This window comes from Prionailurus viverrinus, chromosome E2 (assembly GCF_022837055.1).
Source record: "Prionailurus viverrinus isolate Anna chromosome E2, UM_Priviv_1.0, whole genome shotgun sequence".
In the NCBI taxonomy this organism is placed as follows: domain Eukaryota; kingdom Metazoa; phylum Chordata; class Mammalia; order Carnivora; family Felidae; genus Prionailurus; species Prionailurus viverrinus.
The window spans coordinates 37,829,253-37,901,341 of NC_062575.1; the positions used below are offsets into that span (position 1 = coordinate 37,829,253).

The window sequence follows — 72,089 nt, forward strand, 5'->3', positions numbered from 1 at the left end:
TTTTTTTCTATTTTATTTTTTATTTTTAAAAATTTACATCCAAATTAGTTAGCATATAGTGCAACAATGATTTCAGGAGTAGATTCCTTAATGCCCCTTACCCATTTAGCCCATCCCCCCTCCCACAACCCCTTCTCCTGGATTTTTAATATTTCTTTTGATATTTTACATCTGGCATTTCTAGGAAATATTCCACAGGAAAATGTTTTGTGTTTCTATGATAAATGTGTGACATAAGTGAAAGATGTTTTGTAATAGATGAAACAGATAGTGATTCCAAGTTGCTTCCCATGAATGTGGGCTATTTTCAGAGAGTGCTCCTGCTATTTCTACATGGCAAACTTCCAGAAAAGGATAGTTGAATGGACTAATGGACATCATTTGGGGGTGAGTCTCTTCAACAGTGATAGACTTTAACTTTCACTTTTCTTTGGTTTGGAAAATTTTCTCTCTCAATGAAATATAAAACATAAAACAAACAAAAACACCTTCACTCTCTGGTATATGGTTTCTAATTAGACCTGCAAATGAAAATTTCATTTTGTAAATTTCACATGTCATCATTAAGTGAATCTGCTTTAGCTCCACTGGCAGCAGCTTGGACCCAATTTTTTTCTGTGTGCCTCTTTTGGGTTGAGAGATACATATATTTGGTGCTAGAGATAAAATGGATAACTGTAACTTCAGCCCTTCATCAAGTTCAGAGTTAAAAGTTTAAAGTGTGATTTTGAAGTTATAAAAATATAAAATACATAAAAATGTCACTCATGTTTGTAACAAAAGAATCAGTGGAACACATCTGAGAACAATTATTTGTTTTTATGGTAATGCCAACATGTGAATGTGATTAAAAAGAACAATAGCAAAAACAACAGAAAAGAGCTACCATTTATGGAGTACTCACTATGTCCCAGGCACTATGGCACATACTTTTCCATGTATGCTTGTGTTTAATAATTATAAATCAGGAAAATGAAGCTCAAAGAGTTAGTTAAGAAAGTTGCTCAGGGTCATATACTTGGTAAATGGCAGAGTCTGAACACAAAGCTAGGCTAGTATGACCCCAGTCCCATAACAGAAGTACCACAGCTTGTAGGGTGGAGGACAAACAAGGAAATGCATTTCAAATAATATTATTGCAACTGGCCAGGAAAGTGACATGGACATCATCTGGAAAATAAGGGATTTAAGTAGATAGAAAGAACTTTTTTAAAAAACTGTTTTGGGAATATTACATAAAAGTGCAGAAAGTGGGGCGCCTGGGTGGCGCAGTCGGTTAAGCGTCCGACTTCAGCCAGGTCACGATCTCGCGGTCCGTGAGTTCGAGCCCCGCGTCGGGCTCTGGGCTGATGGCTCGGAGCCTGGAGCCTGTTTCCGATTCTGTGTCTCCCTCTCTCTCTGCCCCTCCCCCGTTCATGCTCTGTCTCTCTCTGTCCCAAAATAAATAAACGTTGAAAAAAAAAAAAAGTGCAGAAAGCCAAGTGCTCATTTAACCTTCCTGACTGACACAGGTGTCCTCTCCAAGTGTGTTGCAGGGTTTCTTTTCAGTTGCAAATTTTGGATGAAAATATTTTGTTCATATTTTGACTGGCTTTCATCTTGATTACTATGGTCTACTCATTGGCCTTACCATCTTTTCCTGAAAAAAATGCCTCCTCAAATTCTCCTTCCCTAAGAGTTCTTACCATGCCCTCATCTCTCAATTCTATGCCTTGATTGTTTCCTAAAACCTGTTTTTAATAAATGCTGCTTGTTCAGTTGAGGTCTGAAAGTCTCCAGTGAATCTACCTTTGCCTACATCATAGTTCTTGGTTCTTGACAAATATACTTTTGTGCCTTTTGTCTTATACTTCATTTGTATCTTTTTCAATTTATAGGATTTTATGGCCCTTTTCTGCAGGTTGAAGCCTAAAGATTGTCTCTAGAATCCCTCTCTTACCGGACCAATTTTCAACTTTCTAGGATGGAAAATCCAGTTATTTTGAACTGATCAGAAATCTACTCTTGGATTAGTCAGTCATGACTAGTGGGTGGTCACCAGAAACACATGGTACAGACATGACTCCTGGGAATCTACTAATGTAGACTGTGTTAGGGGCATTCCTGGAAGAGGCAGAATGTTTACTAACCAGGCACTCACCTGAATGAGTGTAGCGCCTGCTACACTCTGTAGACTAAGGCATTGGAGAAAATGATGACATCCTTGTAAACAAGATGGAGAAACATGAGCTGAATCTTGGGGAGTTGAGTGAAATTATAGGCAATTGAACAACCAGATCTAAAGAGGATGAAGTGGTATTTGCCTGGAGGAATGTCATTAATGATGATCTCAGGGCTCTGCTCAACCTGTCCTGATTTTAGCATTTCTCTCAATGAGTCAGATGAGCTATCCTTACAGTCCAAGTGCTTACATGAACAAAGGTCATGGTCCTGGCTTCCTTGGTGCTATTAGGCTGCATTAAGAAAGTTATAATCATATGTCATTTTTGGCCACACTCAACTCCTCTTCCTGAATATAGCATTCCCCAGTCTTGATGGGATGGCATTCCGGGGGGCCCCTGTCAGAGCTCCCTTGGAAACGAGTGATGCAAAGACGGGTAAATAGCTGGAGTTCAGTCAGCTTTTCTCCTCCCAGCCTTTTCTCTCTTCCCTTCTGGGATTCCATTTGGTGAACATTGGACTTCTGGATTTTATCTGTTCTTTCACACTTTCTCTCTTTTTTATCTTATGCTCTGGAAGATCTCCTTTATTTTATCTTGTTTCTAATTTGGAACATTTTATTTTAGCTATTGTATTTTAAATCTCTAATCACTTTTCCGATTTTTTTTCCCCCAAATCAGCCTCTTCTGGCTTTATAAAATCTTTCTCAAATCTCTTTGAGTTGTTTTTTTCTATTCCCTGATTATGCTTCTTTCCACCAGAATTTGTTTTTCACATTTAAATATCTTGGTCTTTCACTCTCAAGCTGCTAGATCTGCTAATATCTCAGTGATCTTTGCATGTCTTGTCATATTTGAGAAAGAAGGTCCACACACCTGGGCTGCATCTTCCCAATGAGAAATCTGACTGGTTGCTCTGGGTGTGAGGTGGGGGAGGTGAGTGGGAACTCATTTTGAGACTGAAGGCACCCAACTGCCAGAATGAGGGCTTTAATGTTGAATGCTAAAAACCTTAGATTCTCTGATATGGATTGTTTAATTTCTTTTTTTTAATGTTTATTTATTTTTGAGAGAGAGAGAGACAGACTGAGTATGAGCTGGGGAGGGGCAGAGAGAGAGGGGACACAGAATCTGAAACAGTCTCCAGGCTGTGAGCGGTCAGCACAGAGCTGGTTGCAGGGCTTGAACTCATGAACTGTGAGATCATGACCTGAGCCAAAGTCAGATGCTTAACTGATTGAGCCACCCAGGTGCCTCTGATTATTTAATTTCTTTGAAGAAGAGCTGTCAGGGACTTGTTTGTTTTTGCCTGAGGGTAAATGCCAGCTGCCTGCACTTGCTGGGTATGTGTGCAAGGGACTGGGTTACGGTGGGGTTGGGAGGTGGTGGAAGCAGGTGGGTACAGTTGATCCACCGTCAGAGCTTGCCCAGGTCCCCTCAGGCTGACTGGCTGTCCTCCTTTGCAGCCCTTACAGCGCCACTCTCTACTATGTTCCTTACCTATGAACCCTCTTCCATCACTTCCTGGCCTCCAGATGTGTGTCCACTCTCTCATCCTAACGTGACACTCCCTTACCCTATTCTCCCTCAGGTATGGGTTTATTCCTTTGTGTACTTCTGTTCCTTAATACTGAGTCAAGGCAGAGAGAGCATGTCTGATTTACTAACAAAGGTTAAAAAAAAACCCAAACATTTACTGTTTGTTATCTCACAAGTAATATTTCTAACAAAAACCGCTATAAATTACTGAGATATTTCCGTTAATATAAATAACTTATCTTTTATTGCTTAAAAAAGTAAACAAGTAATATACAAAAACAGGTTCCTTATAAAAATGCAAATATCAAAGGATGTAGACTATACAGGGAAATTGGCTATTCCCTTCTTTATTTCCCTAACCCAATTCTGCTCTCTGCCCAGGAATTAATTGTTATTAATAATTGGGTGTATATCCTCCACTATTGCTAATGGATTTACATATCTGTGTTCATCAGTATGGTTGTCAGGGTATTTATCTTTTTAATTTAGGTAGGATCCAGTTTTATGTGAATTTTAACTTGCCTATATGTCTTTTCTGGCAGTGGAAAAGTGGAGCTATAATTCTTTCCTCTACTGGTTGACATTTAAGTAGTTTAGTTTTTCTTTTTCTTTTTTTTTTAATTTATTTATTTTTGGGACAGAGAGAGACAGAGCATGAACGGGCAAGGGGCAGAGAGAGAGGGAGACACAGAATCGGAAACAGGCTCCAGGCTCTGAGCCATCAGCCCAGAGCCCAACGCGGGGCTGGAACTCACGGACCGCGAGATCGTGACCTGGCTGAAGTCGGACGCTTAACCGACTGCGCCACCCAGGCGCCCCTAGTTTTTCTTTTTCTAAAAAGACAAAATCTATTACTTTCCTGTTTCAACTTTCTACCCAAATTGAGAAACCCTTGTGATATCTGTAAAGAATCCCAGTCGATTAAACTAAAAAACCTAATTGAATGAAATATAGCAAGTTGAACAGATCATACTATATGACAATATTTAGAAGTACAGCACTAAAACTTCTTTGTTAAAAGAAAGTTAAAAAAAACTTCTTTGTTAAAAGATGTTATCCTATCCCAGCTAATAAATGGATCAGAATCAAATCACATTTATTTTGCTCAGCATTGAGGCAAGCCAGCTTGCATTATCTTTCAAACATACTAATAACAAACACCCAGATTCTAAATGTTCTTGTTCCCCCTCTACTGTTCTTTTCCTACTATTTGCTGCCTATTTTTCTTAGTTTATTCTCCATGCTCTAAACTCTTGATTTTACTGGTCATGTTTTTGTTATAGGTCTTGAAACTGGAATCAATTTAACATCAAGAGGACCACCAGATTGTTAATTTCCAGATGAATCCCATTTATAACAATGTATAAGAATATCTATTGACAAAAATACACATTTTGGGGACCCTGATCCCTACTCGCTCTGGAGAAAGGTCACATTCTCCACTTTTGAAGAGCAGAAATCCTTTGCATGGCTAGTTCTGGCAGGTCTTTATATTGTTCCATGACAAATATTTTGAAAGTTCGACTATGTTTGGTTAGCATTGACTTTCTTGGGCTCTCTGGCAGAATTTTCTTTTTTCTTCATTTTCATATTTCTTTATCTATAGAAGCCTGGTGTTCACTGGTGTCCATCTGCAAGGTTGGGTCAGAACTCCAGCTTACACTCTGCTTTTAACAAAAGGACAAGAGTTACAATTGCTTATGCTTGAAACTACAGGCAGGCATTTGTATGTATGCACCTGAGCTCTTGATCTCTAGGCTCCAACCCTCACTTCACAGATGAATCCTCATGAGCCTATGGGAAGGGACACCTGAAGGCACTAGCTACTAGATGAGTGACTTGTAGGCTGGCTAATGGCCCCCCAAAGTTATTCACACTCTAATTCCTGTAACCTATGAATGTTATGTTAGATGGCAAAAAAAAAAAAAAAAAAAAGAAGAAGAAGAAGAAAAGGACTTCACAGATATGATTAAGTGAAGGACCTTGAGATGCAAAGATTATCCTGAATTATCCAGGTGGGCCCTAACTGTAATCACATATATCATCATAAAAGGGAGGCAGAAGGAGATCTGACTCACACAGGGAGGAGCAGATAAGGCAGTGAGATCATAGAGGCAGAGAATAAGTATTGTGGCCATAAATCAAGAAGTGCCAGCAGCTACTAGAAACTGGATGAGGCAAAGGACAGATTTTCCCCTGGACCCTCCAGAGGAATCACAGCCCTGCTGACACCTTGGTTTGGTCCACTGATACTGGTTTTGGACTTTTGACCTCCAGACCTGTGAGAGAATAAATTTCTATTGGTTGAAGTCACTAAATTTGTGGTAATTTGTTATGGCCACAAGAAACTAACATAGTGATTTTGTGACCTTTCTAGGCCAGTTTCCTGATCTGCAAAATAAGGACATTAATGGCAATACCTAGAACTTGAAAAAACTAATGAATGCAAAATGTCTGACAGGGTGCCTGGTACAAGGTAAACACTCAACAGAGATTAAGTGTTATTATTACCAATTGGCTCTGATAGGAACAAGTATGGGGTGCTTTGGAAACATATGGGAAGGAAGGGCAACTAACCCAGGCTCTAGTTCGTATGGTGCACATGACCATCCAGTAAGATTAACAAGACATTTTAGATGCAAAGAAGTTGAAATTATTTAAAAGTTATATGGCATTTATTGACCATAAAAAATCCTCCATCCCCAATTTTTAAGAGTGACTGCAACCATCAGGGAAACACTTTTTAGGTGGTCACTTGTCCCCTGGTGGATTCCCCAGCAACTTTCCTATTTGTCTGGCTTGGATTCTGAATGGTCATTCAAGGACACATTAATTAATTAATGAAACATAAGAATAAAGACTGCTAACTGGGACTTGGAAATGTAAACTCAGTTGCCTATTAGGAATGTAATCAACAGCCATCACACTTTGCTGTGCTTTCTGTGGAAATGAGCAGAGGGCAGGCCGAACCCGTCTTAAGTGCCTGGGGTCCCCAACAATGATGGATTATTTCTCCCTGAGGGCTGTCCTGGAGCGGGGCCAGAACATTTGCCTTTGAGCTGTTTCCATTTGTTCACCCAGCTCCCAGAGACGTCATCACCTGCACTGTGGGTTGTTCTGGGCTAGTGATGGAGGAGTTAGCAGCATGGCCTGGAGTGGCTCTCAGTGGGCTGCAGCCAGCTGACACACGCCACTTAGGTTTCCAAGGAGCCAAGCTGTCTCCACTCACGCACGGCTGATGCACTTGTGGCTAAATGCGTTGAAGCCGGGGCCCTGTGCCAGATTCAGGGCATGAAATAGAATGCCACCTCCATCACCAGGGAAACAATGGTCTGCATGCATGATTTAAGCCAGGGCCAACGAGAAAGCTCAAAGGGACGGTCAGCAGAGGAAGGGAGGAAGGGAGACCAGAGGGCGGCTTGCAAGGATTTTGTTTTGGGTTATAACCGTTGACAAGCCACTTAACTGCCCACATATTTAAGTTTATCTGGGTATAAGATGGAGGCAACAATATTTATACATCTCACTGGGGACTCACGAAAACAATATTTCTGACAGACCACTGGGGCTCCATGGATGGAAGGTGGTATGTAAGTGCAGATGATAAATTTACTGTGTGTTTGTGCTTTTAGCAGGTGCATTAGGGGAATGTAGACCCTCCAGAAAACACTTGTAGAATCTGATCAAAAACAAACAAGCAACAATAAAAGCTAACAGTTTTAGGTGCATGGATTTGTCTTTGGCTTTGTGCATATTTGGGGGAACTGCATGTATAATTCAGACTTCAGAACCTTTTTCAAACTTACTGCTGTGATTAGTGCTGATAGGTCCTTCTATCATCTGAGAATGCTGTAGTTGGGGATTGTTCCCAAACATTTGCCAACATCTCTCTAAAAAATTTTCAAGTTAATTTTACTGTGTAGTTTGAGTTGCACGTGGTGTCTGGGACATTTGGTTCCAAGTTGGAAGGGTCCAAAAATCTGTATAAAAAACAAAGCGCAAAGAGGATTTGTTGATCTTCCCCCCTAGGGTTTGCTACATCTGAGGAGTCCTTCTGAGTCTGTTTTACCTCCCTACGTTCTGTTCATTTAAGGCCAAGCAATTGATCTCAGACCTCCCCATAAGGTTATTAAATGTTGTTTTCTGTCAGCTAGGGACTCAAGGGAGTCTATTACTCTGTTCTTGGTTAATTAAACCTCTCTCTGCTGCATATTGTCTCTCTAGTAATTCCTGTGGGTCCAGGTAAATGTTGATTATTATAGAAAAACAAACTTGTTTAATAACACAAATAATACACATTAAAAGATTTAGAATAATTATATCAAAGCAATATGGAAAATAAAGATCATCTACAATTAACCATATTGGTATATATGCATATTTCAGACAAATATGTGACCTAATGTATGATCTGCTGTTGTCCAACCTGCTTTTGGGGTGAGGTTTTCACCTATTGAGTCTGAGGAGAACATCATAGATCCTCAGAGTCTCTGCCAAGGGGAGGGGTCCTGCTTCTATTGTATGCTGGAGGCTGTGGGGGGCGGGGATGTGTAGTGGTGCTGGGGGTTGGGGGGGTGGATGAGGACCTTAGAACTTCAGTCAGCACTGGTTTTCAAAGACTTGTTCTCTCAGATGTCACTCCACTTCCTTAGCACTCCTGTGTTTTGGCAACAGCTACACCCCAGAACTGGTAAACACTTGCTGATTTTAGCTTCTGTGTAGATGATGATCCTGCCTCCTGATCCATTTGCACCCTGTTATCAGGTGCTTTAGTCCCCTCCGCCCCCCCTTCATGCTAGCGGTACTTGATTAAGGCATACCTTACCTGCAGTACAATGTGCAAATCTTAGAGCCTATTGAACACAGCAGACCTGTATGCACACATGCATACACCGATGTGACCACCACTCAGGATATAAAACATCTCCAGCATCTCCGAAGTGGCTCTGTGTCTCCTCTGAGTCAGTGCCCCCCACCCCTAGGTAATTATTCCATACATTCTTAAACACTAATTTTATCATGTTATTTCCTACCTAAAAACATTCCATAGGATTGTTGTCCCTATATCTTGCTGCTTTGGGTCTAAATGTTGCTGCCCGATTTTCTGGGTCCACTCTCTTTCAGATCCTGCCTGCTGAATCATCTGACTTTCCATCCACACCTCTTGGCCTGAGACCAGCCTGTGCACTGTCTCTCCCACCTGCCAGGCTCCAGCTGGAGATCTGTTCACACTGTGTCCTTACAAAAACTGCCCTTTCTTTGGCCTCCCCAGATCTTACCCATCTTCCAAGGCTCAACTCAAGTCCCATTTCCTCCAAGAAATCTTCCCTCTTTGCCAATTTTTTTTCTAAGTTCTTTGCATCCCTCTTACACCTGAATTAGTTAACACCATATGACTGAGTTTCTGCAGAGACTTGGGCCATGGGAGCCCAGCTAATATGCCGTTCCTACTTGTGATCCCTGCTGAGCATTTCTGTCCTGCAGCACAAGATTCCCCAGATGCTCCTTTCTTTTCTCTCCCATTCTCTCACATTGTGGGACTGCCCCAGGTCTGCTGCTCTGCAACTCCAGTCCCTACTCACTGTCTCTCCTCTTCTTTCCTTCCGTACTCTTGGCACTTTGCTCCCTAGCTCAGCCAAATCCTCTCTTCCAGTCCTCAGGCCCCATCTTACCATCCTTTCTTTGGATTTGACACAAAAAATCCTGAAACCAGGCTCTCTTCAGAGGGTAGGGATAGACTGAGAAGAGAGAATCTAAGCAGATGAAGAAGGAATTCTTTTTATCAGATATGGTAGGGCTGGAAACTCTGATATATCTTACAATTTTGCTCCCTTGCACCCACAGCCTTTGAGTCTAGGAGTTAGTGACTACCTCATTTTCTCTGTTGTTCCAAGGAGTTAACTTTGCTCCTGCCCAGACTTTCTGAGTTTCCCACGGCACGTAGAGAGTTCTGAGCTCACAAGGGTTAACACAATCAAGGGGTTTAAATAAGATATTGCCACTGATTGCTTACCACAGGTCTACCTTTGATAAGGCTCAGAAAAGTGAGCTCATATCAAAAGCCTACACCCCCTTCTCTGACTCTTTTCAGTCAGGCCAGTTGAGTCAGGGTCCCAAAGTGATGAGGTGGGGGAGGAAGAGAGGTTTAGAAACTCTGCCCACTGCTGCAAACACAGAGCCCTAGAGCTATAGCCCTAGAGCTATAGAGCCAGGTCCAAGTCCCAGCATTGCATAAACTCTCACTGTGAGCCCCAGTCCCTGACTGGGGAAAATGGGGAACGTAATCCATCCACCTCAAAAAAATGTAAATGTGAGCACATGTCAAAGTATTTTGCAAGGGGAGATATCTTCCCTGTGTGAGCTGGTAGAAGGGCCAGCAATGCAATGTGTTGGTATGAAACAGGTTGGCCTGATTCTATCTTGCACATATAATTGTGTTTTTGAACTGGCAGTTGGCAAATGCAGCTCCCCAGAGACAAAGTCGGGTTCTAGATAGAAGATGTTTTAGTTAGATTCCTTTCAGTTGTAAGCTGACTCGGAGTCTGGCTGCCGGCATTTATATTATAGGGTCTTACTCTGACTTTGGAAAGTGGCTTTATTACTCCAAGCCTCAGTTTACTTGTCTGTGAAGTGGGGATAATAGTCCCTTCCTCTTATAATTATTGAGGTGCAAAAGGTAATTTATGCAAAGTTGTAGCACAGTGCTGGACACATAGATGTGCTCAGAAAATATTAGTGCTTTCATTACTCCCTAACAGGTGTTGCTTGGTAAGTGTTGAATGAATGAAGGAATGAAGGAATGAATGGCTGTTGGTCTGGATTTGGCTTCTGTGAGTGCTTTTTTGTTCTTATCTAGTATTTTCAGACTGGTTCCATCTGATTAGTCCGGGAACAATTTTCACTAGGCATGGGGAAAGGAATTGACTAAATACAAAAGCTTCCCGCAGGGGTTGGAATGCTGACCATGGAAGAGAGTGACATCCTGGGGGCAAATCCACTAGCCACCTGAGAGCTGGCAGGGGACTTCCCAAGCTCAGGCCAGGTTTCCATGTAGCTGTCATTTCCCTCTCTGCTTCTTCAGAGTCCAGCTTGACTTTGGTTTTATTCCCAAGCCTAGTTCCTAGATTCATTTTGGCAGGACTGTGGCTGTTGTTTTACTATCTTTCTGGGTAGCTTTACTATCTTTCTGAGACCATTGTAGACATTTTTCTATGAAAAAATAAGCAACCAATATTGTATCTGGGGGTCCCAGACCCTTTGCCCCCTCCTCATCTACCCAGACCACTGTCAGAGCCAAGCCTGTGGGGCAGAGCCTAATCTTGTCTACACACACACACACACACACACGCACACACACACGTGCACGCACACCCTCTTACACCCACATCGTGGGGCCAGAGTTCCATGGCTACTCTGAGGGCAACAGTTTTGCTATCTGGTCCTGTTTTTGCCATTAACTTACTATATGACCTTCAGAAAGTCCCTTCCCCTCTCATGGCTTCAGATTCTCCATCTACAAAATGAGAACACTGACCTCATGCAGCAGGAGTCATGCTTCTCCCTCACTGCAGCTCCAGTCTCTGGGGCTCTGTATGTCTTTGTTGCTTCCTGAATAGTTTTACTCAAAGAGGGAACAGCTAGACCCTCTCAGCCTGGAGATAACTAACCAGACTCCCAGCCAAGGTGTAAGCAGCCCCTGCGAAGAAAAGAAGGGTCCCCTACTCTGGCTAATTGGACCTTTCTTCTGTCCTGGAGAGCTGCCTGAATCAGGGAGTGATTCCCAGCTCCTCTCCTGGGCCCCTTGCACCAGGATCCTGGGTTTTGAAATCAGGTCAGTTCTGCCCTAGGCTCCCTCCCTTCTTTCCTCCCTCCTCAGACCACACGGTGTTTGTTTCACAGCTGGACACTTCATTAAGTGATGCAGGAAGTAGGCCCCCCAGGAAGCAGATACCACCCAGCAAACCAGATAACAGAGCGAAGCCTCTGGATGCCTCTGGGGCCTGGGGCAGGGTCAGAGATAAGCGGAAATGCCAGGCTTATCACTGCTGCCTGAGTTCTAGAGAAATCATCCTGGCTGGCCAGCCCACCTCATTCCCAGCACTCCCGGGGCGGTTGGGCATCTCCAGGCAGAGTAAACACTGAGTTGGCACAACGGGTGCAGCCGCAGGAAGGGGACTCTGTGCCCCACTCAGGCACTTCACGGCTCCAGCGCCAGAGGCCAGCAGCGGGCGTCAGATTACATCCAGATATTTGCGGTAAGGGCGTTCCAGGCCGGTCTGCTTTGAAGTAGGAGTCTGAGGGACAATTGTTAGGGTCATGCGACTAAGGAAGCCTTGGTGACAATTATCCCCCAGACGTAGGTCCTCTTGGACCAAGAAGCACGGTCAGCAGGAAGCTCTGGTTGATGGATACGGCCCAGGAATGGTCAGCTTGGGCCTCCTCAACTAAGGGTGTAGCGGGCAGACAAGGCCTGGTGGCTGCTAACCCCTAAATTGTCCGAGTTGAACCTGTGAGACTTTCTGGGGTTCTGTTTCATATCTGATTTCCTTTCCTGAATAAGCTCTGCTTAATGGAGGACAGGTTTGCACTTTTTGAGTGCACATCAGCTAATTGTGCATACAAGGGAGATGGCCTGGGTGGGCTGGTACCTGTGGGAGCTGATTTAGGACTGGGGAGATAACTCCTTTCCCTCCTACCACCCCACAATGAGGTGGCTGGACACACTGCTGTCCTGTTGGCTGACCATCTGGAGCAGGAATGGGTGGGGGGTGTGAGTTGTAATTTCCAAAGTTTTCATGGACTTACCGTGTGCCAGGTATGGTGCAAAATGTTTCACTTACATGAATACTCAAACAGCCCTGTGCTTACTGCACTGTCCTGCACCCCTTTACAGGTGAGGAAAGCTGCATTCAGAGAGGTTAAGTTTCAGCTATGCAGCTGGCCAGGGGGCACTTTTCTGTGAAGTAGAAAAGCATACCTTTTCTCAAGCTACGTGGCCTCCATCTCTGAGAAAGCTGTCATATTTGATTTCGTTACAAGACCCTCGCTAGAGCCCTCACTGCGGTGTGCTGCAACGCTTGTTATGACCATACACATCTGCAAAGTATAGGACACGTTGTACATGTTGTACCCTGAGCTCTGCAAAACCTACTTTCCTTCCTGCTTCCCAGCAGCAAACACAGGGGAGTCTTTCAGTGGTTTCTCCTGGTATTTGCCTCCACTTTCCTCCTTGTCAATTTTGTGCATTGTCTGTGCGTTTCCTATTAAGAGAAATGATTCAGCTTTGTCACTTTCCCACTTCCCCTCCCCCATCCTTACAACATCACTGTTTTAACTTTGCAAAGTGTTGACCTCATTACAGCATAATAGTGTGAACAATATTATGCAAATAGTATTCACTAAAAAAACAATCATGTACTTTAATGTCCTTCTTTCAAAAGGTGCTTAAATTGTTTACATCTCTGAAAGTCTTTTTTTTTCCTTTTAATGTTTATTTATCTTGAGAGAGAGAGAGAGAGAGAGAGCGCGTGCATGGGAAGGGGAGGGCAGAGGGAGAGAGAATGAATCCCAAGCAGGCTCTGCACTCAGTGAGGAGCCAAAGAGGAGGCTCAGTCTCACAAAGGTGAGATCATGACTGAAATCAACAGTCAGAGGCTTAACTGACTGAGCCACCTAGGTGCCCCACATCTCTGCAAGTCTTAAAAATGCTTCCTTCTGTCCTTTGACAATGTGCAGTGTCTTCAAATTTCTAATCTAGAATATACTACATTCAGTCTGTTCCAGTGTCCATTTGTTTTAGAACGAGAAGTCTGATGTCATCCTGATTCTGGTTCTTTGGCACATGATTTTTTTCTTTCACATTTTGGGGAGCTTTTATAATCTCTTTATCTCTGTGTTCAAAAATTGCATGATGACTGTAGTATTTCTTTGATAAATTCCTACCCTCTTTCATTTCTCCTGAAATTCCAGTTAACTAGATATGGGGCTGGATCCATTATCTACTCTTATCTTTTCTCTCTCTACATAGGGCTCTTCATCTTTTAATTCTCCTTTCTGGGATATTATCTTAACTTCATTTTTTTCATCTCCATACTGGATTTATTTTATTTTATTTTATTTTATTTTATTTTATTTTATTTTATTTTATTTTATTTTTGGGACAGAGAGAGACAGAGCATGAACGGGGGAGGGGCAGAGAGAGAGGGAGACACAGAATCGGAAACAGCTCCAGGCTCCGAGCCATCAGCCCAGAACCTGACGCGGGGCTCGAACTCACGGACCGCGAGATCGTGACCTGGCTGATGTCGGACGCTTAACCGACTGCGCCACCCAGGTGCCCCTCCATACTGGATTTTAAAATGCTAACATTCATGGGGTGCCTGGATGGCTCATTTAGTTAAGCATCTGACTCTTGATTTTGGCTCAGGTCATGATCTGATGATTCGTGGGTTCAAGCCCCCAGTTGGGCTCCACCCTGACAGTGTGGAGCCTCCTTGGAATTCTCTGTCTCTTTCTATCCCTCCCCAGCCTCTCAAAATAAATAAATCAACTTAAAAAAAATAAAATTTTAACATTTGTATTTTTAATTTCCAAGACTGCTCTTCTATTCTACGCCTGTTCTTTCTCCATAACACCGTCTTCTTTTTTAATGGATGGAATTGCGTTTCATACTTTTCTGTGGCAACTAATGAGAGCCTTTTTGAAACTTTCTTCTGTTTCTTGTTTTCTCTGTTTCCTCCATGATTACATTTCTGTTTTGGGGTGCTCCCCTTTGCACCTTGGGGCTTTCTTTGAATACCTGGTGATATTTTTTTTTTATCTGTGCATATTTCAGAGTAAGGCACAAAAAACTGGCTGAGTGGTTGAGGCTTGTGGACTGGCTGGCTTTGTTGAGGATGACCAGATGAGAAGCTCCCAGGAACCTCCAGTGCCAGTACATAGAGCTATTGTATTATGGACTATTGAGTTTCTCCAGAAACAGACCTCTGATCTCCATGGAGGGTGGGGGCTCTCCTGGCCATGCCTGTTCTATGCAGAAGTGGGGAAGGAGGAGAGCCACTACTTTGGAATGGACTCCTTAGCTTTGCATTTCTCCTCCCTTCTTATTCTACTTGGGGTCTCAGGGTCCACAGGGGTTGTACAGGGAAAGCTGGCTGTCACCAGAAAGGCCAGGGAAGAGTCTTGGGTTCAGTGCACGTTGACCCCAGCCTATGACAAACAGAGGTCAGTCTATGTTTTTCTGGGAGTGGATCAGCTGTCCTGTCCTTACCCAGGAAAGATGAAGTGTCACTGGATTTACTACTCTGTACCCAATCAGCATGGCTGTCTCTTCTCTGGTCTGTGTTGATTTGACTTGAGGGATGGAATGGCCCCCTTCTCCTCTGGGCGGGTGCCATTGCCCATGGCTCTTGCTGTGCCCTGTACATCAGGGAGAGTTGGAGAGAAGCTGTGCGTCAGCCCTCACAGATCTCATTTCTCCTCAAGGCTGAGAAATGACAGGTATTCAAACTAGTCCTCCTGGCTGCTCTTTTTCATCAAAGAACCCTCAAGGAATTCACCTGTCGGCATATTCCAAGTTTTTTCCCATGAGGCCCCAGAACTTACTGCTGGGAATTGTCAAGGCATCTTACCCTGCACTTGTTTGTTGTGGAAAACCCCAGCTGCTGCTCCTTCCATAAGTCTCCTGATGCTCAGCCCAGCCTCCTGCACAGCTGGAGCCCCCTTAATTCATTTCTTCCATACGTTTGTGTTGAATACCCACAACCTGCCAGGCATGTTGGTGCACCTGAGGATTAAGGCAAGTCCAAGGACTGTTCTGACCCCAGGGAACAACAAGCTGGTTCTGAAACAGTAGAGGATGCAGCAGCCACATTTCTAGTGAACCAGCTGCCTTGCAATTACTTGCTGCTTAAGGGAGACCTAGGGGTAAATCCTTTTGTAATTTAAATAGTTAGCTTTTGATATAGACATCTGTCTGGGACATTTTGTTTTTCTTTGGGTTCAAATGGACTTTCAAGATAGGTTTCCAGGGTTTTTTTTTTAATTTTTAATTTTCAAATTTATATCCAAATTAGTTAGCATATAGTGCAGCAATGATTTCAAGAGTAGATTCCTTAATGCCCCTTACCCTTTTAGCCCATCCCCCCTCCTGCAACCCTTCCAGCAACCCTCTGTTTGTTCTTTATATTTAGAGTCTCTTATGTTTTGTCCTCCTCCCAGTTTTTATGTTATTTTTGCTTCCCTTCCCTTATGTTCATCTGTTTTGTATCTTAAATTCCTCATATGAGTGAAGTCATATGATATTTGTCTTTCTCTGACTAATTTTGCTTAGCAATGTTTCCAGGTTTTATTAAGCCAAGGATGTAGGCTGCTCCAAAAATCCCCGCAGCAGTGGCCTGTGGTGCACATTGGTGGAAACTCCCTCCTGGAGTTAATAAACCTTCTAGCCTTATAAATCACAATGCTTCATAGTACTTACTTACAAGGTTGTCTTTGGATGAGGAATGCCTGAAAAGCATGCTCCTCCAACTTTTGTAAATTCGGCTCGGTCAACCCCTCCTAGAAGCTGGGTTTGTCTCTTTAGACTGGTGGGGACTGCATCCCACAAAGATTATCCATACCTGCTGTCGGACAGGTGTTGGGCTGGTGTTAGATGCAGAGATTTCTCTGGGTAGCTGCTTCCCTAAGTGTGATCCAGGGACCCCTAGCTCCACAGAGAAGTATGAGGTGGTAAGTGTAGAGGAAGGGGTGATTCCCTGGTCAGGTGCTGGTTTCTTTCTGTAGCAGATGAGATCCTGCTGAGGCACATCTTGAATCCCCAAGAGGAGCTGGGGCACAACATTCCCCAAACTTCTTTTCCCAAGAAGAGTTTGTATGTTTGCTTTAAATCACAGTGCTATAACAGACTAGCATTTTTATGAGCATGTTCCTGATATTTCTACCAATGACACCCAGGCCTTTGCTCTCCAGAAATGGGTCTGAATTTCTATACTGGCTGCTTAGGGCAGCTATCCCGATGGAGGGTCAGGTAGTGAGGGGGTTTATGGTCAAGCTGTACTTGTGTAGCAAGCTCACCCGTAGCTTAAAATAGCAAAATGATCTAAAGGTGCTTTTAGGTGTCAGGTTTCCAGGTCAAAGTTTATCCTCATGATTGCTTTTATTCCAGAGGAGGAAGTGTAGCAGGACACTACAAAGGCCCTCCCTGGGGCCAGCATTGGCTACAGCTTAGCTAGCCTCAGGATACCCCGTGTTGAGGCAACCTTGGACAAATTCTCTCACCCTTTGCTTTCTCCCTAGGAGGGCCTGGAATAAAATGGTGTCAGTCAATCGTTCCCTGGCAGCTTAGGGACTCTCTGGTGGCTCCTAACACCCCACCTCAGTGTCAGCCTTAGCATCTCCTTTGCTTTATTTATTGATGCTTCTGTATTCAAACCAAGGGTTTTGAGGCTAAAATGTTTGGAAACTACAGGAAACACAGGCCCACTTGCTCTCTAGGCTGCTACTGTGTTTGTTCTAGTGTATAGAGATTGGGTGCCTGATGCCTACATGGTCAATGCTGGAGGAGCAGGGGTGGGGGGGGCACCACTGGTGGGTGTTTTCCAAAGGGCTCTGTGAGGAACTTGACCTGAAGAATGGCACTTGGCAAGTAGCCTAGGCCATTTTCCCTTACTTCTATTTTTAGGTACAAGTGGCTAGTGACTGAGGGCCCATTGTGGGGAAGGATCTGCCAATTCACCCCAAAGGTAGCTTAAACACATATTTGGGGCACCTTCAAAGTAGGAGCACCAAAAATTGGTTTTAATTTGTGGAAGCATCAAAATTTTTATCATGGCAAAAATCAGAATGACCTCACATTTATTTTTGGTTTTGCTTTCCATCATGAATTCAATGTGTTTGTGGCAAGTATGATACCATCTGCTCCTCAGTGCTTTGGGCCTCTAAAGGTCTACCCTGGGATCCCTGGACCCCTTGTAAAGTCCAGCTTTCTGGTTCATTACCTAAAGGACCCCCTTTCTTCTAACCTTTAGTCAACTATCCAAACTCCTGCCTGCCTTGGATAGATTCTTAAAATATTTGCCTATCAGCACCCTCTCAGAGAGGAATGTTAAATGCTGCCATGATGTCAAAGGGGCCCCAAGGAGAAGGGCCTTGCCAAACCCAGCCTATCACTCATAGCCACAGCAGAGTGGGAGATAAGCAAGGCTCAGAGAGAGTCTGGTCCTCTGGGCTCCCTAAACAACCCAGGCACTGTGGGGCGAGGCTGTTAGCTACCAAGAACAATGAAACTTCCAGATATCACTGCCCAAGTGAAAACTAGGAGTCTGTGGATTTTCTGATTCCTCGTCCTTGTCAAGCTTGCTTCAGGATGTCTGAAGCCTCCAAGGAGGGTGTGGAGACCTGGGGGCTGCTGGTGTCAGGCAAGGCCTGCTTAACAACCATGGACAAAAAGCTTAATGTGCTAAACGAGAAGGTTGACAAACTCTTGCATTTCCAGGAAGATGTCACGGAGAAATTGCAGTGTGTGTACCAAGGCATGGGCCACCTGGAGCAGGGCCTACACCGCCTGGAGGCCTCTCACATCCTGGGCCCAAGTGGGGCTGACCATACTCCTCCAGCTGACGCACAGGCTGGGTGGCCAGAGGTCCTGGAGCTGGTGAGGAATGTGCGGCAGGATGCTGCCCAGCATGGTGCCAGGCTTGAAGCCCTATTCAGGATGGTCGTGGCCGTGGACAAGGCCATAGCTTTGGTGGGGGCTGTGTTCCAGAACTCGAAGGTGATGGATTTCATCATGCAAGGGAGTGTCCCTTGGAGGAAAGGAAGCCTGGCTGATGGCTCTTCAGAGGTTGGTTCTTGCTTCCCTATCCCAGTAACCCTTCTGGCTGAAAGGGAGACCCCAGTGACTCTGGTGGGGACACTGGCCAGGCAGCTAGTCTTAGGAGCAGCAGGAGCTGTTGTTCTCTTCCTGTGCCACCTGCATGACCTGTGGATGGAGAAAGAAGAGGGTGAACCTGAGAGCTCATAGGTGGATTTTCACACAGGTCACTGACTGGCTGCTCTTCCCAGGGAAAGGAAGAGGCAGTGCCTCGGTGAGGTCTGTGGGGCCTTGGCCAGTGTCAGAACACCTAGTGGGGGGAAATGGGCCATTAGGGAGAGGAGGACAGTGAAGCTTATTGGACATTCTAGTAACTTCTTTTTGCTCCCTTTTGTCCTTCACACCTGGAGTAGGAAACAGGTGGGAGCCAGCTTACCTATTAGAACCCCCTTTTAGAACCCTCACCTTCCTGTCCCCAACCTTGTGCTGTGTCCCAGAGTGGGCAGAGTATGCAGCTGCTTGTTCGAAGATGAGTGTTGACAATGACCCCTAGGGGACACAGGCTATGAAGAAGCCGGAGCCTGGGGGTGGAGTATGGCATTTCTGGGAGGACTGTTCCCAAAGATTGCATAATCAAACCTGCTGGCTAATGGAAGTCTGGCTGGGGTGGGGGTGTTTGTGTATGTGTGAGGTGTATAGAAGCAACATTCTGTTTGGGAACAGCTAAGAGTCAGCCACTTAGCAACACTCAGACGGCCTGGAGCCACCATCTCAGATCCCTGCTGTTATCCACCAGCCTCTGGCAAGAGATAAGCTGAGGTCCGCAGGAGGCTGTGCTGGACTCTGTGTCAGCAGTGAGGCTTTCAGGGGAAAGGCTGCAGGGTTTGCCTTCCTTCCTCATCTGCAGCCAGGCCAGAGCTCACCCTGCTGGCCCCTTCCTCTCCCTGCCCCTCACCTTCTTCCAGAGGATGCCCCTCTCCAGTAGCTCCTTGCTTCCTGCAGCTGTCCTGTGAGTCTGGCCTGCAGGGGAGAGGTGACCTCCCCCTTTTTCACTGATAACCAACCTCAGCTTTAAAGAAGAAAATGACTCTAATAAATGCACATGATGAAAACATTCATGTGGTAAAAAACATCATCGTGTCCCTTCTACTCCATTCCCCCATCCCCAGTCCCCAAGATTCCTCCTCGAGCAGTGATAGGTGCCAATTTCCTGCAAAACCTCGCAGACGGAGTCTGTTTATAACACACCTCTTTGTTCTATTTTAACTCAAATCATTCACATTATTCTGGCCTTGATTTTTTTTTAACTTAATATATTTTAGGCATCGTTTCATATTTAAAATTTTTTTCAAAATTTATTTACTTATTTTGAGATAGAGAGAGAGCAGGGAAGGGGCAGAGAGAGAGGGAGAGAGAATCCCAAGAGGTTCTGCACTGTCAGCACAGAATCTGACATGGGGCTTGGACCCACAAACCGTGAGATCATGACCTGAACCAAAATCAAGTCAGATGCTTAACCGACTGAGCCACCCACGTGCTCTGTTTCATATTTATACATAGAAATCTTCCTCTTTCTGCAAGTTGCAAAGTTCTCCAGTTGGGGGTGTGTGTCTTAATTTGTTATCTAGCCCTGCGTCATTGTTTTTTTATATTATTTCTTATTTTTAGCTATTATACATAACGATGCAACAAATATCCATAGAAGTGTGAGCTTATGTCTACGATACACTCCTAGATGTAGCAATGCCATTTGTGTATATAAAGCAAAACTGGCCTTCAAAGGAGTTTTTCCAATTTGGTCTCCTGTCAATAGCATATGGGAATGGTTGTGGCCTCCCCTTTGGCTGACAAAGCATACCATCCAATTTGTTTATTCTTTGCCTGTGTGGGGATTGAAAACTGAGATCTTATTGTGTGTGTGTTTTTTAACATTCTGAAAAATTTTGCGAAATGCAAACTTATAGTAGAGCACTTATAGTAGAGATTAGTATCATGCACTTGTAGTAGAGATTAGTATCATGCACCCTGTGAACCCACAAGGGGAGGCCGATGTTGTTGCATATATCCTCACCTACTTCCCTCTCTCTAGATTATTTTGAAGCAAATCTGAGACATTGGATCATTTCATCCAAAAAAACTAGCAGTTATATCTAGAAGATAAGGCCTCTTTTAAAAAATGTAATCACAAGGGGCGCTTGGGTGGCTCAATCATTTGAGCGTCTGACTCTTGGTTTCAGTTCAGGTCATGATCTCACAATTGTGGGATTGAGCCCTGTGTCAATTTGTCAGTGCAGAGCCTGTTTGGGATTCTCTTTCTCCCCCTCTCTCTCTCCCCTGCTCATGTGTGCTCTGTCTCAAAATAAATAAATATTAAAAAAAAACAAACAAAATACTCGTAATCATGATACCATTATCATGACCAAAAAGTACATAGTAATTTAATATTACCAAAGTCAGTGTTCAAATTTTCCTAATTGTCTTATGCTTTTTTTCCCCTTACAGTTTGGTTATTTGAATCAATATTTAAATAAGACAACTGGTTATATGCCTCTCAAAGCTAATTCTTTTTCTTTAATTCATAAAAAAAATTAAAACTTTTCATTATGGAAAATTTCAAATGTAGCCAGAAGTAGATAGAATAGCATATATCATTGTAGTTTTAATTTGTATTTGCTATATTTTTCTGTGAACTTCTCATGTTCTTTTCCCACTTTTCTGTTTCATTTTTTTGTACTTATTGATTTGTAAGAGCTCTTCATATATTAATGAAATTAGCTCTATATTATATGTGTTGCAGGCATTTCTGAATAGGGGAAATCATAGAACATTTTCTTTTCTGAGTTCTTGCAACATTTCTTCTTGTCTGTTCTGGTCAACTGGCATGTGATTGATCTCTTTTCTGGTCTTTGTGTTTAATACAGCTATCAGTAACCATCTATAGGTTTGGGTCTAGCACCCCAATCAGACTGTCAGTTCCTATTTGATCCATGACAAGAGGCCTCTACTTCCCTCTGTGTACTGTGGCCAGAACGGGTCTCAGAGGAGGTGTCAGAGAATGGGTAATGAACTGAGACAGACCCCTAGCTATTTAACATATTGTTGGTGTTGAAAAGAGACTTTCTGGAGATCCTGTTCATGTTTCCTTAAGAGGGTAGGGGCATAGTAATGATTTATGGGATTGAATTAAATCCTAGCATTGGCTCCTAAATTTGAAAATTGTGCCGGGACTATGGAATTTAAGAAACAAATGAGCAAAGGAAGAAAGAGAGAGAGAGAGAGAGAGAGAGAGAGAGAGAGAGAGAAACCAAGAAGTGGACTCTTAATTACAGAGAACAAACTGATGGTTACCAGAGGGGAAGGTGGCAGGGGGGACAGGAGAAATAGGTGATGGGAATTAAGGAGCGCACTTTGCCATGAGCACTGGGGATTGTATGGAAGTGTTGAATTACTGTATTGTACACCTGAGACTAATGTAACACTGTAGTTAACTGTATGATAACTATATTGGAATTAAAACATTTTTAAATGTCCAAAAAAAGAAAGAAAGAAAAAAGAAAATTGTGCCAGGACGTCACAAAGTTCCTCCTTGGGTTTTCTGAAGTGCCCAGTGGTACTTCAGTTTGGTTGTAAAAATGAATTAGAGTATTTCTAGAAGTCAGGTGCTCTTTCATGAAGGACAGGGCCAGGCTCAGCCAGGGGTGGGCCCAAATCATAGGCAAACTGTTCAGAAGACACCAGTCCTCTAGAATGGTGTTTAGGGTCTCTTCTTCCTCTGGATGAACTGGAACCAAAAGGTTGAGTCCTGAAGACACGACTCAGCTGTGTGTGTGTGTGTGTGTGTGTGTGTGTGTGTGTGTGTTTGCATGTTTAGGTGCGTGTGTACTGCCTACACCAAGAGTGGAAAGAGGCAGAGGACACTCTGAGCCCATCAAGGTCTGCCAAAGGAGAGTTTGTTTGAGTGCCTCTCCACCGGAGTGAAACAGGAGGCATCCCGTGATAATGCTTCCTGTTCCCCCAGCTACGGGGGTGGAAGGACAGAGTCTGCAGGAGGCCAACGTAGAGGTCTCTGCTGAGTAGGGGGCCCTGGTCACATTGATGTGCTGGTGCTAATCATAATAACAGCAGCTGACATTTATTTATTAGGTGCCTAGCACACGCCAGGGGTGGGGCTGGGTGTTCCCATGTGTTGTTACCTTCAAGAAGACAAAGCTTGGTGTGCTGGGATCCCAAAGGGATGAGCACGTAGTAAGATTGAACAAAGCGGGTACAGTGTAGGAAAAACAGTGGAACCAACCCTCATCCTTAGTGCCAGGGAGACTTTCTGGAGAGGTGAGGACTGTGGTGCCCCAGTTGGAGGGAACTGCTCCAGCTGATTTTTGCCATGTGGCCCTAAAGTTGCCAGATCTTCAGTTTTTTTTTTTTTTAGGAGAATTTGGGAACCTAGACTTGTTTATAATCAGTTTTATTAATATATAATTTACATACAATAAATGGCACATACACACAAACTATGTACATAGTTCAACATAGTTCAACAAGTGTGTACATCCAAATCAATACCACCATAATCAAAACACAGAGCAATTCTAAGCCCCAAAATGGAACTTAGAATTTTAATATAAAAGTCTCCTAGATTTAAAGTGTTGATAACAAATTAAAAAAATTAAAATGCTGTGCATGCCAAACAAAATGTGTCTCAAGCTCTTTTTGGCTCCCAGTTGGGGTGTCTGTGGCCAAGTCAAGGGAAAGGGCCTTCAGCAGTGAGTGGGGCCCAGGGTCTCAGCCCAGGCTCAGGGCTGTGCTGTGACCAGAACTGCTGCTGTGATAAGGGCCAGGAGGAGTTTTAGGGGCTGCACCAGTCAAAGGCTCAAAACCTCTACAAACACCAGGGGCACCCAGCAAGGGGTCAGGTCATCTAGAAATATTTGCACTTAAAAACACTGAGTACTCCTACTATTTCAGGAGTAAGATCACTGGCCTCATGCAGACCACTTAGAGTTAAAGGGAGAGCTGCTGAGGGCTTCTCTAGGTCAGACTTTGAGTGTCCTTACACAGTCCATCCATGGATCAATCAATTGGCTCATCGAAGACAGATAGCTCCCTGTCTCAGGCAGGATAAAATCACCAGAGCTACTGAGCACTTACCATGTGCTGGACACACTTGTCAGGACCTTTCACAAATTAACTCCCCAATCCTCTCACTAACTCTATGAGTCAGATAATATTATTCTCCCCATTTCACAGATGAGGAAAGTGAGATACAGAGCAGTTAAGGATCTCTGCCGAGTGGTGAAGATGGGGTTTAAACCCAGCAGGTCTGGCTCAAGAGTCTGAGAGCCTATGCTTCCTGCCACACTACTGTACTGTAAAGGGGTGACCATAGGATGCATCAACCCAGTTTCCTGGCAGACACTATTCATTGATTGTGGCATTCTCCCTACCCTTCTTTCCCCTCTACCCATCCCCACCCCTTAAACAAGCATGGGTTAATTTGACTTTAGAATCCAAGCAATAGCCATAACTGACTGATCTGAATTATTAACACTTTATGATTAAATTTATTTTCCATTACTGGTCTACGTGCTTTGGGGTCCAGTCTGTTTAGAAGCCCCTGTCAGGTCTGCTCCTTACTGACAATATGAGACATATTACAAAGAACTTGATGACCTTGGGTAAGTGTCCCTATGATGACAATAGTGATATCTACACTCTAGTATTACTGTGAGACCACGTGAAATAACCTAAGTACTTCTACCTTTAGAATATGGTAGGTGTTCCACCTTCTGTGGCCTGAACAATGATGGTGATGATGATCGTGGTGGTTTTTATGGTGTTTCTTTTAGAACAAAGATCGAGTGGAAGAGAAAGGAGCAAAACCAAAGCATGTGCTGAGCACCAGAGCCGTGCAGGCCGAGATCAGGGGGTCTCCGGAGGGTGAGTGGGACCCTATTTACTTTATTTCACATCACACACATAATAGTTTCAAAATAAAAATACCAATGGCGACAATGTGATCACTGAAAAACTGTTGAAGCTGCTGCTTTTTTTTCTTTTTTCTTTTGTCCTGTATGTATATCCCACTATGTATTCCTATTTTATTTATTTATTTATTTAAAAACATTTTTTAATGTTTGTTTATATTTCTGCACTGTCATTGCAGAACCCAAAATGGGGCTCCATCTTATGACTATGTGATTCTGCCCTGAGCCAAAATCAAGACTCAAGAGTCAGACATTTATCTGACTGAGCCACCCAGGTGCCCTGTGTTACTGTTTTAAAGTCACTTGGAATAGCTTCTTCTTGTGTAAGCTATGCCACCAACCTCAGGTCTATTTCACTTTGCTTTAAATCTTTATGGATTACTTTTATTAAAGTTTCATTTTCTTTTACAATTTTGTGTAATATTGACATAGTTCTAAAGTCAAATAGACAGAACAAGGTATATTAAGAGAAGTCTAGCTTCTGTCCTTGTTCTCTGCATTGTGTTCCCTCCCTTGCATATGAAAGCATTTAAAAAAAAGTTTTTGTCTTATCCTTCTTTCTGCCTCTTTAGGCATGAAAGTTTAAGCATGAACATTTTTACCATGTTCTAAGTGGTTGTGAACACACACTCACATATCCTCCTTTCCTAGATAAAGAGAAACACATACTTTTCTCCACCTGACTTTTTTTTCACTGTATATCCTGAGATCGCTTCATAGCCACATAAGGAGATATTTGCATCTTTCTATTTTCATGGCTGTGCAGTACTCCTGTGTGATGGGCCATGGTTTAGTCAACCAGCCTCCTACTGGGGGTCACTTGGGTTATTTCTAGTCTGCCTATTATAAAGATGCTGCACAGAACAGCCTTTGCACATTCGTTACAATATCTTTAGCACAGAGTTCTCCATATAGGAATGCATTTTTATGCTGCCTATTTTCCTGTAGAGAGCCAGAAGGAAAACTTGCCAGAGGGGACAGTGGAGACGCTGACTCCCATCAATGCTTCAGGGATAGGATCTGATCTTCTCACCCAGGAAGAGGCTTCACTAGGGCAGGCAGAAGTGCCCCCTGGCCACCTGCCGCTGCCCACAGAGGTGGAAGCCAAAGTTCCTAGAGCATTCATTGAGAACCCTGGGACTGACCTGGAATTGCCTGCAGCACCCAACAGGGTCAAGGAGGCCCCAACCAGCCAGGAGACTTTACCCAGTACGGCACGAGGATCATCATTCAGCAGGTCTGACTCTCGGCCCACAGAGGCAGGCATGAGGCTGACTCCAGGGCTGCCAGTCCAGGCCAAGGCAGCTTACAGTGGTGTAGAAACACCTCCAAGGTAAGGGGTGTTCCTCCGTGGTGGGCAAGGGAGGGAGTTAACAGCAGCCCCTCAGCTGGAGCATGGCCAAGAGACTAGCTGCTGAGGCTGAGTGTCACTGTCGGCACAGTGCTGGCTAGCTTCATGAGGGGAAGACAGGAGAAGGTGCAGGCAATGCTTTTGGGAATTTAGAGCACTGTTTCTCACCTGGTGCCCATTACAATTACCTGAAAGAATTTTTTTTTAATGTTTATTTATTTTTGAGACAATGCGAGAGATAGAGTGCAAGCAGTGGAGGGGCAGACAGAGGGAGACACAGAATCCGAAGTGGGCCCCAGGCTCCGAGCTGTCAGCCCAGAGCCTGACGCAGTGCTTAAACTCAACGAACCGTGAGATCATGACCTGAGCCAAAGTCGGATGCTTAACCGACTGAGCCACTCAGGTGCCCCCTGAAAGGAATTCTTAAAATACCAGTGCCCAGAGAGTCTGATTTATTCAGTCTGGAGTAAGGCTCAGGTATTTTCTTGCTTTCTTGGTCTTCCTTCCTTCCTTCCTTCCTTCCTTCCTTCCTTTCCTCCCTCCCTCCCTCCCTCCCTCCTTCCCTCTTTCTCCCCTCCCTCCCTCCCCCACCTCCCTCCCCCAACTTCCTTCCTTCCTCCCTCCCTCCCTCCCTCCCTCTCTTTCTCCCTTTCTCTCTTTCTCTTTCTTACAAGCTCCTTGGGTGATTCCAATGTGGAGCAGGGCTGAGAACCACCAGCTCTTAGAGCAATTATAATAGCTACAGGCTGGGGCTCACTGAACTCTCCTAGGTGCTGGAATTGACCAAGCTTTTCACAGGCATCATATCTCTGTAGTTTCACAACATTCCCAGGAGATGAGCATGGTTGCCTTCCCATTTTATTGATAAGGAAATAGTCTGAGAGTAGCCAGGGCCACATGGCTAGGGATTCACAAAGTTGAAATCTGAATCTAGGTTTATGGACTCCAGAAATCTCCTAACTACTGCACCAGCCACTTTCCTCAGGTCAGCATTTAATTAAGACCCAAATACTAAGGTAGGGAGGAAAGGATGGGCTTTCAGAAAGAGGTTGGTATAGGCTGAATCAATCTAGGTAGCTTTCAGAATTATGCTTGGGGTCCTGAAGGTGGTATTGTGTCCTCAGAAGGTAGCCTCAGGACCAGCCCCAGCCCTCAGCAGACACAGTGCAGGAAGACCCAGAACCTGATGACTGCCAATCTCTCCCCAGCCCTGTGTTCCCCAGCCCTGGGGAACAGTACATCTTGGCCCCCAGGTTGGCCCGCTTAAGGGTACTTGTGCTTACCTGTCTTTTCTCAAGGGGGCCTGGTGCCCTCCTGCACCTGTCCTGGGTCATCTTGACCTGTAACAGAGCCCCATCCCTTCCCTGGGCCTGGCATAGGGAGGGGCGCTGCTGTCTGTGTACTGTGGTGACTGGCAGGGAAGCCCAGATGGTTTGTCTGCCTTTGTTCTGGAAGGAAATGAGAGCCTTAACCGGCCAAAAGGAGGGAATCCTGGCAGGCATCCCTGGATCCTGGCCAGGGCTATAAATATGGAATCTAGGGATAGGGATGAACTTGCCATGAACTTGCTAGGGTCCTCAAAAAGATTCTGCATTAGGGGGAAGGTAGGTTGATTGGCAGTGGCTGCCTGTCTAGAGGATCCTGAGGCCCTAGCTGCAGTTGGGGGGACATGGTGCTGTAATTGATTAGTCATGTCTGCCCTCTGCCCTGGGTGTGCTTTGCAGGAGGAGGAAAAACGTTGGATACTCAGTGACATGGGAATGCATGTCAGTGCATTTGGGGCATCCCATGCCCTGCTGGGTATGAAGACCAAGTGGGACAACAGTGACTCGTGGCCTTATCAGCTGGCCACCTGACCACCTGGATACTGTTCCAGCAACTGGCTTCCTGCAGTTTTCTGTGTCCTTCAGTTGAGATGAGGCCTGAGCCAGGCTTGGATGCCACCTTCCCACCCTACCTTGTCATCACCAACCCGTATTCACTCCCGAGGGCCACGGTGCAGGGACTTTTTGCCTAAGTCTGGCTGTGGACAGGCTTGCACAGAATCAGTGCATTTAGGAATAGGCACTGCTGTCAGAGGACCTGCTGCAGCTCAGGGAGGGGCTGGGCTTTCGACTGCTATGGAAAAGCCTCACTTTGTTTTTTCATTATGGTAAAAAAACATGTAACATAACATTTACTAAGTTAACCATTTTTAAATGTGCAGTTCAGTGGTATTAAGTATATTTGGGTTGTTGTGACACACATCTCCAGAACATTTTCATCTTGAAAATCTGAAACTCTACAACTGTCAAACAATTCTTACTACCCCCACCCTAGATCCTGGCAACCACTGGCAACCACCATTGTACTTTCTGTCTCTGAACTTGACTACTGGGGGTACCTCATATAAGTGGAATTATATAAGTGGAAGCAGAGTTTTTGTGCCTGGCTTATTTCACTTAGCATAATGTCCTTGAGGTTTATCCAGGTAGTAGAATGCAACAGGATTTCCTTCCTCTTTAAGGCTGAATAATTTTCCACTGTATGGATATTACACATTTTGTTTATCCATTCACCCATTGATGGACACCTGGGTGGCTTCCACCTTTGGCTGTTGTGAATAATGCTGCTATGAGCATGGGTTTGGAACTTAAGAAGTGGGATTGCTGGGTCATTTGGTAGGTTTTTTTTCTAAATTTTTGAGGAACCATCTTCCTGTTGTCCATATCAGCTGGACCATTTGGGTCTCACTTTGGGACCTTTCCCCACTTTGTGGAAACTCAGCACTTCTGCAAGGTATCAATGTCTCTGTTTGACAGAAGAAGGAACTGGCACTGGCCTTGTCCAAAGTTGTCCAGCAACATGGTCCAGAGCTAAGACCAGAAAGGAGTCTGCCTGGCTCCCTCCTGAGACTTAGTCCATGCCAGACCCTCACTGCCTCACCCCCACCCCAACACACATACACCCTGGCAGTGAGTTGTGAAGAACAATCAGAGCAGGGGCAACTCTGAGAGGGAGGGTCCGAACCCCTGGGGGTCATAGCTCCCAGGGTCAGGGTCCTTCCTTCTGAATATTGTCAGGGTTCAGAGGGCCTTCCTGACCTCCATCTGGGCCCCCAAATCCAAATGTCACAAGGTCTGGGCAATGAGAATGGATGAAGTGGGCTCTGTGGCATTGCCGGGGTGCAGCAGGGTCTGTGAGGAAGTGGAGCTGCATCTCAGCTCTGCGGACCTGCCCAGCTCAGCCAGAACCGTTTGTTCAAGAGAAATAAGAAGTCCAGTCTCTATGAGCATTTACCTGATTTTAATAAAATATGTCTGACCTGGGGCTTCCAGTGTGATATTTGACTTGCTTCACCCTTTCTTCATTTAACCGAAAGGGAAACTGAGGCCTAGAGAGGGTGGGAAGAGCCCAGGTCTCCTGCCTCCAGGCCACAGTCCCCCTGGGGCAGAAGCAGGTTTCCAAGGACTTCAGAGGCAGCTGGTGCTCACTGTCCAACACAGGTTACATCAGTCTTCCTCAGACACTCATCCCCTGGAATTCTGAGAGCAAATGGTACCATCTCACTGAATCCAGCCTCTCCCAGGTGTCCTGTCTGTGCAGAGGTAATCAGCGTATCCGGAGAGGCTGGGGTTGGGGTCTGCTTGTTTCAAACAGTATACCTTACTATTATAACAACCTGAAGGACCCTTTTTATGGATGAGAAAACTGAGACCAATAGGCCGTAATCATTGAGTGGCAGCAGCAGGCATTTGACCCCAGGTCTGTGGTGACTCAAAAGTCCTTGGTTTTAAGGCCTTATTTTATCTCTGCTCCAGGATCTCCATCCATGTGCAGGAAACAGACACCCCTGGGGAGCTGCTTGTGACACGAGGGGGGAGCCTCAGACACATACCTCCTGAGGAGGCTCCAGCAGCTGCCTATCCAGGTGAGCAGGACCCACCTGGGCCCACCCCCCAGGCCCCTATGACCAAGTCAGAAAAACAGATCCCAAAAGGAGCTGGAAAGATTTCCCCACTGCGGAAGCAGAGCAGCGATGAGGGAGCAAAGGCAGAGGAGAAGCAGGGGCCTGGGGCTGAGTCCACCGTGGGACCAAGAGGGGCCAGGAGGAACATGGGAGACCATGCTGGATCCCTGGGCCGGCAGCAGGACAAAGACCCAGGGACAGGACACCCTGAGCCTGGAAAGGACTGCACATCCAGAGGCATGGGCAGAGCTGAAGCAGGAAGGAAGACCCCTCTGGGAGCCGAGGCTGGCAGCGTGGTTCTGGGTGAGTCCATTGCTGTGTGCCTGGTAAGTGGGTTTGGGGGACCTACACCCAGGGGACCTTTCTGCTTTCAGGGCAAGAGAATGTGGGTCTGGGGGAGCCCAAGACTTAGAACAGCCTGCCAGTAACTGCTGGAGCTAAAGAGCAAGGGCTGGAGATGCAGTAGGCTGGATTTGGAGTGATTGTAGCAGTAGGGGAGCCCTGTGGCTCAACGGGGTGGATTTCTCCAAGCCACTAGCCCACCTGAGCTCTTCACCATTGGTGTCATTCTGGATTGAGCCAGAGAAGGCTCCTGTTAAAAAGAACTTCTATTAACTAATGGACCCATTATCGGCCACCATGCCCAATGAGTAAGTTCTCATCCTGGGGTATGGAAGTGTGTAGTGAGGATCCCAGTAGTGGTGGGAAACATCCTTGTGTTCATGTGACTGAAATGCCCTCAACTGTTCCAGCATTAGGGTCCTACCCTCCTTGGTGTAAACCCTCATCTCATGAAGGCCAGCAGAAAGGCCACCCTTTGCTGGTTTCCTGCCCTGGAATTTCTGGAAGTCCCTGAGGAAGGGCTGCAGGTCATCTGGGGCCCCTTGCCACTTCTGGACTCCGCAGTTGCCCTGTCATAGTGACATCTCTAGTTGCTTCCTCTCCACCTGTACGACTTGGTCCAAATGTGGACAAGGGCTTCCTTTAATTTTTGAAACACAGCTGAAAGCAAACGGAGTCTCCAGAATCTTTTCTGAGGCTTGGAATGGTGATAAAGCCAACGTGAACTCAGGGCTCTCTGTGTGCCAAGACACGTGCATTTGTGCAGGCATTTACTCCCACAGGCCTGTTGAGTGGGGATAAATGGAAATACAAGAGAGGTCAAGGAACATGCTCAGGGCCAGAGTCAGTGTTGACAGAGCCAGGATCTAACCCTGACTGGCTCTGGAACCATGTGTACAAACCTCATGGCTCTGCAACCACTCTGAACACTTAGTGTGCGGCAAAGAAACTGCAGACCAAATTCTAGATTTGGAATCCCTGTGACACACACTCAGAACCCCAGCTTTTCTAGGGTCCCAGAAAAATAGCAGCTGTAGCAACAATAGCCCATATATATTACCTTTGTGGCCCAGGGCCCACGGTTTGCTTTGCAGATGCAAAAAAAAGAATAAGCAATATTCTCTCAAGACAAATTCAAACTTCTATTCTGGGGAGCAAAGAGTATTTTTACTAAGACAAACTAAGCTGTGTTTGCACTGCACCGGGTGTATGGTTTCAGAGGTATGAGAGCTGTGGGTGGAACACTCTGAGTGAACTATGACAAATCCAGACAAAATTTCAACCCAGGCCGCTGACTTCCCACCACAGTCCTTAATGCACAAACCAGCTTCAGTCATTGTGTTTGCTGTTTTGCTTCATTCCTGTGCTTTATTTCATGCAACACTTCTAGATTCCTATTACCTCTGAAGGACAAGATTTTTCAAAACACTCAGACATTTTTATCTTTCCAAGTGCTGGTGTCCTGTTTCCCCCTCCATTCCCCAGATACCACCAAACCCCTCTGAGCACACCTGCTACAGGCTACATCACAGGCTACTTGCCCTATCAGGAGATCAGAGGGTGCAAGAAGAGGAAGGGTGGGTGTTTGTCTCCAGCTGCCTCCCTGTCACACTAGTGTCACTGATGTCCGCAGCCCTGCCTGGACCTTCAAACATAGTCCTGTCATTAAATTCTCTCAATTACCCCGTTCAAGTGCACCTTCTGTTTCCTGCTGACTATACTGATCCACCGTGGATCCCCTTTTAACTTCAATGAACAGACTGGGTATAACTTCTCCATCTTTCAAAGAGCACTGTTGTAGGTGATGGGAGACCTGGGTTTGAATCCCATCCGTCACTGACTTGCTGTGTGACCTTGGGCTAGTACCTCACATCTCTGAGACTCAGCTTGCTCCTCTGCTGAGTGGGTGACTCCAATGAGGTGTTCCTTGAGAAGAGTGAAGGGCTTGTCACTTAAACCAACCACTTAGGAGGCTCACAAGCTGTTGTCTCCCAAACAGATGACAGTCCAGCCCCACCAGCCCCTTTTGAACACCGCGTGGTGAGTGTCAAGGAGACCGCGACCTCAGCAGTTTACACAGTGTGCCAGCATGACGTCTTGGGAGGGTAGGTGGGCTTCCACCTTGATGAGAGAGTGGGAGCAAGAGGCTTGGGGGCAGAGACACTTGGAGACCTTATATGGCATGCTGTTGGATGCTTCTCAGGAAGGGGTTGACCAGGAGCCAAAGCCAGGAGTGGTATATATACCACACAGTGTACTAGGAAATGGATAGTCCACAGAGAGTAGGTGAAGAGAATACCTCTAGAGTGCAGAAGAGCCCACATGGTGTGAGATGAAGTATAGGGTGCAGGAGGCCCACACAGTATGGGCATGGGAACCATATACTAGTGGTGGTAGGGCAATCTGAGTGGTGTGGAATGAGGGAGGTAGTCCCCAGGGTATAGATAGATGCTTTATGAGAGGATGAAGAAGGTCTTCTCTAAGTTTCAGGATAACCAATGTGGTGTTGGGGTGATGACTATAGTACCTCTGGGGTGCAGGATAATCCCATGGTGTTTATGGACAGAGGGCAGGACCAGAAAGTCCAGGGTACAGGATGGCTCACCATGTATGGAGTGAGCCTGTTGGGGTCTCAGTCTGCTGTGTCATGTTTCTGCAGGGGCCGGTTTGGCCAGGTCCACAGGTGCACAGAGAAGTCCACAGGCCTCTCACTGGCAGCTAAGATCATCAAAGTGAAGAGTGCCAAGGACCGGGTGAGGCATCTGCCCTGGACCAGCTGGTGCCTTGGGCCAAGTTCAGGGCTCCTATACTTCCTTATTGGCCCCTTGGCCCTACACTTCCCCACCCCCCTGCATGCTGATCAGGAACCCTGCCACCTTCCCTGCCTCTTTTCCATGAGTCCCACACTCTGCCCAGCACATCACCTCATACCTTGGACAGCAGGGTCCCTCTGGATTTCCAGGCTTCCTTCTTGGACCTCAGGTTTCCTATATGTGGAACGGTGGGTCTGTTGTAAGAACCTGGTTTGGGTGCTGAGTCGGAAACCTGATGTGAGAGTAGGAAATGAGGAAACAGGGTGGGCATGCACCTTGGAAGGGCATGTGTCTTGGGAGGTACAGCTGGCTCATCTTCCTGACCCATTTCTTGGAAACTCCTCTCCCATCCAACTCCACAAGGAGGATGTGAAGAATGAGGTCTACATCATGAACCAGCTCAGCCACGTGAACCTGATCCAGCTCTATGATGCCTTTGAAAGCAAGAACAGCTTCACCCTCGTCATGGAATAGTGAGTGTCTCAGGAGGTGGAGCAGTGGCTTCTCTGTGGGCCCAGACTCAGTGCTGGGGCTTGGAGCCGTGGTTCTAGGCAAAGCTCTCCCTTTCCCCTCCCCTCTCTGGGACATCTAAGGAATATCATCACCTCCAATATGCAGCATGGAGGACAAAGTCATTTGTCATAAACCAGCAGTAAACCTGACTGATCTGTAGATGTATGTTGGTTTAGCGTACACAATTTGTAATAATTTTGATTTAAGCATTAACAATTGGAAATTGGGAAATTTCACATTAAAACCCAGATATCTTGCTTTTCTTACAAATGTGAACAATCTAGTAATGTTGGACCTGCGTTTCAGCTGGAACTGGTGTGCTGGAGCTCCTACTTGCTGACTCTGTAGACAGGGTCACCAGTCTCCCATTTGACACAGTCCCCACCACTCCCAACCACCCCTGAAGCTGAGACCAGGGCTTCAGAGGCCATTTATTTTTGTGTTTGTGTTGCTATTTTCCTTATGGTAGGGTTTGTAATATCATGTCATGTCATGTCTCTACCAAGAGTGAAAAAACAACATTGTAGCCAAACAAGTTTATAATCTTGGCACAGAGTCACCAGAGTGAGCCTGGACCATCAACATTGAAGACAATCCCCAGGATTCCCTTTGGCCCATCAGTTTCTTTTTACCACCTGCACTCTGAGCTGGCAATGGGCCAGAACAAAGATCTCCATGAAAACCCCAGATGGCAGTGGCCCTCCTTAATCCCTCCTTAATCATAACCCTCGGGCTTACGTGGGTTGGCCTCTTTTGAACCTTGGTGATATGAGTGGACAAGTCCTCTGGGAGCCTTGCTCAGACCAGTGCCTACCTCTCTCTTTGCCCTGGCAGTGTGGATGGAGGTGAACTCTTTGACCGGATCACAGAGGAGAAGTACCAGCTGACTGAACTGGATGTGATCTTGTTCACCAAGCAGATCTGCGAGGGTGTGCATTACCTCCATCAGCACTATATCCTGCACTTGGACCTCAAGGTCAGGCTCCACCTGGGCATGTGGTGGGTGGGCCTCCAGGGTTCCTGAGCTTCTGCTGCTTTCTTACCTTAAAGAACTCTATCAACAGACCATCCTGGCTTCCATTCCTGGCTCTCTGCCATTTCCTAGCTCTGGAGTAAATGAGTCATGCTGCCTCTCTGAACCTCAGTTCTTCCACTATAAAATGTGGATAATTGTAACTCTTTAAGTGTTATTTGAAGATTAAATGATACAGTGACCTTCTTTTCTTTAAAAATATCTTTAGAGAGAGGCAAACCAAGAAACAAACCATTAGCGATAGAGAAGAAAATGATGGTTACCAGATGGGAGGTGGGGGATGGGTTAGATGGGGGATAGGGATTAAGGAGGGCACTTGTGATGAGTACCAGGTGTTGTATGGAAGTGCTGAATCACTAAATTGTACACCTGAAATCTTATACTGTATGTTACCTAACTGGAATTTAAATAAAAACTTAAAAACATTTAAGATTAGTTTTAAAAAAATTAAAATAGGAACATATGCTGTGGTCACAAATATAGACAATATAGAAATGTGTAAAATACACAGTAAAAGTTCTTCCCATCCAGTGTCCATGCTAAGAGGTCTTCTCTGTTAGCAGTTTGGCATGATACACAAAAGTGGCATGATATACAAAAGTGATCATGCTATATACATCATGTTTTTAAACTTACCTTTTTTTCAGTTAACAGTACATTATAGACATCTTTTCTCATTCTCTTTAAGGGCCATGTGATATTCCAGTGAGTGAATGTGTTACACTCTCTTTTGTCTACTAGGATCGTCCTAGGAGTGTCATGCCTGGCTGGTAGTAAGCACTTGATACATGGCAGCCATTTCTGTGGTTTCCTACTCTCTGGGCAAGCAGGAGGGTGTTTTTCAACAACTCCTTTCAGGAATTTCAGTGGCTCCCCACAGAAGGTGGGAAGTAGGTTGGCCAGAACTTTGTGGGTGCACATTGCTTCTTCTGACCATCTTTTCTGATTGACACCAGACTGTAAAGTTGGACTTCTTAGAAAAATGGTAGCGATAGTAGGGAATTGACCTCTGGCTTCCCAGATCCCTACAGCTAATTCCAAGCCCTCTGGATTAGCTGCTCTGTGAGGTTGGCAGTTGGGGGAAGCACAGGCTTCAGCTCTGTGGTTCTGGGTCAAAGACCTGCCGTTGGGGCAACCCTGTGTCTCTGCAGCAGGAGTTGATTATTGCAAAGGCCCATTTCCCAGGCAAGAGTAGGGCTTGTGTTGGTTCAGTTCCTTCGTGACCAAAAGATCTTGCCTAAGTTCCTTGATCATATTGATTGATCTTGCATAATCTGATCAGTTGCAAAATGGGGAATAATAGTATCTTCCTCTTAGTGGTGTTGCATGGATTAAAGCATGGAGAAAAAGCCCCAGAGCTGCTGTCCCATACAATAACCATAAGCCCACATGTGGCTATTAAATACTTGGAATGTGGCTAGTGTGACTGAGGAACTGAATTTTAAATTTTATTATTTTTAATTTATTTAAATTTAAAAACTGTCAGTTTAGTTATTGGTAAACTTTTAAGTATATTTGGGATGACTTCACTATGTGAATTTCCTTTTCACCTATAAATTTTATGAAATTTCAATACAATTAATTCATGAAATCTAAATACATCTAAAATATTTCTGATGAAAATTTAGTATCTGAATTGAAATGTGCTATAAATATAAAATACACATTAGATTTCTAAGTCTTAATATGAAAAAAGAATGAAAAATATCTCATTAATATTTTTCATATTGATAACCTATCAAAATGATGAAATATTGGACATATTGCATTAAATAAAATATATTATTGAAGTTGAGTTTTAGAAAATATTTTAAGATGAATGAAAATGAGAACACAACATACTAGAACTAGAACATACTAGGATGCATCTAAATCAGGAGGAAATTTGTAGCTGCAAATATGGATATCATCTCAAATCAATAATTTAACATCCTACCTTAAGAAACTAGAAAAAGAAGGCAAGTTACACTCAAAGCAAGCAGAAGAAAGGAAATACTAAAGATTAGAGCAGAAATGAATGAAACAGAGAATAGATAAACAACAGAGAAGGGATGGGGCAGGGTGAGCTAAATGGGTAAGGGGCATCAAGGAATCTACTCCTGAAATCATTGTTGCACTATATGCTAATTTGGATGTAAATTAAAAAAAGAAAAAAACAACAAAGGAGAAAATCAGGGGCACCTGGGTGGCTCAATCAGTTAAGCATCCAACTCTTGATTTTGGCTCAGGTCCTGATCTCAAGTTAGTGAGGTAGAGCCCAGCATTAGGCTCCATGCTGACAGGGTGGAGCCTGCTTGGGATTCTCTCTCTCCTTCTCTTTCTGCTTCTCCCCTGCTTACATGCTCTCTCTCTCTCTAAATAAGTAAACAAACAAAAACCAATAGAGAAAATCAATGAAACCAAGAGCTGACTCTTTGAAAAGATCAATAAATTGTTAAATCTTTAGCTATATTGGCCAAGACAAAAGGAGAAAATAAATTACTAAAATCAGGATTGAAAGAGGGACATCACTACTAGCTGTAGTGATGAAAACTGTAGAAAGAAAGAAGGATTATAAAGCAATAATGTCAAAAATTGTATGCCAGCAAGTTAGATAAAATGGAACAAATCCTAGGAAGACACAAACTACTGAAAACTGAAAAAAATAGAAAATCTGAATCAACCTGTAACAAGTAAAGAGATGGAATTAATATCAAAAATCACCCACAAAGAAGAGCCTAGGCCCAATTTAATTCTACCAATTTAAAGAAGATCTAATTTATGTGTTTTTCTAAATGTTTATTTGAGAAAGAGAGAGAGAGAGTATAAGCAGGGGAAGGGCAGAGAGGGAGGGAGAAACAGAATCTGAAGCAGGCTCTAGGCTATCAGCACAGAGCCTGACAAGGGGCTTGAAGTCATAGACTGTGAGATCATGACCTGAGCTGAAGTAGGACACTTAACAGACTGAGCCACCCAGGTGTCCCTAAAGAAGATCTAATTTAAAGAAGAATTAATACCAGTTCTTCACAAACTCTTCCAAAAAATAGAAGATAAAGGAACACTTCCTAACTCATTTTATGAGGCCAGTCTCATCTTGAAACCAAACTGGACAAAGATATCACACACACAAAAAAACTATAGACCAATATCCCTTATGAATATATATGCAAAAATCCTCAGTAATATATTAGCAAACTGAATACAACAACATATAAAAAGGATTGTACACATGACAAAGTGGGATTGATTTATCCTAAGAATGCAAGGTTGGCTTAACATATGAAAGTAATCAATGTAATATGCCACATCAATAGAATATAGGACAAAACCGCATGATCATTTCTGTAGAAAAAGACTTAACAAAAACCAGACAACTTTTCATGATGAAAACACGGAATGAACTAGGTATAGAAGGGAACTTTCTCAGCTTGATAAAGGCCATCTATGGAAAACCCACAGCTAATATTATACTTAATGGTAAAAGGTTGAATGCTTCCCCCTTAAGATCAGGTAGAAGACAAGGATGTCTGTTCTTGCTGCTGCTATTAAACATTGTACTTGAGGTTCTTACCAGGACAATTAGGCAAGAAAAGAGGTAGAAAGCATCCCGATTGGAAAGGCAGAAGCAAAACTGTCTCTATTCACAGATGACATGATCTTGTGTATAGAAAATCCTAAGAAGGGTAGAGGGAAACTATTAGAACAAATACACAGGTTCAGCAAAGTTAAAGGATATAAGACAAATGTATAAATATCAATTGTATTTCTATATACTAGCAATCAATAATCTGTAAATAAAATTAAGAAAAAGATTCCATTTACAATACAGTAGTCCTCCCCTTATCCCTGGTTTCATTTCCCATGGTTTCAGCCACCTATGGTTGACCACAGTTCAGAAGCAGATGATCCTCCTTCTGACATACAGTTAGAAGGTCAATAGCTGCCTAACACTGCATCATAATGCCTATGTCATTCACCTCACTTCTTGTCATCACATAGGCATTTTATCGTCTCACTTCATTCCAAGAAGAAGGCTGAGTATAGTGCAATAAGATAGTTTGAGGGGGGGCACATTCACATAATTTTTATTAGCAGTACATTTTTATTTATTTTTTATTTTTTTAATTAAAAATTTTTAAATGTTTATTTATTTTTGACAGAGAGAGAGAGACAGAGCATGAGCGGGGGAGGGGCAGAGAGAGAGGGAGACCCAGAATCTGAAGCAGGCTCCAGGCTCTGAGCTGTCAGCACAGAGTCCAACGTGGGGCTCGAACTCACAGACTGCGAGATCATGACCTGAGCCGAAGTCAGACGCTCAACTGACTGAGCCACCCAGGCACCCCAGTAGTATTTTTATAATTGTTCTGTTTTATTATTAGTTGTTTTTATCTTACTGTGCCTAATTTATAAGTTAAGTTTTATCATAGATATGTATATATAGGAAGGAACATAGCATATATAAGGTTTGGTACTATCTGTGGTCTCAGGCATCCATGGGGGGTCTTAGAATGTATCCTCCATGAATAAGAGGGACTACTGTAATATATAATCAAATAAAATAGGAATAAATTTAACAGGTGAAGTGCAATATTTATTTTCTTAAAACCACAGAACATTATTAAAAGAATTTAAAGAAGACCTAATAAATGAAAGACATCCCATAGTCATGGGTTGAAAGACAATATTGTGAAGATGACAATACTCTCCAAATTGATCTATAGATTGAACACAATCTCTGTCAAAATTGCAGCTGGCTTCTTTGCAGAAATCAATGAACTGATCCTAAAACTGAGATGGAAATTCAAGGAATGCAGAATAGCAAAAACAATCTTGAAAAAGAAAAGCAAGCTGGAGGATACACATTTCCCAATTTCAAAATTTACAGCTAAGCTACAGAAATCAAAACAATGAGTTATGTGTATAAAGATGAATAGATAACCCAATGGCATACAACTGAGAGTTCAAAACCAAACCTTTATATATTTGGTCAATTGATTTTTTGATAACTGTGTCATGACAATTCAATGGGGAAAGAATAATCTTTTCAACAGATGGTGCTACGATCCCATGCTTGGTATCCATATGCAAAAGAATACACTCATATTGTAAACAAAAACTAACTCAAAATAGATTGTAGACTTAAATGTAAGACCTAAACTTATAAAATTCTTAGAAGAACACCTAAGAGTAAATCTTTGTGACCTCAGATTATTAGGTGATGATTTCTTAGATATGACTCAAAAGAAAAAGCTAGAAAAGAAAGATAAATTAGACTTTATCAAAATTAAAAACCTTTATGCTCCAAATGATATCATGAAAGTGAAATGACAGCCCACACAATGAGAGAAATATTTCCAAACAATAGATTTGATAAGGGACTTATATCTATAATATATAAAGAACTCTTACACACCAATAATTAAAAGACAAATTAAAATGGGCACAAGATTTGAACAGACATTTATCCAATAAAGATATGCAAATGGGCAATAAGCACATGAAAAGTTCTCAACATCATCAGTCACTAGAGAAACACAAATCAAAATTGCAGTGAGATACTATGTTATATTCATTAGACCAGCTAAAATAAAAAAAAAAAAGTGACAGACAATAAGAAGTGTTGGCTATGATGTGGAGAAATTAGAACTCTCATACATTGCTGGTAAGATTGTAAAATTGTGCATCCACTTTAGAAAATGTTTCGGCAGTTTTTAAAATGTTAAATGTAGCATCACCATATGATCTAGTCATTTTAACTCTAGGTATGTATTCAAGAGAACTGAAAACATAAGTTGACACCAAAACTTGTACATAAGTGTTCTTAGCAGCATTATGCATTATAGTTCCAAAGTGAAAACAGCTTGAATATTCACTAACAGATGAATAGATACACAAATATGGTACATCCATACAATGGAATATTATTCAGCTATGAAAAAGAATGAGGTACTGATACATACTACAACATGGATGAACCTTGAGGACATTATGCTGAGTGAAAGAAGACAGATGTAAAAGGCCAGCATTTGTATGGTCATTTATATGAAATGTCCAGAATAGGCAAAGCCACAGAGACAGAAAACATGTTAGTTCTTGCCAAGATTTAGGGGTGAGGGAGATGGAGAGTGACTGCAGATGGGTATGAGGTTGTTTTTTTTTTTTGATGTGATAAAAATATTCTAAAGTTGGATAGTAAGGATTATTACATAACTCTGTGAATGTACTAAAACCCAGGGAATTTTACACTTTAAAAATGGTGAATTTTATATCATCATTATTATTTATATTTATTATTTATACTCCAATAATGCTGCTATAAATATTAAGTTCACTTATTTAATTTTAATTTTTTAATGTGGCTGCTGGAAAAATTTTAAATTATGTATGTAGCTCACATTATATTTCTATCGGACAGTGTTTTTCCAGACCTCACGAAGAAGACATGGAGACTTTAAATCTCCTGCTCCTGAGGCATTCATTGCCTAATTCCATTGCACCAATAAAATCTTCTGTTGAGAGAAATAGTACCTGACATTTGCTTTGGAATCTGTACAGTGTTTTCATGCATATTATGTGGTTCAATCCTCATACCTTCCCAGGAGGAAAGCAGGAAGTGGTTATTATTCCCATTTTATTGATGGAGACACTGAGGTTTCAGGAATGGGAATGGACTCACCTAAAGCCACAGACCCAGATAAAAGACCCCTTGGCCTCAGGCACTGGGCCTTGGGTCTCCAGGGCATTTCTACTGTACACCCTATATGTGTACACCACCCTACCCGTATCCAAATTTGTTTTGCATAAGCAGCAAGCATCGTTCCAGGCCTCAGAGCTGATCTGAAGGACTTAAGAGGAGAAGCATCCCAAGACCACCATCTCTACCCTGTGGGTCACAGCTGTCACCATAACATGGCAGACTGACTGACATTGAGGAGCTCTGATCTCCTTGACTGGAATTCTGAAGCTTTGGTTCCCACCCCTGAGATTCTGATGTAATTGGTCGGGGTTGGGGCCTGGACACTGGGACTTTTGAGGGATCCTCTGATAATTATAATGTGCAGCTAGGCTTTGAAACCATGACCCTGATCCAACAGTCTCAACACAAGCAGCTTGTGGGTCAAGTCTGCACCACAGAAGTGTTCTGTTTGACACCTGCACTTGGGTATATGTTTAAATTTGAGTTGCCAGTATTTAAAAGCATGGATTTTTCACATAAAAATATGTATTCTGGCTTCTCTTGAGGACTGGGGAAGTTTGGCAACTGGGCCTGCGTTCCTTCATTGTGACTGGTGGCTGGAGCTGCTTTTCACAGGGCAGGAGGCCACCAGTTCTCCACAGTCTACACAGTTCTTTAGCGTCTCACACCAGCCCACTTTGTTTTCATGATCTATATATCCCTGTAGGGCTGCCCTAGGCCATTTATTGTCTTGGAGGCTGGGAAACTGAGGTCTGTTGACATAAGCATGGGAGTTGACACCTTCTTAGCTGTTGGCTGAGCTAAGCAGACATCTGTTTCTTTTCCAGCCAGAGAACATACTGTGTGTCAATCAGACAGGACATCAAATTAAGATCATTGACTTTGGGCTGGCCAGAAGGTAAGGGGGTTGTGGTTTGACACTTTGACAGAACTCCTTGGGAACTGCTTGTGGCTCTCTTGGATGTGGTTACAGTTCAGATAATTTTTGAGTTTTGGGACTGACACAGAAAACTTTTTCACTGAGAGGCTGGTGGCCTTCAGTTGTACAGATAGGCCTTGTTACTACCCCAGGGGTGGCTTCATGCAGACTTTGCATGACTCTGCTTCTCCTTAAAAGGCTGTGGGATTGATTATACTTCAAACCCCAGTGTGAGCAGAGAGGGTGGGACGGTTCAAGGAGTGCCACTGGGTGGGTGTCCTCAGATCAGTTCTATTCATCCCCCAGGCCTGGGGCCAAGGTGTGCTGAGCTATGTGAGGGATCTAGCACCTTCCCTGTCAGGAAGTGAGTGGTTTAAATAGGAAGGTGCATATGTAACAGTGTAGGGTGATGTTGGGGTATGTGGTTTGGGGCCACTCAAGACTGGTTAAATCTTGGTAAAGTGATGATAACATGAAATACTTGCTGACACGGGCAGTTAGGAAGGTTAAATGAAATAATACACAGAGAGTGCAGACCCATCCTATGAAGGTGGTTAGGTTCTCAAGTTTGAGTACATAAACATCATATATAATTTAAAAAATATCTTGAAGTCCCTTAAAATGCCCAAAGCCTGGTGAAGGACAGTATGTCCATAGTTTTACAAACCTGTCCAGACCAATGTATGATGAATGCCGTGCCTCTGCAGGGTTCTGCTCCCTGGCACGCACACCTAATGGTGCAGGTTTTTAGCAATGGTAGTAACAGACCCTTCATATTGGGGAGGGAATGTCCCCCAAACCTTCAAGTATCCATAGTCTACAAACATGGCAACAGTTGTATGCCCATCCTCCAAGACTCCTCCAGAATTCTATTTCCACCAAGAATGACATTTCTCTGGGAATCACATATTTTCTAGGTAGGTCTTCACACCACAGCTGAATTTTCTTTAAATTTAAACTCTTTAAACTTTCTCTCACCCTGATGGTCATTTTCCACAAAGAAGTTGTTTTTGCCATTTTATAGGCCTAATGGTATCTTCTGCTCCATCCACAAGGGGAAGAAAGCAAAACCTTGTCCCAGTGGAGACAGCCACTTGCCTGAGCTCAGCCTCTGATGTCCAGACCTGCCTCCCACAAGTAGCATTCAAAACCATAGTGGCAATCTTCCTGGGTCAAGTGGTAAATTTACCTCTTTGCAGGGGTCAAAGATGCATTTTCAGTGCCCCCATGATGGATGGGAGGCCACAGATAATGTCATGAGAGTAACAGCAGAGGGAAGTTCATATCATCCTACTGTACCAAATGTACAGTACTGCTTTTCATGAACAGTGCCAAATCCCCCAACCCAAATGCTTCAAAATCACATTCAATTCATAATGTAAATAATTGTTTAATATTTTTGCAAATAATGTCTTATAAAGTTGGGATGCATCCTATACACACTTGTGTGTCTTATACACTAGAGCAATGTCTCTGAATCTATTTTTTATTATCACTGCCTGGCTTCCAAAGAGACTTTTTAGACATTTCTCTCCTAATCGCCAGGCCCCTCCTCATGAAATTTAATGCTACAATTGTCCTTTGTATCTTTTTATGTTCTGTGGCCCTTTGGAAAGCCAGACACCATTGTAATAGCTAAGACTTTTTGCCCTTCCAAGAATCGGTGTTCACCCCCTTCAGGTAATATTGTCTTCATCAGGAATGTACACCCTCCCAGATGTGTATGTAGTATCCTCACAAATGCCAGATGTCCAATTGCCAAATGAGTATTTACAGTGACAAACTGTGAATTCAGAGCAAAAATTAACCAGCTGAGGCTCCTGTGTTCTGGGAAGTCTTCTCTGAGCAGCTAAAAAGGAGCGATGGACAAGGTGTTGTTATCTGTGGGCGGTAGGATACTGGTAAATGTTTAACAATCAGTTGTAGGGGCGGGCGGGATGGGGATGGGGTTTGATTTGTAACCTTTGCTAATTTTGGCTGACTTCAAACTACTGACATGACATCACTGAATACAGAGTTGGGAGGAGATGTACACAATTGACTCTCATGCACCCATGAGAAGTGGCTCCAGCACAACACTGCTGGGGGTGAGGGTGAGGGTGGTGGGGGGGATGGGAGGGTGAGGGGCTGGGGTGGTGTCAGTATAGGATGTACACTGCACATGTGCAGGCTTTCTCAGGGAAGGTAGGAGCTGGGGTGGGGATGGGGGAGGGAGATACAGTGAAGATGAGGGCATTAATAGGGAGTCCTGAATGTCATGGCTAAGAAGCTGGAACATTATACTATAGGCCACTGAGTGTTGCCTGCTGGAGAGGTGAAAAAGGCTGTAGGTCAACTCACCAAACATCAGTTAGTCAAAATCTGAGTCATCCATCCCAAACTGTCTGATAAATTCATTAACATAGTCAAAGGCATTGATGACAATAATTTTTGCTGATGAACCAGAGGCAGAGAGCAAGTTCAAGAAAATAAACATGCAGAGCCACATTTAAGAGAAGGCCACCCACATAAAACTGCTGGGCACTGGGGAAGTGCAGGTGTCTGGAACACGTGGTACTCAGGAAACCACACTCAGCAGAGCTGTGCTGACAGAGTCACAGGCTCTGGCTGTAGGCAAAAGGAAAACATCAAAAACATCCTCAACAGTCCAGCAAACTGGCCATTGGGCGAAAGGATCATTTGGCAAATTGGGTTTTGCCAAATTGGCCTGCTTCCTCGGAAGCAGGAACAATCTGTGAGGGAATGTGCAGGTTGAGCATATTTTATATGTCACAGGAATTAAATGTTTATAAAGAGGGAGGAAAAGCCAATTTTTTCCTGTAATACAAACCATAGAAAGTAAAGTTGTATTTCTGGGTGGAGCTATTAGAAGGTACTGAGATTGTCAGTGGGGTTATGGTCATGTCAGAGGCTGTGACATCCAGCAAGAGGGACCAACATTACCCCAGGTTGGGCAGTGAGAGCCATCAGTGGGTCTTAAGTAGGTTCATGTCAAGGGTCAAGGATAGGGACAGGATGGGAAGTTTACTCTTGGTCTCCAGAATGTTGCTCCAGTGCTCAGATTGGAATCCAAGCCTATTTCATCAGATCTTTTGGCAGGGAAAGAAGATGCCCACCCCAAACCTTGTGACACTACAACCTCATAGGTGACCCTATGGTCACAGAGGGCCTTATGCTAGGAATTTGGAGAGGGGGTCTTGGTGGATATTTTGACATTTAGGCTTAGTTACTGCCACAGTACTGCTGTTTAACAAATGATTCAAAACTGCAGAGGCTTAAAACAATCATTTATTCTCAACCACACTGGTGTGAATCACCAGTGGTGGGGGGTGGTACATGATATTCTGGACCTAACTCACAGCAGCTCATGACAAGGAACCTGTAAACAGTTGTCAAAACACACCATTAATTAAAAAGTCCTCTGTCTCTGAATTTGACCACTTTTGGTACCATACCTAAGTGGAACTATATAGTATTTGGTTTTTTTGCAAATGACTTCTTTCACTTAGCATAATGTCCTGGAGGTTCACCCATTTGTAGCATGTGTCAGAATAGCCTTATATTTTAAGACTGAATAATATTCCACTATATTATTACCTACCACATTATTATTATGTATTTTTATCTACCATATTTTACTTATGCAGTCATCCATTGATAGACACTTACTTGGGTTACTTCCTCCATTTGGCTATTGTGAATAATGCTGCTATGAACACAGGTATATAAATATCTCCTCATGATTCTGCTTTCAATTTTTTTGGATATATACCCAGAAGCGAGATTGCTGGATCATATGGTAGTTCTACTTTTAATTTTTTGAGGAACTGCCATACTGTTCTCCATAGCAACTGCACTATTTTACATTCCCACCAGCAAGGGTTCTAACTTCCCCACACCCTAGCCAACTCTTGCTATTTTCTGATCTTTTGTTTGTTTGGTTGTTTTATAGTAGCAATGATGTGCAGTGGTGTCTCATTGTGGTTTTGATTTGCATTTTCCTGATGATTTGTGATATTGAACATATTTGCTTTTTCTAATTCTTACTGTCATCTCTCCAACAATAATGGTCACACTACCAGAGCGGACCTCCACAGAGAGCTGCTATCCAATTTGTTTGTGTTTGCTCATGTGGTTGCATGCCAAATAAGATACACTGATCTTCTCTCCTTTTGACATTGTAACTGCTAGGAGGAAGAGGACTATGGTTTTCTGATTCTCCCTAGTGACTTAGGAAAGTCTAAAGTTGGGGCCTGGGAGTATGATGATTATCCAGAAAACCACACGTGGTGGGATGTGAGGTCCAGACAACATGGCAGACAGGAAGGGTTGGGAATGTCTAGCTCTGACCAGGAATTAGTCCCAGGAATTCTCTCAGGGCTCACTCCCATGGTCCTCTGCATCCTGTTGTCCCCAGGTACAAGCCTCGGGAGAAGCTTAAGGTGAACTTCGGCACTCCAGAGTTCCTGGCCCCAGAAGTCGTCAACTATGAATTTGTGTCCTTCCCTACAGACATGTGGAGTGTGGGGGTCATTACCTACATGCTGTGAGTGCCCAGGAGCCTGGCTCCTAGTGAGAATAGGGGCCATCTGTTTTAGTTTGGGATCCTTAGAAGCAGAGAAAATTTGAGTGTGGAGTCATTTATTTGAGAGCTGTTCCCAGGAAATGCCAACAGAGGACTAAGGGAGTGAGATGGGAGAAGACACCAGTAAAGCATGTGTTACTGAGTACTTACCACTGTAGGCAACTGGAGTTGAATACTGTCGGGGAAGTCTGGGATCCATCGTGGAACAGCCCCTCACAGTTATTCTGAGGGGGGGGGATGTAAGGGTGTTTATACACCAACTCTTACCAGTTATTGCTTGTGAGCTGGTCCTTGAGAGCATTGGTTCCTTGAAACTTCTGGGTGGATAAAGCAGCTCCCACCAGAGAAGAAGCTCTCCAGCAAGGAAATGCATGTGCTATAGTACAAGTGGGGCTGGAGTGCACCAGAGCGGTAAGGAGAGGAGATGGACAGGGCAGAACACTGATATATCATCTAACTTGTCCCTCCTGTCCTGTGCTTCCTGTTATCTATGGACTGAGGAAGCAGAGTTAGCATGGACTGAGAGGAGATATGTACACAGACTAAGCATCCTTGTCTCTCTGTGAATTCCCTTGGTTATCTCCTCTGAGGTCCAATCAAGTCATGCTTTGCTCCCAGATTTGTCATTATGGCATAATTGCTACCTTGTGTCCCCACACTTTGTATGTGTGTACCTCACCAGGTGGGGGAAGTCTGAGGCCCGAGGCCAGCCAGAGTGTCCTATCTCTCTACCCTCACTCTAGAGGGACCTAATGAAGCCAGTTTTCCTTTGCCCCTGAGGCCTGGAGTAATATTTAAATGAGCCAGGCTGTATCAGAGACATATTAGGATACTTTTAAATTAAGTTAACATGTATTTCATAAATGGACATATTGGATTGGGTCTCAATTTATTCTTAGACTTTAGGCTAAGGGGAAAATAGGTAAGCATGACGGAGGATTTATTCAAACACTCTTCATGCCTCTAAATTTTTAGTCCTGCCACTTCCTCCCCTAATAGAACACACTGGACTATCTCCTGTTGAGAAGTAATAGGGGTACTTTTCTTTTGAATTCTGGTTAGAGCTGCTTGTACCTTGTAAGACCTCTATCCCGTCATTGCATTTTGGCAGATATGGCTTCTACATACTGACAGTCCTTTTTCTCCTCTGTAGACTCAGTGGTTTATCCCCATTTCTAGGGGAAACAGATGCAGAGACCATGAATTTCATTGTGAACTGTAGCTGGGAGTTTGACGCTGACACCTTTGAAGGGCTGTCAGAAGAGGCCAAGGACTTTGTTTCCCGCCTGCTGGTCAAAGAGAAGAGGTACTGTTAATTGCTTGTCATTCAGAAACCATTCTGATGGTGACCATCCATCTGGGTGCTGTGAAGATCAGGCTGGTGCTGTGCTTTCTCTGGACCAGTTCTGTCCAAGATTTCTTAGTCTGCTATGGCTTTGGAACAAAAAAGGTAACAGGGAAAGAGATGAAGGAAATAAAAAAAATAAACAACAGGAGCATAAAATCTAGATAGAGTTTTAGAAAGGACCACATATATAAATTAGTCCTTGGTAAGTTATCAAGTAATCACTTTAATAGATTAATGTTGAAAAAAGGTTGAGATATGCAGATGTTATTCCCCAGAATAAGAGCCAGAAAACCTCATTTGTTGATAATGAAGACCTACTTAGTTTTCAGCAGGCATATCAAAGTCATGGGTTGAACCATGGAGTTTTCTGATACTCAGAGACTCAGACATAAAGAAATAATGGCAAATGACCCAGGGTGAGGCCCAAGAGTCTGAGCTCTGAGACAGCCCATAGTTCCCTGGCCTTTACTATTTTGTTCTTCTGATTGTGAAAAGTTATGAGTGGTAAAATATTTCTAATTCAAATGAACAAAAAGGACATCATTCTCTGGAAGGAGAGACAAGCTTCTTTCAAGAGTTATGCTCTTTTTCTTCTTAAGAGCAATTGCAGGCCCACCTGGCCTTCCTACTTCCTGCCTCAATTTCCCAGCTCTTTCTGGAGGAGGTGATTAATCACTGTGATACATTCCCTCTGTAGAAAGCAGGGAACATTTTTGTTGATGACTTTCTTTTACTTTTAAGGAAGGGAATTTTAGACATAAGGAGTTCCTTTTTAGTTTGTGGCATGAATCTGCTTGAATGATTAATCGATTCACTGATTAACACTTCCTACCCAGCTGAACCAATTTCTGGAAAACCAGAAAAGGCAACCCTAACTAAAAGTTTCAACCTCTGTTTGATTTCACAGTTGCAGAATGAGTGCCACGCAGTGCCTGAAACATGAGTGGTTGAATAATTTGCCTGCCAAAGCTTCAAAATCCAAAGTTTGTCTCAAATCCCAATTATTACTGCAGAAATACATGGCTCAGAGGAAATGGAAGGTATCTGTTTTGTTTGTTTTTTTAAGGTAGCATTTGTCTTTTTAATGTGTCCTTTGAAAGAAATGTTGCTAAGTTTTAACTTACATTTTCATTCTAAATAGATTATTTGGGAGGGAAAAAAAAAGTCTCTTATATCAAAACCTGTGATCTTGATTAAAGAATGCCACAGACCAAAACCAACTGGTATAAAGGTGGCATTTAGTTCATACTTATATGGACAATTGAAAGGACAGAATAAAGTTTGAGCATATGTTCTCAGTAACAGTAGTAGGGAAGTGCTTGGAACTTACTGCCTGAAGCTTGAGATGTGACTCCTCCACATTTCAGAAAGAGGGGCTGGGAAAGCCCTATTAGGTTTTAAAAGCTTCATAATTTTGTTTACAACAGAACCCTTTGGTATCATGGATATAAAAAGAAAAATTGCCTTCCAGGAAAAGTGGCTTTCCAACATTTTGTTATCAACTCAGATCCTCACTAAAAAACAAAAATAAAAGCCTTTACCTAGAGAGCCAGTATATAAAAATATGTATACATACATACACATATGAAACAAAAACATCCCAGCCTTTGCTAAACAGAGTGAAATACACTCTGATATTTTCTGTTCTATGGTATTTGGTTTCATTAAAAAAAGTGCTGGTCATAAACCACCAATTTGACTTCATGACCCACTGGTGGATTTTTTTTTTAAATATATTAAATTTATTGTCAAATTGATTTCCATACAACACCCAGTGCTCATCCCAAAAGATGTCCTCTTCAATGCCCATCACCTCCCCTCCCCTCCCTCCCACCCCCTATCAACCCTCAGTTTGTTCTCAGTTTTTAAGTGTCTCTTATGCTTTGGCTCTCTCCCACTCTAACCTCTTTTTTTTTTTTTTTTCCTTCCCCTCCCCCACGGGTTTCTGTTAAGTTTCTCAGGATCCACATAAGAGTGAAAACATATGGTATCTGTCTTTCTCTGTATGGCTTATTTCACTTAGCATCACACTCTCCAGTTCACTGGTGGATTTTGAATCACAATTTGAAAAGTCCCATTCCAGTGGGCTCCATTTTTCACAAGAAGAGGGTATATTTTCTCACTTCATAACTTGCTCCCAAATGCTCCAGAGTCATGGGGCTGTTCTACTGGAATTTTGCCACAAACTTGTTTTCCCCATTAGATTCTCAGTTTTGAACAAACCCAAGTGGCTAAACTTGCTTAAGTCCTTTTATTTCTTCTTAAAACAATTGGTCTAAAAATATACTTTTTATCCTTTTTTCCCCCTCTCTAACACCAAGAAACATTTCTACGTGGTGACTGCTGCCAACAGGCTAAGGAAATTTCCAACTTGTCCCTAATTCTCAACTCGGCTGCTCCCATGGGCCCAGAAGTTATGGACTGGTGGTGAAGTGATGACTCAAGATTTTTAATAATCCAGTCTTGTAATGATACTGATTTCATCTTTTTTGTAAAGAAAGGTTATGGCTGTTGCCTTCCTTGTGGGTGAAAAGTGGCTGTAAGGAAAGTGACCCGACCTTTTTTTTTCTGCCTTGTAAGATCATACTAAGTTGAAATGCTGTGTTTACTTCTCAAGTACACCTACTTTTGGTGATAAGTATAGGCATGCTTTAGGTAGGTAGGAAAGCTTCTACTTTGTATATGTCAAATTTAAAGTCTAAGCTTACTCTGATTAGAGAACTCAGTAGACTGTTACACAGGGGTATGTTATGCAGCGTTATCTCCTCCAGTACAAAGAATTCCTAGAATTTTGATTTGCTCAAGTGTGAGCTGACATTTTATTGTACTACCCTGTTCTTGTGGAAAGCAATGTAGATTTAGGGGTAGTGATCCTCAAATTTGTTTTAACTTGTGCTCCGTTTTGGGAAACAAACCATGCATCCTTTAATATTCTTTGAAACTTCAAAATACACCATATCACCTGTCATGGCTAAATCAGAACAATGATCATTTTGAATGTGCTTTTTAAATCCATACACATCTCCACCCTCTCCTAAGTGGTCCTATTCTGGCACTGGTAGTCTCACTTCTGACCTCCCTTCCTCAGATTTATGGTCTAGGAAGTCTGGATACTGATATGCAATATGTAAAAGAGATATAAGAGTGTAAAATGATTTTCAGTCTTCTGAGAGAAACACAGAATGATACATCATGAGACAATAAACTGCTGTTCTACTGCTTTATGGATATACCACTTTTAATGTTGTCATTTAACTAACTTACAAAATGATTAACAAGAAGTACTTTATTATTTGAAAGTAAAGAATGCTTTTAATTTCCTCGCTTATAACCTGATTTTTGTGCTATTCCCATGAACTTCTCAAGTCAGAAGTTTTCTGTTTTTTTTTTTTTTTTTAAGTTTATGTATTTATTTTGAGAGAGAGAGAGAGAGAGTGTGTGCTTGGAGGGGCAGAAAGAGAGCGAGAGAATCCCAAGCAGGCTCCATGCCACCAGCACAGAGCCCTACGCAGGGCTTGAACTCATGAACCGTGAGATCATGATTTGAGTCAAACCAAGAGTCAGATGTGCAAATGACTGAGCCATCCAAGTGCCCCTCGGGTCAGCAGTTTTAATAGGAGTAGTTACTTTTATTTATTTATTTTTATTTTTAATTTTTGAAAGAGAGAGAGCACAAGCACAGGAGAGGGGCAGAGGGAGGGATGGAAGGAATCTCAGGCAGGCTCCATGCTCAGTGTGGAGCCTGATGCGGGGCTCAATCCCGTGACCCTATGATCATGACCTGAGCCGAAATCAAGAGTTGTAGGCTCAACTGACTGAGCCACTCAAGAGCCCCAGGAGTACTTACTTTAATTTTTAATTAGCCATTCAACAGTTTCATAGGCTTTCAGGATTTTTGTCCAAATGAAGAACCCCCTTTACCAGTTTTTGGCAGAGGAAACGGGTGTGGGGAGGGAGGCAGAAAGAGGTGAGGTGAAACCTGCTGCTGCAGTTCTCAAATTGTAACTTTCCTTGGAAGGCTAACTCTTGTCAGGAACTAAGATTTTCAGTACCAGCATATCTAGGCCTGCCAAGCTGGCCTAGTGAATGAACATCAGAAGAGATGGCTGCTGGAAACCTCCCTTTTGTAGGAGAATACAGTGATTTGGTAAAATACCTTATTTTAAATCAAGAGTTATTCTGTGGAAAGGTTTTATGAGGGCAGCCTCCAGAAGGAGCCACAGAGGTTATCTTACAGTTCTGTCAGGTACGGTGAGTCTTACCTTCTTTGGGACTTCAGACTCTTGGTGGTATGAATCTTCTTCCCAGATAAATGTAGTTACCTTGATCTAGAGTAGCACTGTCAGAAATATATGAGCCATATACATAATTTTAAAATTTTGAATAGCTCCTCCAAAAAAACCTGGTGAAATTAATTTTAATAATTTAACACAGTAAGTCAAAAATATTATTTCAATTTATAATCAACATAAAAAACTATTAATGAGGTATTTTCTATTCTTTTTCTCACACAGAATCCCCAAAATCTGGAGTGTATTTTACACTTAAAATACATTTCAATTCAGATACTAGATTTTCATCAGATATGCTTAGTTTGGATTTAGATTTCATGAAACTTACTGTGGAAAAATATAATCAGATACTCAAGTTGTTCAAAACACCTTAAATGTTTTCTAGTAGATATCCACTTTTACATTTAATTTAAATTAAATAAAGATAGAAATTCAGTCCTATAGTTGCATTAGCCATATTTTAAGTGCTTAATAGCCACATGTTGTTGTTAGTGGCTTCTATATCGGATGGGGTAGATATAGAATCCTTTACCTGTCAAATTTTAATTTTTTCTCCCTGTATGCTGTTATTCTTTACCTAGAGTCTCCTTCAGGGCTTTGTTTAGGTGAAGCCCACACAAATGTAAGTTGAGGTGATTTTAGCCTACCTTATCTGAAATTTGAGGGAGCTTTTAAAGCTTTAATTTTTTGGATATTTTTGGTCCTCTATTTTGCTGATATGTACTTAGCTCAAAAAATTTTTAGATTGCAACTGTGCTGCTATGGACTATTTCTAATGGACTTTCCATTTGAATGAATAAAGAGTGATTGGAAACTGCTGGGCAGAGAAACTGTAAAAAATAGGACCCACTTTTATAACTGTCAGGTTGGTGTGCTTGTGGGGTAAAAGGCATTCTTCCATTTTTGATGGATATGTATCCATTGTGGTCATGCCCACACTTTCACTCAGCAATTTCATTTCTAGAACACTTGAACAGAGATCTATGCAAAACGTTAACTGTAGCACTATTGCTAATGGCTGAATGAAAATAATCTCATTTGCCTATCAGTATGGATTTAGTTAAATAAATTTTGCCACATCCATATAGGGAAATAACTTGTAGCTGTTAAACATAGATCTAGATGTACTGACAGCCATCTTTCCATTACAGGAAAATTATTATATATATATGTATATATATATATATATATATACACACACACACACACACATATATATACATATATATGTATATATATGTATATATATATATATGTATATATATATGGCATCATCCTATTTGTAGAGAGACATATGCTTATACATGCATTAAATTTTTTTAAATGTTCATTTATTTTTGAGAGAGAGAAAGTGTAAGTGGGGGAGAGGCAGAGAGAGAGGGAGACACAGAATCTGAAGCAGGCTCCAGGCTCCAAGCTGTAAGCACAGAGTCCAACTCAGGGCTGAATTGCAAAATCATGACCCAAACCTAAGTCAGACGCTTAACTGAGCCACTCAGGTGCCTCTAAAATTTTCTAGGGGGAATTCCACTTTTCACTTCACAACTTTCTGAATAATTTGAATTTTTATTTTTACAATGAGCATGTATTGCTTTTATAATTAAAAATTAGCAATGCAATGTCAAGTGTGGACCTTGCTTTGACACTGATTTGAGCAAACAATAAAAGATATTTCTGAGACATCCAGAGAAATAAAATTCTAAATTGCATATTTAATAATACATAGAATTTCTAATTTCTATTAATTTTGTGAGGTATGATAATGGTAATGTGGCTATAATGTAGGTTAAATGACTTCAGGAAAAAAGTGGATACAGTTAAGTAAGTGTAGTAAAATCTTTGTTAACAATTGGGTCTGAGTGATCTATATGGAGTTTCATTATACTGTTCTCTTTATTCTATACATTCGAAAATTTTCATTATACTATTCTCTTTACTATTCTATACATTTGATATAAAGTTTTTTTTTTAATTTTTTTTTCAACGTTTTTTATTTATTTTTGGGACAGAGACAGCGCATGAACGGGGGAGGGGCAGAGAGGGAGACACAGAATCAGAAACAGGCTCCAGGCTCTGAGCCATCAGCCCAGAGCCCACGCGGGGCTTGAACTCACGGACCGCGAGATTGGGACCTGGCTGAAGTCGGACGCTTAACCAACTGCGCCACCCAGGCGCCCCTGATATAAAGTTTTTAAATCAGTTAAATAAACACCCATAAAGAGGTGTTAAAGAACGGAGCTTCAGGGGCTTGGTTAGGATGGCAGAGGAGTAGAATGACCCTAAGCTTGCCTCCTCCCTCGAACACAGCTATATAAATATCAAATCATTCTGAACACACAAGAAATCAATCTGAAGACTGAGACAACAAAGCTGCACATCGATGAGCAGAAAAACAACCACCTTGTGGAAGGTAGGAACTGTGAGAGTTCATTTGGGAGTGAAAAGAGCTATGGGCCTTGTCGATGGGAGGGAACCCTGACTGTGGAGAGAAGAGCGAGAGTAAAAGAAAGAAAGAAAGAAGGAAAGAAAATATGTGCAGGGTATTACACAGGAAAAACTCTTCCTCAAAGCCAAGGACGGGGGGGGGGGGGGGGGGGGTTGGGGATGATTTAAATATTAGTTTAAAAAAAATTTTTTTTTCAACGTTTATTTATTTTTTGGGGGACAGAGAGAGACAGAGCATGAACGGGGGAGGGGCAGAGAGAGAGGGAGACACAGAATCAGAAACAGGCTCCAGGCTCTGAGCCATCAGCCCAGAGCCAACCCGGGGCTCGAACTCACGGACCGCGAGATCCTGACCTGGCTGAAGTCGGACGCTTAACTGACTGCGCCACCCAGGCGCCCCTATTAAGTTTTTTTTTTATAAACAGTGGAGCACAGGGGCACCTGGGTTGCTCAGTGGTTGGGCAACCGACTTCGGCTCAGGTCATGATCTCACAATTTGTGAGTTCGAGCCCCGCATGGGGCTCTGTGCTGACAGCTCGGAGCCTGGAGCCTGCTTCAGATTCTGTGTCTCCCTCTCTCTCTCTCTGCCTCTCCCCCACTCGCACTCTGTCTCTCAAAAATGAATAAACATTAAAAAAAAATTAAAAAATAAAACAAACAGTGGAGCACAGAGTCTGAAGTTTCAGAGGTTAGCGCCATGGCCAGGGTCATTCATACCTGGCAGTGTTCCCGTTGGGGAGCAGGAAGGACAACCAGCCAGCAGCATGGTCTGAAGATCCCCTTGGCTGCACGGGGAGAAAGTTCCCTTGCTTGGAGTGCCTTTTGGGAGAGGTGATACATTACGGCTTCTCCAGTGGCAAAAGATCCTGCAGGGCTTTGAGCTACCCCATTCCTCAGCATAGGAACAAAGACGCAGGCTGAGGGCAGTAAACTCTAGTGCTAGCTTAGTGCTGTGATTATTCCTAACTGCTGCGTGGTCACGCGACCATTTTCTGGGACAAGCCGGCACCAGCCACAGAGCAGTGAGACCCTCCTCCAGAGGATCAGAGCAGGTCTGGGCCATGGGGGTCTTTGAAGTTTAGAGTTTGAAACACAGCCATGTTTGAGATAAAACACAGGAGGGCTGTGCTCCCTGGCAGGCAGACAGCTTGGACACAGGGTGAAGATGGATCTAAGGGAAGTTTGTGACACAGGACGGCTGATTGCTTGTCTGAGAGCTTCCTGAGGGGTGGTGGGTACAAGCTCCCCACTCCAGAAATGAGAGCAGAGCAAAGACATTTTCACCCCCTGCCCACCAGCACTGACAGACCTCAGTGAGCTAAACAGTGCCACCAAGTGGAGACCAGAGCGGCTAAACCAAGCCCCGCTCCTCTGAGCTCAGCAAGTTCATCTCCACTAGGGCAAGTTGCCCTGAGAATCAGTGCAATAGGCCCTTCACTCAGGAGACCAGCACAAACCTCTAAGGCAAACCAAGTCTACTGATCATAGAGTCCTGCAAAGCTTTACCTTTAGAGGAAATAGGATAGCTTCCTTTTTATTTATTTATTTTTACTTTTAAAGTTATTCTTTGATATATTTTTAAATTTTTAAAATTTTTATTCATTCAAATATATATGTTTTACTGCTATTTTGTTAGCTTCCTTTAACAAGCAGACCAAAATACATATACGATCTTTTTTTTTTTTTCTGGGCAAAAATGACAAGATGGAGGAATTCACCGCAAAAGAATAGGAAGTAGAAATTACAACCAGGGATTTAATCAATACAGATGTATTGAACTAAACATCTTAAACTTAAAACAACAATTATAAGGATACTAGCTGGGCTTGAAAAAAGGCATAGAAGACACTAGAGAATCCATTACTGCAGAGATAAAAGAACTAAAATCTAGTCACACCAAAATTAAAAATCCTATAACCGAGATGCAAACCTAAATAGATGCCAAAACAACAAGGGTGGATGAAGCAGAGGAATAATCAGTGATATAGAAGATAAAATTATGGAAAATAATGAAGCTGAAAATAAAAGGGAAACAATGGTGATGGATCACAAACGTAGACTTAAGGAACTCTGAGACTTTTTTTCATAATTAGTATTACTTTATTATTGTTTTATTTATTGGTTTCAGTAGAATTTAGTGATTCATTACTTTACATATAACACCCAGTGGTCATCACAATAAGTGCCCTACTTAATTCCCATCACCCAGCCTATCCCCCCAACCCCAGCAATTACCTAAAATGTAATAAAATTCATATCATATGAGTCCCAAAAGAGGAAGAGCGGGGAAAAGAGGCAGGTTTATTTGAGCAAATTTTAGCTGAAAATTTCCTTAATCCGGGGGAGGTTATAGACATCTAAATCCAAAAAGCACAGAAAACTCCAGTTAAATTCAACAAAAACTGGCCATCACCTAGACATATCACAATCAAATTCACAAAATACACAGACAAGGAAAAAATCCTGAAAGCAGCAGGGAAAAAAAGTCCTTAACCTACAAGGGAAGACAGATCAGATTTGCAGATCTGTCCATAGAAACTTGACCAGAAGGGAATGGCAGGATATATTCAACATGATCAATGGGAAAAATATGCAGCCAAGAATAATTTACCCAGCAAGGCTTTCATTCGGGATGGAAAGAGAGAGAAAAATGAAAGGAGTTCACTAAACCAGCCCTGCAAGAAATACTAGAGGGGACTTTTTTTAAAATGTTTATTTATTTTTGAGAGAAAGAGAGAGTGGGAGGGGCAGAAAGAGAAGGGGACAGAGAATCTGATATGGGCTCTGTGCTGGCAGCAGAGAGCCTGATGTAGGGCTTGGTATCATGAACTGTGAGATCATAAACTGAGCTAAAGTTGTAAACTTAACTGGGCCACCTGGTTGCCCAAAGGGGATTATCTGAGTGGGGGCAAAAAGACCGAAAGGAACAAAGACTAGAAAGGAATAGAGAACATCACCAGAAACACAAGCATTACAGAGCCAAACACATGGCACTAAATTCATATCTTTCAATAAATTGCTCTGAATATAAATGGGCTTAATGCTTCAATCAAAAGACATAGGGTATCAGAATGGATAAAAAAACGAAGACCCACATATATACTGCTTACAAGAGACTCTTTATTTTGTTTTAATTTAATTTTTTTATTAATTTATTTTTAAATTTACATCCAACTTAGCATATAGTGCAACAATGACTTCAGGAGATTTCTTAATGATCCTTACCCATTTAGCCCATCCCCACTCCCACAACCCCTCTGGGAACCCTGTGTTCGTTCTCCATATTTAAAAAAATTTTTTTAAACGTTTATTTTTTTGAGAGACAGACAGAGACAGTGTGAGCAGAAGAGAGGCAGAGAGAGATGGAGACACAGAATCCGAAGCAGGCTCCAGGCTCTGAGCTGTCAGCACAGAGCCCGATGTGGGGCTCAAACTCATGAACTGTGAGATTATGACCTGAGCCAAAGTCAGATGTTCAACTGACTGGGCCACCTAGGCACCCCTGTTTGTTCTCCATATTTAAGAATCTCTTATGTTTTGTTCTTCTCCCTGTTTTTATATTATTTTTGCTTCCCTTCCCTTATATTCATCCATTTTGTATCTTAAAGTCCTCATATGAGTAAAGTCATAGGATATTTGTCTTTCTCTAATTTCGCTTAGCATGATACCCTCTAGTCCCATCCACTTAGATGCAAATGGCAAGATTTCATTCTTTTTGATTGCCAAATAATACTCCATTGTATGTATATACGACTTCTTCTTTACCCATTCATCTATCAATGGACATTTGGACTAAAAGAGACTCATTTTAGACCTGAGGACACCTGCAGATTGAAAGTAAGGGGATGGAGAACCATCTATCATGCTAATGGTCATCAAAAGAAAGCTAGAGTAGCCACACTTGTATCAGACAAACTAGATTTTAAAATAAAGACTGTAACAAGAGATGAAGAAAGGCATTATATCATAATTAAGGGATCTATCCATCAAGAAGATCTAGCAATTGTAAATATTTATGCCTCCAACTTGGTGGCACACAAATATATAAATCAATTAATCACAAACATAAATAAACTCATTAATAATATAATAATAGTAGGGGACTTGAACACCACGTTTATAGAAATGGACAGATCATGTAAGCAGAAAATCACCAGGAAAACAATGGCTTTGAATGATACCCTGGATCAGATGGACTTAACAGATATATTCAGAACATTTTGTCCAAAAGCAGCAGAATACACATTCTTTTTGAGTGCACATGGAACATTCTCCAGGATAGATGACATACTGGTTCACAAATCAACAATAAGCACAAAAAAACTGAGATCACACCATGCATATTTTCCAATCACAATGCTATCAAACTTGAAGTCAACCACAAGAAAAAATTTGAAAAGGCCACAAATACATGGAACTTAAAGAATATCCTACGAATGGGTTAACCAGGGAATTAAAGAAGAAACTAAAAAGTATATGGAAACAAATGAAAATGAAAACATGACAGTCCAAAACGTTTGGGATGCAGCAAAGACAGTTCTGCGAGTGAAGAATATTGCGATACAAGCCTAACTCAAGAAGCAAGAAAAGTCTCAAATACACAACCTGATCTTGCATCTAAAGGGGCTAGAAAAGTAATAGCAAATAAAGCATAAGGCCAGAAGAGGGGAAATAATAAAGATACAACAGAAATAACTGATATAGAAACAAACAAACAAACAAAATAGTAGAACAGATCAATGAAACTAAGAGCTCTTTCTTGGAAAGAATTAATAAAATTGATAAACCACTTGCCAGACATGTCAAAAAGAGAAAGGACCCAAATAAATAAAATCATGAATGAAAAAGGAGAGATCAAAACTACTACCACAGAAATACAAATAATCATGAGAATATTTTGAAAAATTATATGCCAACAAACTGGGCAATCTAGAAGAAATGGATAAATTCGTAAAAATAATACACATTACCAAAACTGAAACAGGAAGAAATGTAAAATTTGAACAAACTCATAACCAGCAAAGAAATTGAATCAGTAATAAAAAGTCTCCAACAAACAAGTGCCTCGGGCCAGATGGATTCCCAGAGGAATTCCACCAGACACATAAAGAAGAGTTGATACCTACTCTTCTCAAATTGTTCCAAAAATAGAAATAGAAGGAAAACTTCCAAACTCCTTCTACAAGGCCAACATTATCTTGATTCTAAAACCAAAGACCCACCCCTAAAAAGGAGAATTACAGGCCAATATCCCTAATGAACATTGATGCAAAAATTCTCAACAAGATACTAGGAAATTGAATCCAATGGTACCTTAAAATAATTGGTCACCATCATCAAGTGAGATTTATTCCTGGGCTGCAGGGGTGGTTCAATATTTGCAAATCAATACACCACGTTCATAAAAGAAAGGATAAGAACCACACAATCCTCTCAATAGATGCAGAAAAAGCATTTGACAAAATACACATCCATTCTTGATAAAAACACTCAACAAAGTAGGGATAGATGAACATACTTCAATATCATAAAGGACATATATGAAAGACCCACAGCTTTTCCTCTATAGTCAGGAGCAAGACAAGGATGTCCATTCTCACCACTGTTGTTCAACATAGTGTTGACATATGTCAACATAGCCTCAGCAGTCAGACAACAAAAAGAAACAAAAGGCATCCAAGTCAGCAAGAAAGAAGTCAAACTTCCCCTATTTGCAGTTGACATGATACTTTATGTAGAAAACCCAAACGACTCCACCAAAACATTCCTAGAATACATGAATTCAGCGAAGTTGAAGGATACAAAAGCAATGTAAGGAATACAGAAATCTGTTGCATTTCTATACACCGATAATGAAGCAGTAGAAAACGAAATCAAAGAATCGATTCCATTAACAATTGCACCAAAAACATTAGATACCTAACAACAAACCTAACCAAAGAGATTAAAAAACAAAACAAAACAAAACAAACAAAACTTGTACTCTGAAAACTATAGAACACTTATGAAAGAAATTGAAGGATCCTGGGAAGATGGCAGCGTAGGAGGACGCTGGGCTCACCCTGCGTCCTGCTGATCACTTAGATTCCACCTACACCTGCCTAAATAACCCAGAAAACCGCCAGAAGACTAGCAGAACGGAGTCTCCAGAGCCAAGCGCAGAGGAGGGCCCATGGAAGAGGGTAGGAAGGGTGGCTAGGTGGTGCGCGCTACACGGACTGGCGGGAGGGAGCTGGGGCGGAGGGGCGGCCCAGCAGAGCCCCCGAGTTTGGCTTGCAAAAGCGAACGGGCCAGATGGAGTGTGTTCTGACAGCAAGCGGGACTTGACATCTGGAAGGTTATAAACTAACAGCTCTGCATGGAGAACGGGAGGGCTGGAGGACAACGGGAGGGAGAGCTGTTGAGCCCTGGACAACAGAGCCTGCTTGGGGGGGAAAAAGGGGCTCACCAGCGCCATCTCCCTCGCCCATCCCCCAGCCAAAATCCCAAAGGGAACCGGTTCCTGCCAGGGAACTTGCTTGCACTGCACAAACACCCAACACTGTGCTTCTGCGGATCCATCCATCCATCCCTCAGCGGGTCTGACTCCCTCCTGGTGCCACAGGGCCCCTCCCGAAGCAGATCTCCGAAGGAAAAGCGAGCTGAGCCTACCCCTCCCGCCCACGTGCACCTTGCTGATCCACCCCAGCTAATACACCAGATCCCCAACACCACAAGCCTGGCAGTGTGCAAGTAGCCCAGACGGGCCACGCCACCCCACAGTGAATCCTGCTCCTAGGAGAGGGAAAGAGTAGGCACACACCAGTCTGACTGTGGCCCCAGTGGTGGGTTGGGGGCAGACATCAGGTCTGACTGCGGTCCCGCCCACCGATGCAAATTATTCAAGACAGCACAGGGGAAGTGCCACGCAGTTCCACACCACTCCAGGGACTATCCAAAATGACGAAACAGAAGAATTCCTCTCAAAAAAAGTCCAGGAAGTAACAACAGCTAACGAACTGATCAAAAACGATTTAAACAATATAACAGAAAGTGAATTTAGAATAATAGTCATAAAATTAATCGCTGGGCTTGAAAACAGTATAAAGGACAGCAGAGAATCTCTTGCTACAGAGATCAAGGGACTAAGGAACAGTCAGGAGGAGCTAAAAAATGCTATCAATGAGCTGCAAAATAAAATGGAGACAACCACGGCTCGGATTGAAGAGGCAGAGGAGAGAATAGGGGAACTAGAAGATAAAATTATGGAAAAAGAAGAAGCTGAGAAAAAGAGATAAAAAAAAAATCCAGGAGTATGAGGGGAAAATTAGAGAACTAAGTGATGCACTAAAGAGAAGTAATCTACGCATAATTGGTATTCCAGAGGAGGAAGAGAGAGGGAAAGGTGCTGAAGGTGTACTTGAAGAAATAATAGCTGAGAACTTCCCTGATCTGGGGAAGGAAAAAGCATTGAAATCCAAGAGGCACAGAGAACTCCCTTCAGACGTAACTTGAATTGATCTTCTGCATGACATATCATAGTGAAACTGGCAAAATACAAGGATAAAGAGAAAATTATGAAGGCAGCTAGAGATAAACGTGCTCTAACATATAAAGGGAGACCTATAAGACATGTGACCGATCTCTCTACTGAAACTTGGCAGGCCAAAATGAATGGCAGGAAATCTTCAATGTGATGAACAGAAAAAATATGCAGCCGAGAATCCTTTATACAGCAAGTCTGTCATTTAGAATAGAAGGAGAGACAAAGGTCTTCCCAAACAAACAAAAACTGAGGAATTCCTCACCACTAAACCAGCCCTACAAGAGATCCTAAGGGGGATCCAGTGAGACAAAGTACCAGAGACATTGCTACAAGCATGAAACCTACGGACATCACAATGAATCTAAACCCATAACTTTCTATAATAACACTGAATGTAAATGGACTAAATGTGCCAACGAAAAGACATAGGGTATCAGAATGGATAAAAAAACAAGACCCATCTATTTGCTGTCTACAAGAGACTCATTTTAGACCTGAGGACACCTTCAGATTGAGAGTGAGGGGATGGAGAACTATTTATCATGCCACTGGAAGTCAAAAGAAAGCTGGAGTAGCCATACTTATATCAGACAAACTAGACTTTAAATTAAAGGCTGTAACAAGAGATGAAGAAGGACATTATATAATAATCACAGGGTCTATCCATCAGGAAGAGCTAACAATTATAAATGTCTATGTGCCGAATACAGGAGCCCCCAAACATATAAGACGATTTCTGACAAACATAAGCAACCTTATTGATAAGAATGTGGTAATTGCAGGGGACTTTAACACCCCACTTACAAAAATGGATAGATCATCTAGACACACAGTCAATAAAGAAACAAGGGCCCTGAATGATACATTGGATCAGATGGACTTGACAGATATATTTAGAACTCTGCATCCCAAAGCAACAGAATATACTTTCTTCTCGAGTGCACATGGAACATTCTCTAAGATAGATCACATACGGGGTCACAAAACAGCCCTTCATAAGTATACAAGAATTGAAATCATACCTTGCATACTTTCAGACCACAATGCTATGAAGCTTGAAATCAACCACAGGAAAAAGTCTGGAAAACCTCCAAAAGCATGGAGGTTAAAGAACACCCTACTAAAGAAAAAATGGGTCAACCAGGCAATTAGAGAAGAAATTAAAAAGTATACAAACGAAAATGAAAATACAATAATCCAAACGCTTTGGGATGCAGCAAAGGCAGCCCTGAGAGGAAAATACATTGCAATCCAGGCCTATCTCAAGAAACAAGAAAAATCCCAAATACAAAATCTAACAGCACACCTAAAGGAAATAGAAGCAGAACAGCAAAGACAGCCTAAACCCAGCAGAAGAAGAGAAATAATAAAGATCAGAGCAGAAATAAACAATATAGAATCTAAAAAAACTGTAGAGCAGATATATGAAACCAAGAGTTGGTTTTCTGAAAAAAATAAACAAAATTGATAAACCTCTAGCCAGGCTTCTCAAAGAGAAAGGGGAGATGACCCAAATTGATAAAATCATTAATCAAAATGGAATTATTACAACCAATCCCTCAGAGATACAAGCAATTATCAGGGAATACTATGAAAAATTATATGCCAACAAACTGGACAACCTGGAAGACATGGACAAATTCCTAAACACCCACACGCTTCCAAAACTCAATCAGGAGGAAAGAGAAAGCTTGAACAGACCCATAACCAGCGAAGAAATTGAATCAGTCATCAAAAATCTCCCAACAAATAAGAGTCCAGGACCAGATGGCTTCCCAGGGGAGTTCTACCAGAAATTTAAAGCAGAGATAATACCTATCTTTCTCAAGCTATTCCAAAAAATAGAAAGGGAAGGAAAACTTCTAGACTCATTCTATGAAGCCAGTATTACTTTGATTCCTAAACCAGACAGAGACCCAGGAAAAAAAGCTAACTACAGGCCAATATCCCTGATGAATATGGATGCAAAAATTCTCAATAAGATACTAGTAAATCAAATTCAACAGCATATAAAAGGAATTATTCACCATGATCAAGTGGGATTCATTCCTGGGATGCAGGGCTGGTTCAACATTCGCAAATCAATCAATGTGATACATCACATTAATAAAAGAAAAGATAAGAACCATATGATCCTGTCAATCGATGCAGAAAAGCCATTTGACAAAATTCAGCACCTTTCTTAATAAAAACCCTTGAGAAAGTCAGGATAGAAGGAACATACTTAAACATCATAAAAGCCATTTATGAACAGCCCACAGCTAACATCATCCTCAATGGGAAAAACTGAGAGCTCTTTCCCTGAGATCAGGAACACAACAGGGATGTCCACTCTCACCGCTGTTGTTTAACATAGTGTTGGAAGTTCTAGCATCAGCAATCAGACAACAAAAGGAAATCAAAGGCATCAAAATTGGCAAAGATGAAGTCAAGCTTTCACTTTTTGCAGATGACATGATATTATACATGGAAAATCCAATAGACTCCACCAAAAGTCTGCTAGAACTGATACATGAATTCAGCAAAGTTGCAGGATACAATATCAATGTACAGAAATCAGTTGCATTCTTATACACTAATAATGAAGCAATAGAAATACAAATAAAGAAACTGATGCCATTCACAATTGCACCAAGAAGCATAAAATACCTAGGAATAAATCTAACCAAAGATGTAAAAGATCTGTATGCTGAAAACTATAGAAAGCTTATGAAGGAAATTGAAGAAGATATAAAGAAATGGAAAAACATTCCGTGCTCATGGGTTTGAAGAATAAATACTGTCAAAATGTCAATACTACCCAAAGCTATCTACACATTCAATGCAATCCCAATCAAAATTGCACCAGCATTCTTCTTGAAACTAGAACAAGCAATCCTAAAATTCATATGGAACCACAAAAGGCCCCGAATAGCCAATGTAATTTTGAAGAAGAAGACCAAAGCAGGAGGCATCACAATCCCAGACTTTAGCCTCTACTACAAAGCTGTCATCATCAAGACAGCATGGTATTGGCACAAAAACAGACACATAGACCAATGGAATAGAATAGAAACCCCAGAACTAGACCCACAAATGTATAGCTAACTAATCTTTGACAAAGCAGGAAAGAATATCTAATGGAAAAAAGACAGTCTCTTTAACAAATGGTGCTGGGAGAACTGGACAGCAACATGCAGAAGGTTGAAACTAGACGACTTTCTCACACCATTCACAAAAATAAACTCAAAATGGATAAAGGACCTGAATATGAGACAGGAAACCATCAAAACCCTAGAGGAGAAAGCAGGAAAAGACCTCTCTGACCTCAGCTGTAGCAATTTCTTACTCGACACATCCCCAAAGGCAAGGGAATTAAAAGCAAAAATGAACTACTGGGACCTTATGAAGATAAAAAGCTTCTGCACAGCAAAGGAAACAACCAACAAAACTAAAAGGCAACCAACAGAATGGGAAAAGGTATTTGCAAATGACATATCGGACAAAGGGCTAGTATCCAAAATCTGTAAAGAGCTCACCAAACTCCACACCCGAAAAACAAATAACCCAGTGAAGAAATGGGCAGAAAACATGAATAGACACTTCTCTAAAGAAGACATCCGGATGGCCAACAGGCACATGAAAAGATGTTCAACGTCGCTCCTCAGCAGGGAAATACAAATCAAAACCACACCCAGATATCACCTCACGCCAGTCAGAGTGGCCAAGATGAACAAATCAGGAGACTATAGATGCTGGAGAGGATGTGAAGAAACAGGAACCCTCTTGCACTGTTGGTGGGAATGCAAACTGGTGCAGCCACTCTGGAAAACAGTGTGGAGGTTCCTCAAAAAATTAAAAATAGACCTACCCTATGACCCAGCAGTAGCACTGCTAGGAATTTACCCAAGGGATACAGGAGTACTGATGCATAGGGGCACTTGTACCCCAATGTTCATAGCAGCACAATCAACAATAGCCAAATTATGGAAAGAGCCTAGATGTCCATCAACTGATGAATGGATAAAAAAAATGTGGTTTATATACACAATGGAGTACTACGTGGCAATGAGAAAGAATGAAATATGGCCCTTTGTAGCAATGTGGATGGAACTGGAGAGTGTTATGCCAAGTGAAATAAGCCATACAGTGAAAGACAGATACCATATCGTTTCACTCTTATGTGGATCCTGAGAAATTTAACAGAAACCCATGGGTAGGGGAAGGAAAAAAAAAAGAAAACAAAGGAGGTTAGAGTGAGAGAGAGCCAAAGCATAAGAGACTCTTAAAAACTGAGAACAAACTGAGGGTTGATGGGGTGTGTGAGAGAGGGGAGGGTGGGTGATGGGTATTGAGGAGGGCACCTTTGGGATGAGCACTGGGTGTTGTATGGAAACCAATTTGACAATAAACTTCATATATTGAAAAAAAAAAAGAAATTGAAGACACAAAGAAGTGGAAAAACATCCCATGCTCATAGACTGGAAGAAAAAACATTGTTAAAATATATAACTACCCAAGTAATCTACATATTTAATGGAATCCCTATCAAAATACCACCAGCATTTTTCACAGAGCTAGAAGAAACCCAAAATTTGTATGGAACCACAAAAGACCCCAAATAGCCAAAGTAATCCTGAAAAAGCAAAGCTAGAGGCATCACGATTCCAGACTTCAAGTTATACTACAAAGCTGTAGTCATCAAGACAGTATGGTACTGTACAAAAAGAGACACATAGATCAATGGAATAGAATAAAAAACCCAGAAATGGACCCACAACTATATGATCAATTCAACTTCAACAAAGCAGGAAAGAATATCCAATGGAAAAAAGACAGTGTCTTTAACAAATGGTGTTAGCAAACCTGGACAGCAACATGCAGAAGAACGAAACTGGACCTCTTTCTTACACCATACACAAAAATAAATTCAAAATGGGTGATAAGACCTAAATTTTGAGACATCAAATCTTCGAGGAGACCACAGACAGCAACCTCTTTAACTTTAGCCCTAACTTCTTACTAGACACATCGCCAGAATCAAGGGAAACAAAGACAAACATGAACTACGGGGACTTCATCAAAGTAAAAATCTTCTGCACAGCAAAGGAATCAATCAACAAAACTATAAGGCAGCCTATGGAATGGCAGAAGAGATTTTTAAATGACACATCTGATAAAGAGTTATCAAAATAAATATTACAAATATTTAAGAAATAAGCAGAAGAGAGAAATAGTTTTCCAAAGAAGACATCCAGATGGCTAACAGACATGAAAAGATGGTTAATGTCACTCATCATCAAGGAAATACAGATAAAAACCATGATGAGATACCCCCTCACACCTTTCAGAATGGCTAAAATTAGCAACACAAGAAACAACAGGTGTTGGTGTTGATTCAGAGAAAGGGGAACCCTCTTGCACTGTTGGTGGGAATGCAAACTAGTGCAGCCACTCTTAAGAACAGTATGGAGGTTCCTCAAAAAGTTAAAAATTCCTCGAAAAGTTAAAAATTGAACTACCCTACAACCCAGCAATTGCATTATGAGATATTTATCCAAAGGATACAAAAATACAGATTTGAAGGGGTACATGCTCCCCAATGTTCACAGCAATATTATCAACAATAGCCAAACTATGGAGAGAGCCCAAATGTCCATAGACTGATGCATGGATAAAGAAGAGGTGGTGGGGGTGCCGGGGTTACTCAGTCGGTTAAGCATCCAACTTTGACTCAGGTCAGGGTCTCACAGTTCGTGGGTTTGGGCCCTGTGTTGGACTTTGTGCTGAGTTTGGAGCCTGGAGCCTGCTTTAGATTCTGTGTCTCCCTCTCTCTCTCTGCCCCTTCCCCACTTGTGTTCTCTTTCTCTCCCAAAAGTAAATAAATATTACAAAAAAAAAAAGAGATTAAGAGGTAGTGTATACCCCCCCCACACACACAATGGAGTATTAGTCATCAAAAAGAATGAAATCTTGCCATTTGCAATGTGAATGGAGCTAAGATGTATTATGCTAAGCAAAATTAAGTCAATCAGAGAAAGACATACCATATGATTTCACTTATATGTGGAATTTAATAAAGAAAACAGATGAACATATGGGAAGGGGGTAAAAAGAGAATAGAGGGAAACAAACCAAAAGAAACTTAAAAAAAATTTTTTTTTAAAATTTATTTTTGAGACAGTATGAGCATAAGCCAGAGAGGGACAGAGAGAGGCAGTGACAGAGGATCTGAAACTGGCTTTGTGTTTGTTGACAGCACAGAGCCTGATGCGGGACTTGAACTCACGAGCCGTGAGATCATGACCTGAGCCAAAGTCAGCTGCTTAACTGACTGAGCCACCCAGGTATCCCAAGAAACTCTTAATGACAAACATGGGTTGATGGGTAGGAGATGGCCTAGGAGGGTGATGGGTACTAAGGAGGGAACTTGTGATGAGCCCTAGGTGTTGTATGTAAGTGATGAATCACTGAATTCTACTCCTGAAACCAACATTGCACTTGTATGTTAACCAACTAAAATTTAAATTAAAAAAAAAAAAAAAAGGTGTTGTGGGGGAAAGATGTGGTTTATATACATAATGGAATATTACTCAGCAATCAAAAAGAATGAAATTTTGCCATTTGCAATGGCATGGCTGGAGCTAGAGTGGATTATGCTAAGTGAAATAAGTCATTCAGAAAAAGACAAACACCATACGATTTCACTCATATGTGGGATTTAAGAAACAAAACATACAAACACATGAAGAGGGGGTAAAAAAAAGAAAAAAAGAGAAAGGGAAAGAAATCACAAGAGCCTCTTTGACAATAGGGAACAGACTGAGGGTTGATGGAGGGAAAAGGGTGGGGAATGGGGCTAGATGGGTGATGCACATTAAGGAGGGTACTTGTGATGAGCACTGGGGTGTTGTATGTAAGTGATGAATCACTGAATTCTACTTCTGAAACCAATATTGTACTCTATGTTAACTAACTGGAATTTAAATGAAAATATGAAAAGAAAAAATAGAAAATAAAGAATAAAAAGAAAAGAACTGAGCTTCCATAAAATCTTTACAACAGTTCTGAAAGAGACTCACTAGGTAGTAAGCATCTATCACTGGGAATGTGAATGTGTGGGAAACACGTTGTAGAAAGAATTCGTGCCCTAGGAGGGCATTTGGATATATTGCCTTAAGGCAATCCTCACCTCCCCACCCCAATTAATTAAGGAAATAACCAAGTAAGAAATAACTATGTTCCAGATAATCAAAATAAATTACCATCATCTGCTTTAAGGCATAAAGGGGAAAAATGTCACCAACAGAACTTCTATTTACTTTCATGGAATCAACAGTGAAAAGGCAATCTAAGAAGTGGGAAGAAATATTTGCAAATGATTTATCTGCTAAGAGGTTAATATCTAGACTATGAAAAGAATTCCTAAAACTCAGCAACAAAAAATAACCTGATTCAAAAATGGGCAAAAGACTTGGACAGATGTGTTTCATAGATGATAAACAAATGGCCAGTAGCACATGAAAAATATGCTCATTAATCATTACAGAAATGCAAATAAGGACAATGAGATACCACCTCATACCCATTAGAATAGAAAAACAAAAACAAAAACAACAGAGTAACAAGTGTTCAGAAAATAAGTGTTGGCAAAAGAGTTAAGATGATGGAGCAGCACAGAGACACTGAGCTTGTTTCTTCCCTGAAATGCAGCTAGATCAGCACCAAACCATTTTGAACACCTGGCAAATTAATCTGAGGATTAACACAACAATTTGTATAACTTGAGCCACAGAACTCAGCAGAAAGAGAAAAATTTATTATTATTATTATTATTATTATTTACTTTTTAATTTTTAAAGATTTTTTATTCTATTTCATTTTATTTTATACATTATATATATATATATATATATATATATATATATATATATATAATTATTAAAGTTTTCTTACCTTTTCTTTTCTTTCCCTTTTTTCTCTATCCTATCAAGCTTCTCACAACAAGCAGATCAAAACACAACTATGGTCTGGCTTTCATTATTTGATTTTGTGTTTTGTTTTTAATTTTAACTTTTAATTTTATTATTATTTTTTCTTCCTCCAAAATGACAAAACAAAGGAATGCACCTCAAAAGAAAGAACAGGAAGAAATGACAGCCAGGGGCTTAATCAACACAGATATAAGCAATATGTCTGAACTAGAATTTAGAACCATAATAATATGAATACTAGGTGGGGTTGAAAAAAGCACAGAAGCCCTTCCTGCAGAGATAAAAGAAATAAAATCTAATCAGGACAAAGTTAAAAATGCTTTAACTGAGATGCAATCTCAAATGGATGCCATGATGGCAGGATGGACAAAACAGAGCAGTAAATCAGTGATACAGAAGATAAAATTATGGAGAATAATGAAGCAGGAAAAAGGAGAGAAACAAAGGCAAAAAAACCACGATACAAGACTTACAGAACTCAGTGATATATTGAAAAGGAATAACATCTGAATCATAGGAGTCTCAGAAGATGAAGAGAGAGAAAAAGGGGCAGAAGATTTATGGTAGCAAATTATAGTGGAAAACTTTCCTAATCTGGGGAAGGACACAGACATCAAAATTCAAGAAGTACAGAGAATTTCCATTAGATTCAACAAAAACCGACCACCACCAAGGCACATCATAGTCAAATTCACAAAATACACAGACAAGAAAAGATTTACAGCAAGGGAAAAAAGTTCTTAACCTATGTAAGACAGATCAGGTTCACAGCAGACATCCACAGAAACTTGGAGGCCAGAAAGGAGTGACAGGATATAGTCAATGTGATGAATGGGGAAAATAAGCAGCCAAGAATTCTTTGTCCAGCAAGGCTGTCATTCAAAATAGAAAGAGAGATAAAGAGTTTCCCAAACAAAAACTAAAGGAGTTCATGACCACTAAACCAGCCCTGCAAGAAATTTTAAGGGGGGGTTTTGAGTGTAGAAAAGAGAAAACAAAAAAGACCAAAAGCAACAAAGACTAACAAGGCCCAGAGGACATCACCAGAAATACTAACTCTATAGGCAACACAATTGTACTAAATTCATATTTTTCAGTACTCACTCTAAATGTCAATGGACTAAATGTTCCCATCTAAAGATTCAGGGTATCAGAATGGATTAGAAAAGAAGACCCATCTATATGCTGCTTACAAGACTCATTTTCGACCTAAAGACACCCACAGATTGGAAGTAAGGGGATGGAGAACAATCAATCATGCTAAGTAGCTGGAGTAGCCATACTTATAATAGATGAACTACATTTAAAAATAAAGACTATAACAAGAGATGAAAGGATTATATCATAATTAAGGGGTATATCTACTAAAAGGATCTAACAATTGTAAATATTTATGCCCCCAATGTGGCAGCACCCAAATATATAAATCAATTAACCACAAACATAAAAAAGCTTGTTGATAATAATACCATAATAGTAGGGGATTTGAACACCACACTTACAACAATGGACAGATCATGTAAGCAGAAAATCAACAAGGAAACAATGGCTTTGAATGACACACTGGACCAGATGGACTTAACAGATATATTCAGAACATTTCATCCAAAAGCAGAATACGCATTCTTTACGAGTGCGCATGTAACATTCTCCAGAAGAGATCACAAATCAGCCCTCAACAAGTACAAAAAGGTTGAGATGATACCTTTCATATTTTCAGACCACAATGCTACAAAACTTGAAATCAACCACAAGAAAAAATTTGGAAAGGTAACAAGTACACTAAAGAACATCCTACTAAAGAACGAATGGGTTAACAAAGAAATTAAAGAGG

At 42.1% G+C, this 72,089-nt stretch overlaps 1 protein-coding gene across 3 annotated transcripts; it reads left to right on the plus strand.

The window, feature by feature from the left end:
- The first annotated feature begins 18,022 nt into the window (after positions 1–18,022).
- MYLK3 (myosin light chain kinase 3) lies at positions 18,023–51,221 on the plus strand. Of its 3 annotated transcripts, XM_047837220.1 has the most exons (13): positions 18,023–18,540; positions 24,354–24,444; positions 25,440–25,824; positions 29,643–30,094; positions 32,133–32,238; positions 32,793–32,886; positions 33,310–33,419; positions 34,294–34,435; positions 41,996–42,066; positions 46,505–46,633; positions 47,826–47,978; positions 48,928–49,060; positions 50,342–51,221. In XM_047837220.1, the coding sequence occupies exons 1-13, from the start codon at positions 18,064–18,066 to the stop codon at positions 50,399–50,401; spliced, it is 2,403 nt and encodes an 800-aa protein (XP_047693176.1). In that variant the 5' UTR covers positions 18,023–18,063; the 3' UTR covers positions 50,402–51,221. The 3 variants fall into 3 exon arrangements, 2 of the variants coding, with proteins under 2 accessions (XP_047693176.1, XP_047693175.1); XM_047837219.1 differs by having other exon boundaries at positions 18,136–18,540; positions 32,793–33,419; XR_007147551.1 differs by lacking the exons at positions 41,996–42,066; positions 46,505–46,633; positions 50,342–51,221 and having other exon boundaries at positions 18,136–18,540; positions 32,793–33,419; positions 48,928–49,053.
- The last annotated feature ends 20,868 nt before the right edge of the window (positions 51,222–72,089 follow it).

Excerpts from the sequence above, each read along its gene's own strand:
- MYLK3 (XM_047837219.1), top strand. The coding sequence starts at position 18,136 with ATGGACAAAAAGCTTAATGTGCTAAACGAGAAGGTTGACAAACTCTTG. Across the intron at positions 34,436-41,995 it reads TCCTGCACTTGGACCTCAAG|CCAGAGAACATACTGTGTGT; the intron begins GTCAGGCTCCAC and ends TTTCTTTTCCAG. Across the intron at positions 49,061-50,341 it reads TGGCTCAGAGGAAATGGAAG|AAACATTTCTACGTGGTGAC; the intron begins GTATCTGTTTTG and ends TCTAACACCAAG.